The sequence below is a fragment of the Elgaria multicarinata genome, chromosome 8 (assembly GCF_023053635.1).
Source record: "Elgaria multicarinata webbii isolate HBS135686 ecotype San Diego chromosome 8, rElgMul1.1.pri, whole genome shotgun sequence".
Classification (NCBI taxonomy): Eukaryota; Metazoa; Chordata; class Lepidosauria; order Squamata; family Anguidae; genus Elgaria; species Elgaria multicarinata.
The window spans coordinates 30,226,315-30,298,403 of NC_086178.1; the positions used below are offsets into that span (position 1 = coordinate 30,226,315).

The window sequence follows — 72,089 nt, forward strand, 5'->3', positions numbered from 1 at the left end:
CAAACCCTTGTGATTGGTGCAATCCACAGCAGGGGTGTTGAACTTCTTTCAGCCTGAGGGCTAAATTCCATTTCAAAGAAGCTCTTGGGGCTACATTCCAATGGTGGGTGAGCCCAAAGGGTCAGGGGCAGAAAGGCCAGCATACTTTAGTCTAAAGCTCCTACTGCCAGTAATTAAGCTTTAGGAGAGGCATTTAGAATGGGGGAAAACTGCACAAAACTTGGGGAAACACTAAACTATTGGTGTTTGTGGGAAAGAGGGTGGAGCCAGGGAAGGGGGCATGGCCATTTGAGGAAGCCTAGAGGGCCAAATTTGACATTTGAGGCTGAGATTCTGCTCCTCTGCTTTACGGAGACAGTCTGCTGTGTTCCACTTACCATAAAAGCCCATTTCAACAATGGAACTTCCCCTGGCTTTCAGGCTAATAATAAACAACTCGTAAAATGCCTCCCAAGGGTTTTGTTGCTAACTTCACCCACTCCCTTTGGGACACAGCTTAAGTGGGTGCTTTAAGGCCCATTGTACAATCAACAGGTTGATGACATTCACTGCTCCTTTTTGAAATAATTTCTTCATCTGAGATTTATGATCCAGCACTAGGTATAAATATGGCCCACCCAGCAATGCAAATATTCCATTTGTTGATTATGTATAGACATCCAAATGCAGATAATTTTGGTCCTTTGAAATACGCCTCTGTGTGTCTGTTCTGGACTGTCTGAGAGTTATTAATAGTTTCTTCAGGTTTATCGGGCCCTCTGCTGGCAAGAAGACTTAAAACAGGGTGACCAACTGTCAGGATTTCCCCGGATTTGTCCTGGTTTTTGTTCTGTCCTAGGTGTCAGGGGGGATTTTCTGTAATTTTCTACAATGTCCTGGAATGACACGCTTTCCCCCTTAAGGCCACCATGAGCATGGTGGGGGGAATGACATGCTTTCTGGAGGTGTGTCATTCTCTCCCACTGCTCCAATCAGGGCCTTGAAGGGGAAAGCATGTCATTCTCCGACATTATAGAAAAGGGACCGATTAGAGCAGTGGGGTGGGGAATAACACACTTTCCCCTCCTCTGCTCCATTGGGGCCTTTAAGATGACAGGGGAATGACATGCTTCTCTGAGGCCCTCAAAAGCCACTTTCCCGCCTCCCCACTAAGTGTTGTCTTTTTTGGTTTCCCAAATATGGTCACCCTCATTTCAGACAGGCAGTTGAAATACACCTAGTCCTAAAACTAGATGACTGTTTTGGCATGGCTCAATCAATCTTAGCTACCAACAAATGGAATCCTAAATTATATTGTGAGTTGCCAGTAGAGGCTGATGGCTCCAATCTCAGTGGGGTGGTAAATCAGTCAAAACTAGTCCAAACTCTAAATGAGCTAACCTAGGTTTTGACTGAAACCTGGAGCAGATTTATTGCCCCATTGACATTGGAGCCACCAGTCCCCACTGCTGAGAGCCCAACATGCCCTGAACTCTGCGATTTCTGGAGCACTGTTTGGTTTTCTAGATGGCCACACCCTTTCCTCTGGTCCCACCCCTTTCCCACAATTGGTGGTTTCTCTGTCTTTGTGCCATCCCCCCCCCATTCTAAAAGACTGAAATGCCTCTCCTTAAGAGCCTTAAAGTGAAATATGCTACTATTTTGGCTCTACCCCTTTGCCTTTGGCCATGCCCCATAGTGCCTTCAATTCCGTCACCACTCCGAAACTCGGCCCTCAGGCTGACAGAGGTTCCCCAGTTCTAATTGGAGGAAGAAAGGGTTGATACAAACTGGGGATCAGGAAATATTATCCTGAGCCAGCTTGATCACACAAACTGCCCAAGGCAATTGTTCAGGGAGGCCGTGTTTTTAGGAATGAAGCAATAATGTTCTCTACCACACTCAAGAGATGTCGTGCCATGCAGCTGGGTGGAGCAGCAACATGACTTGGGCCAGCTCTGGAATTACACCAGGCAAACAAAACAACAGCAAACTAGTAACCATGACAGCAAGGTCATAAGCAATTACTCTGAGAAAACAAAGTAAGAGGGGAAGCCGCCTCAGTTACATGGACGGAGCTAAATCCATTGGCTTCAGCCAAGAACGTAGCCCAAGCTTTCAAAGCCCACTCAGTATGCTTCTTATTTTGTTTTGGGTTTTTTTCCACATGTGATTTTTACTATTACAAGAAAAAAGTAAGGAGATGGGCAGATAAGATGTAACTTAAGACAGTGGAAAGAAAACGGTGCAGCCCAGTATTAAGGTGAAACAAACAGTGCATTCGTGTTGTGGCCACAGTCCCAAAAGAGCACCAGCTATTAACTGTAACAGCTTGAACAAGTATTTCACTTTTCCCTTGGGAAAACTACTGTATTTTTTTTTCTTGCTACAAGAGGCACTGAACAAATTAACCAGACAGCATCTGGCGGTAATCGACTCCCAGCGATCGGAGCAAGGGGATCGGTTGCTTCCACCATCCCTCCTTGCTCGAATTCCATTGGCATCCTCATAATTGGTTGGCAAATCGTTTGTTTGGGTTTCTGACCTGATATTATAAAAAAAGGTGGTGCTCACCCTACTTCCCCAAGCGGTAGCAGATTCCAGGCTTCTTTACAGAGTCTGATTCCTTGCTTTGAGAGAAACACTGGAGACTGCTTGTTCATCCCTGGCCAATGGCTGGTTGGCCACTGTGTGAACAGAGTGCTGGACTAGATGGACCCTTGGCCTGATCCAGCATGGCACTTCTAATGTTCTTATATTCTTATGACTTACGGTGTCTTTTGTAATATCTGTGCATCCATGAAGATCCCATCAGAGCATATTGGAAGCAAACAGGATCTTCATGTAGGCAAGGCAACCATTCCTCCTGCATCAGATTCTACAAAGAGCAAGAGATGCCCCCAGCTTCTAGCCAACTCTGGCTAGAACGCCAAGCTCTGTTGACACAAGTTGCTTCCAAACTAGACTCCTGTATGTATATATTTATTTAAAATATTTGTTGGCCGCCTTTCAGGGCAGCTTACAACAATAAGATACATAAAATGTTAAAAGCAATAAAATATTAAAAAATATTAAAAGCAATAAAACATCAATTAAAACACTACCAATCATAAAATGAGCAACAGCAATAGCAGCAATAACAACAATAACAATACTCATCATGTGAAGGCCATAGTAAAATAAAATGTTTTTAAGGCCTTCTTGAAGGCCTGCAAGGAAGGTGCATGGCAGACCTCCAATGGAAGTTTGTTCCAGAGGTTTTGGGCCACTGCAGAGAAGGCCCTCTCCCATGTGGACACAAACTTAATTGCCCTCACAGGTGGGCAAATGAGAAGGGCCTTTCTTTCTGATGTTAAAGAGTGGGCAGGCTGATATGGGTGAAAGAGGTTCTTTGAGTAACTTGATCCCAAACTGTTTAAGGCTTTAAAGGTCAAAAACAGCATTTTGAATTGGGCTTCGAAACACACAGGTATCGCAGTGCCTACAGTCCTCAGCACATGATCGTCCACTCCTCAGCACAATCACCAGTTTCCCCGCCACCATTGCTGGCATCCTCTCATGAGATCACCAGCTTAGGAACCGCCAAAAGCTCGTTGAGTTCCTCCCACAACGAAATTCCTCCAACATCCCTAGCCTGTTTTAGTGCTTCCTGGTGAGTGTGAGTGGCGACTTAGGGATGAACAACCCTTTGAATTGCCCTGTTTAATTACCCCAGTGTCAGTTTTTGTTCCGGGAAGAAGTTTTAATTATCACTTTCCTCTCATAGTTTTTTTTTAAAAAAAAAAATATAGTGAAGAAATGCTATTTTGTTACTGAAAACATAAAAAGATGGGGTGAAAAGATGAAAGCCTCACCTTCTCTTCATAGAATCCTCTCAGGATGATCAGGAACCCTGCTTTCCCAGAGTTTCCAATTGTGGGAAAGGAGCTTTATGTATATGCATGCAGAGGCGATATTCAGATCTTCAAATTGAGTGAAAGTGCATAGGCTGCGGGTGAGACCACTGTCATTTGTGAAAGGATCTACAAAGACATTAATCGGAAAGCCATTCCACAGAATAGATTGCCCATTCAGGAGAAATACCTCCTAACTGTTACATTAGCATTTCTATGCTGCTCTTCATCCCCAAGACCCTCAAAGCAGCTTGAAGAAATCTTTTAAAAGCACACACAGTTAATATCATTAGCTCCCAGTGGAGATATATGCTTGACCATTAGCAAGCCATGCACTTAAACAATAAACATGGCCAACGATTCCTTGACACACCAGGGCAGCATTTCTGTTACACTAGGGTAGGTTTGCCCAGTCTAAGAGGAGAGGCTGTCAAATGAGGTCCTTCAGAATGTTTTCTCAGAAACAAAAACCTTAACATTGGGGTTCATAGAATCATAGAATAGCAGAGTTGGAAGGGGCCTACAAGGCCATCGAGTCCAACCCCCTGCTCAATGCAGGAATCCACCCTAAAGCATCCCTGACAGATGGTTGCACATATGCCTTTGGATTCAGGCTGCCACTTTTTAACGGGGCAGGTTATAAACAATCTGCTCCTTCATCACAAGAGCTTATGTAATCATGGGCAACTTCTCACATGTTTTTGCTATTAGAGCTGGAAAAGTAGTCATTAATGGCTAATGGTCATGACACAGCTGTTTTATCTTCCTACACATCAAACCCAACCCACTATGGAGTGGCTACCACTGGAGTGCAGTGTTCAGTTCTGCTCACCGCATCTCAAAAAGGATACTGTAGAGCTGGAAAAGGAGGAAAAAAGGGCAACCAAAATGATCAACTACCTGATGAGGAAGGCCAGATCTACACCAAGCAGGATATAGCACTATGAAAGTGGTATATGGTATGTATCATGGGCCCCAACAGTTGTCAGTGCACTTCAATTCTGCTATAAAGCAGTCGTGTGGGTCCTGCCTCTTATATACCACTTTCATACCGCTATATCCTGCTTGGTATAAAGCGGGCTGAATTGTTACAATGTTTGTGCATGTGGGGGTGGGGTTAGCTTAGAGATAAGGCATATAAGGAGGGGCATGATAGAGGGTATAAAATTATGCAGTGTGGAGATGGTAAGTAGGGAGATCTCTCATAATTTTAAAACCCAGGGTCATCCAATGAAACTGAACAATGAGAGATTCAGGGCAGACGAAAGGAAGTTCTCCTTCAAACAGTGCATAGGCAAACGATGCAATTCTTTATCACATGATGTAGTGATGGCCACCAACTTGGATGGCTTTAAAAGGAGATTGGACAAATTTATGGAGGATGCGGCTATCAATGGGTTGTGGTCCTGATGGCTATACGCTATCTCCAGTATCGGAGGCTTGAGCCATATCCTGTTGCACAGCTGTAACCTATAAGATCGTGTGCATTGAGCAAGGGTGCTTTAACATGAGGCATTTCTCTTGCGCTCATGATTTTTCACTCATGGAAGTTCGCAGGTTCTTTTCATGACGTCATCAACCTCCAGTGCCTCTCTTGTCACATTTTAGTTTTTTCCTGCAATTTTAAAAATAGCTGAAAATACAACAAATAAAACCCTCCAAAAACTGCTATCAAAGAAGTGGTATAATTCAAGAATCGTGGCTATTTTAGAAATCTTGCAACGTCCTCTACTGGCTGTATAAATGAAACATATGGAATGTGCCCACAAAGTAACCAGAAAAACCAAGGGGGGAGCGAGTGTATTGTCCCCATTGTAAACCCACAACGACTCCAGAAGAGGATGCCCCAGTAAGGCTGCGGGACTTTTGCTTAATGTAGAGAAGCCCCTAGTGTTAATCTATTGCTGGGTTGATATATTAAGACAAGGCCAATTAAGTGATAGTAAGAACTGCAATGCCATTTGCATGCCAGACCACCTCAGGGCTTCTGCAATCTCTCAAGTGAACAATTTATCACTTTGGTTATGCTCACCGGGCCATAAATAAACTCCTCTTGTTTAATTTTGAGAGCCCAGTGAAGAGAAAGGCATTTATAAATTGGTGGGGGGGGGAGTTTGACATATCAAGCTGATCTCAAACCTGACTCATTTCCTGGAATGGGAAGGTGGTGATGTATTTCCCTCAGAATGATTTACTTCTCCAGTCATCCATCTGAAAGTTCATTCTCAGCATCTTTGGTTTGTGACATTACAAATGGGGTCAAGGGACAGAAGGTAGAAGGCATGTTGCCGTTTAGTTAAGTCTTTTAGACTTGGAATGTTTAAAACATTTGTTCAATTGGGAGAGTAAGCATAATGCCCCCAGCCAACCAGCCAGTCTATTATAGTCATAGAATCATAGAATAGTAGAGTTGGAAGGGGCCTACAAGGCCATCGAGTTGTAGCAGGATGGCCTGCTACAACTCCTGCACGGTGGATCCCTGCTCAATGCAGGAATCCACTCTAAAGTATACCTGACAGAAGGTTGTCCAGCTGCCTCTTGAATGCCTCTAGTGTGGGAGAGTTCAAAGTTTCTTACGGTTCCAATCTTTGTGATGTGGTTCACATTTTGGGGGTGAATTTCCTAGTGAAATTCCCTCTTCATCACAACAGTTAAAGCTGTTGTGAGCAGATACAAAAGAGGGCAGAACTCCTGCATCTTTAACTGCCATGACGAAGAGGGAATTTCACCAGGTGCTGCATGCATACAAATGACACCTGCTGAAATTCCTTTTTCAATACAATTGTTAAAGATACAGGAGCTCTGTCCTCCTTTCCACATGGTCACCCTAGCCTGAGATAAAGGACGAGATGGCATTGCTTTCATTTTATTCACAAAAGCCAACTGCTGAATCTGCCTTCAACAGTGATGATGAGGGGACGACATCCCTCACTGCACCTGAAGGCAGCAAGCAAGCTTCAGGGGCACAGGGCACAGAGCTCTGTCCAACATGTCACTGCCATCTCCAAGGATCTGATGCCTGAGTCGACCGCCTCTCCCTGCTTAATGGTAGGGCCAGCCCTGGTATTTCTCATCAGCAGTGGGGGGTGGCACAAAAGGACAGGGGGCTGAATGGGGATGAGTTCACTGGGCACATTGGTAGTAGGGGACTGGGCTAGCACATGTGTCCCTGCAGCCCCCTCCCACATTATTTCACTGAATGGTTGGGGTCATCTGAACCCTCTTAATGTTCAAGGGCTTTTGAAAATCATTCCCCACCATACGCACACACACGAAGGGAAGAGCAAGGGGAGAATTGCAAACCCATTTCCTTCCTTCATGAGGGCATGTAATAAAAATATTTGACACTGCCTTCAGGAGGGTTCCCTAAGAGCAGAATAGTTACGCCTTCGGGGGCTGCATGAGTGCCCCCCCCATCACAGCTTGAATTGTAATGAAAATGCAGTCTGTTTCAGGAGGGGTGATCTTATTACAAACTTAAGGAGCTGAAGAATATTTCTTGGCTTGCTGTTCTGGTCCTTTCAACTCTTTTGTGTGACACTTCATGCCTCGTATTTTATTTTCAGCAAGTATCGTATTTTCCCCCCCTTGACATTTCTTGGTCAGAGATAGAAAAAAATAATCGATGTTGCATGAATCATGCATCAAGTTGAAGAGGGTTACCATACCCTCTTCTTTGGAATTACTTTTTCTTTTTCTTTTCTTTCTTTCTTTTTTGTTTGTTCATTGGAGTGATTAATCCTATATTGGCTGTGTGTTATTGTGTAGAGGCAATGGAGGGGGGGATTTTTTGTTGAGAGAGTTGTCTAAGCACGGCTATGATTCTCCGTATGTTTTGCCTGCTATGTTTTTTCAACCCCTAAAGATTAAAGAGTAGCCCCAAATCCTGAAGATCACAGGACCTCATTAAAATTGCAGCTAGTCCTCCCACGCACTGACACCCCTGTTGCAATGGAAGTGTTTTCTAGGACACTGCCTGCATTTTATAACAACAGCCAGTCGCTCTGTGAGAAGAAAAGCTGTCAGATCATCCTCACGGAGCCTTGGATTGGATATTGCACTGCTTAACAAACAGCAACCCTCCTAGATAAATCTCCCGGTGGCCCATGGAATTAGAGAATTAGAGCAAGCTCATTAAAGCCGTTCAGTTGATTATTGCAGCCGTTTCTGCCTGTTGTGCTAGTGCTCCCCGCGGAACTCCTGTGCTTTGCGGAAAGAGCAACGCAATCAGCTGCAATACAGGCAGTTTGAAGATGAAAAGAAATGAGTGAATGTCGCAATGAAACAGAATTGGGGGAGGAGAGTCAGAATGCATTAACAAGACGCCCCCATCCATAAATCCAGCAAATGGTTTCCTGTCAAATGGGCCACGCCTTTATTGCATGGCACAGTGAGGATGGTCAGCTGAGCTCTACCATGCTCAAGTGAAACAAATTAATAGGTTTCCCTTAAAAGATTGCACTGGGGATTAAATTCCCCGCTGGAGGACTGGAGGCTTTTCCTGTTTGCAGCCTCGGTAGAGTTTAATGCTGGCAGCGCCGGCTCCAGGTTTTATTATTATTATTTATTTATTTATATAGCACCATCAGTGTACATGGTGCTGTACAGAGTAAAACAGTAAATAGCAAGACCCTGCCGCATAGGCTTACAATCTTTTTGTGGGCCTTTGGGCAAGACACCCTTACTTAGGGTGACCATATGAAAAGGTGGACAGGACTCCTGTATCTTTAACAGTTGTATTGAAAAGGGAATTTCAGCAGGTGTCATTTGTATGCATGCAGCACCTGGTGAAATTCCCTCTTCATCACAACCGTTAAAGCTGCAGGTGTCCTGCCCTCTTTTGAATCTGGTCACTCTAGTATAGCTCCTGCACCGTTAAATGTTGTGTTGAAGAGGGAATTTCACCAGGTTCTCCATATATACAAATGTCACCTGCTGAAATTCCCTTTTCAATACAACTGTTAAAGATACAGGAGCCCTGTCCTCCTTTTCATATGGTCACCCTACCCTTACTGGTCCTCCCTCAGTGAGTCTACCTTCTCTCCGCCATTGTGACCAGCTGCTATTGCGCCTCCTCCTCTTTCTCAACATTGCTACTGCTTGCTTGCTTGACAGGCAGAAAGCCAATGGGCAAGGAGGCCGTGGCATCTCCTGCTCCTCCTTCTCACCGCCACCATTGTTTGGGCCACAGTGAGCAGCAGGTGAACAAGCAGGTTGCTATGGTGAAAAGAGGGGCTCTTGTCAGGGGCTCCTGCTGGGCTGTGGGCCCTTGACACTGGCTTTGAGTCTTGCCCCCCCACCCCCGCAAACTTGGTCTAGTTCCCAACGGGACCATTCATGGACCATTCAGCAGTTCCACCTACAACTCAGGTGTAGGCTATGAGCAGAATGCAGTTCCTGAATATCCTTCCTTGGAGAGCCAGTGTGGCTTAGTGTAGCCTTATATTTCAGCTCTAACCTGGTAGCCATCTGTGATAAGGACTTGCATGTCTCTTGACTAGAAAAATGCACGTTTGTGGCAGTGACCCATGCAAATTTGCATCGCCTCTGTGTTAGCCCTCAAACCTGAGGGCTGGACAGGCCGCTCCCTCAGTGTATACTTTGCCAATAAACACACCGGGTTGGAGAATGCAAGTTAAAGTTTATTCGTAAATGTTGCAACATTGGAGCTCCAGCGGGAAATGCAAATTCAGAGCTCCCCGAACAAAGGGATCCTCTGGAATATATAGGCTCTGGTTACATCACTTGTTAGTAACATAATTGGTCAGTGCTCTTATCTTTAATGGACTTTACTGGTCCGTGCTCTGTTAACAAACTAGGTTACATTGCCAATACAAGGTAAGGTGCATACAATTCATACATCACAGCTTACATTCGACACTGATTGGCTGAAAGTTTTTCCTTTGTCTAAGATGCACCTAGAATCCGCCATGAAGGAATGCTGGGGGCAGTTCTTAACCTTTCACCTGGAGCATAGACTAATCTCACAGAATGAAATTCCCTTTTACACACATCATCTGTGAGCAGAAAATTTTGTATGTCTGTCTACAAAGTGTGATTGAATGATCCAATCGCTGGTAGGCAACTTCTGGTCCTCCAGGTGTTTTGGCCTACAATTCCCTTGATCCCTCACCATTGGCCATGCTGGCTAGGGCTAGTGGGTGTTGTAAACCAAAACATTTGGAGGGGCCACACAGAAAGAGATGGTGACTTTTATTTGTCTGCTATAGCTGAAGGGCAATACTTACAACTGCAATGTTTGTCAGAATCTAGATTCAGTCCCCCTGCTTTCACAGCCTCGGAGTCCTCTTTGCTATTGGAAATACTTATTGAAGCTGATCAGATACATCGGTTGGGATAGGAGAGGACTAACAAAACGTGAAGCTTGACACATAGTATGTCACCATCCCAGAAACAGCACACTAGAGCATAGTTACAGCTGAATTTGCCAGGGATCCACTGAGATCAAGAAGAAACTGCTGGGTGCATCTGAGGTCAAGAAACAGAATGCTACCTCTGGAGGCTATATGGTACTGTCAGCAAATTTCCCCTGTGTAGGCTTACGGCACAGGGCCAAAACAGATGCTCATCCATAAGCACTGAAGCTGTTTTAACCTAGCCTAACAGCTTGCTTTAATGATGCATTGCAAACAAAAACCCTTCATTTATCCCACCTGCTCTAAAAGCAAACTTATTTATTCCTTACTTAACTATTTGGTGATTTATTAATAGAATTAAATGGGGGGTTGGGGGGGAAAGGGAAGATTTTCAAAACCTTCCTGTGGTAGATTTTTAAAAGTAATAGCAAAGCAAAGATTTGCCTACCAACTCTGCAAGTTTTGCATCCGCAGGATATCGTTGTATTCTGTGTTTGAGTTGCTTGCCTTTGATCCTTCAGCCCTATCGCTGCACTCAAAGCAAAGTGGAATTTTGTGGTAGGCAGTTTGAAGTACCCCCTTCCTGTAAAGTCACCACGAATAAGTGTAATCCAAGAAATGATCTTCAAGCACCTGGAAAAATTCTCATTTGCACACTGCCTGGATTGAAAGTGGTAAAGGAACAAGTTTTGCGATCCCTTAGATTTGCATCATTTTTTGTTTAGCTATTTTAAAAAGTCACGAGGACAATATTGGGACATGGGGATGTACATTCCCCATGTCTGGGGATGAGAAGTCCTAGGGACTGTACTACCAACTTTGGCTTCCTGTGAATGAGACAGTGCTGGATACTTACGGGGTTTTTCTATCTGCTTTATTTTCAAATGAACAAGCAGAGCATCCATGGAGAACAACAGCAGGTCCTTTTACAAGGCAAAAGAGCCGCTAACCAGGAGTCCTCTTTTACAGAAGACAGTCCTCTGTTTGAAGGGCTACCAGAGGAGTGTCCTTTATTTTGAAGGTGTCTTCTGTGTCCAAGGCTGTCCAATCCAAGTCGAGTCGAAAGATAAAGAACCATCAGAAGGAAGAACTGGGCCTTGAAGCTACCCATTAGCAGCTCTTGGATGGCAGACTGACTGAACAAGGTACACAAGACCCTGGTGGATCACTCTTCAACTAAGTATACAGCGCAAATGTTTTTGCAAAGGGAAAAATCTTAGAACTGGGAAGTCTAGCAGCCATATCGAAAAGGAAAGGGGATAAACAGGTAATTTGACTGATTTGGGGAAGAAAAAATAAACAGACAGAATGCAGGATCTGGTAAATGAAAACATTATAATTTGGAGTAAAATAACTTCAGACTATTAGCAATGAGATGACACCATCTTAAATTATGGCAACAAAAAGTTATATCAACTAAGGGCCAAGGGTAATCATGCCTATTTAATTAATAATGAAGTAATGAAGGCAGTCAAATATTGAAGTTAGTTAGTTACGGTGACCATATGAAAAGGAGGACAGGGCTCCTGTATCTTTAACAGTTGCATAGGAAAGGGAATTTCAGCAGGTGTCATTTGTATAGAGAGAGAGAACCTGGTGAAATTCCCTCTTCGTCACAACAGTTAAAGCTGCAGGAGCTATACTAGAGTGACCAGATTTAAAAGAGGGCAGGGCACCTACCGCTTTAACTGTTGGGATGAAGAGGGAATTTCACCAGGTTCTCTCTATATATACAAATGACACCTGCTGAAATTCCCTTTCCTATGCAACTGTTAATGATACAGGAGCCCTGTCCTCCTTTTCATATGATCACCCTAATTTAGTGGAATGTAGTGTGAAGAGTCAGAGGGGAGTGTAAATCGCTTTGGAATTTCCAAGAGAGGGAATATACACGGTAGAGAAGAGCCAGACAAATTATGGGATTTTTTGAAGAGTGGGGTTTTAAATATTCTAGGAAGATAGAACAGTTAGGAGGAGGAGAAGGAATTTTTTACCTACAGTGCTTTAATGTGGCATTCTGGCTTAAATGGGGATTTCAGAAAAGAAAAGAAGACACACTTTTCTGGCTTCAGAAGGGAGTCTTCCTTTTTTAAAAAATACAAATTTGTATGTGGCAGAGAAGGAAGGAAGGTTTTTTTTAAAAAAGAAAAAGATATGTAAACCGCCCAGGGAGCTTCGGCTGTTGGGCGGTATAAAAATGCAATAAATAAATAAATAAATAAATGGTGCCTTTGAACATTTGCAGAGGAGAAATGTTCTTCAATGTTTTAAAACTGTTCCAGGATGAATTCTGTGATTGAGGAAAAGAGATTTGGGGACCAGTATTGAGAAGCTCAACCTTTTTAATAAGGAAATTGGGAGTGGGGGGTGTCATTCCATCCTTTGGAGTTTTTGTTTTGTTTTAATGGCTCCATGAGATTGAGTTTCACTTTCCTTTTCGAGTGTAGGAGGAACTTTTAACCAGGCAGTTCTTCTTTTCAGTTTCTTAAAAAAAAGAAAATGAGGAAGGCGGAGTAAAGGCTGGGGGCGGGGAGGTGGGATTGGGATTATTACACCCTCCTGGGTGGTTAAAGATGTTGAACTTTTGTTATATTATAATTATCAATTGGAATCCAAATAGATATTTGATAGATCAATTGTCAGTGCAGCCTGGTAGATTCTCATGTGGTGAGCGGGATGTGCTTCCTGGTGGCTGAGTTTGGGATTGCAGCATATTATTATTATTATTATTATTATTATTATTATTAATAATAATAATAATAATAATAATAATAATAATGCATAGCTAAGGAAAAGGACAATGGAGTCACAGCATGTCGGAGATGGGTGTTGGAGGAGGAAGATGGAATCCAACACAATAGCTGGAAATTCTCACCCTATTATTGGCTAGTATAATTCAGTGGTGTAGCAGTAAATCTTGAAGTACAGGCATGCATCATATCTATCACCATAGCCATGCCCCAAGGGGAGTCCCAAATTGCAGGCATATCAATTGCGGCCATATCAACAAGTCAATTCTAGCAATTTTCATCTCCACCAGGAGCAGCACTTTTGTATAGCTAATGGGTCTTCATTCCCCATTCAGCATCAAGACACTCCAAAATACTTTGCATTACAACAAGGAACAATATATGGTTGCTGGAAAAATCCATTTTCCCCCAGCTACTGTGAGGATTTCACCTAAACTCAGAGAGAACAGCAGAAGTTTTTTTTAGTGTGCAGTTGGACGCAAAATGTGTGGTTGGGGCGGGGGGGAAATGTGCAGTTGGAAAACTGATAATGTGCAGTTGAAAAAAAATGGTGAAAAAAATAAGACACGTGTTATATGTGTTTATTAAGAACTTAACAATAGATAAAGTCAGGGACGGCATGTAGCACAAATTATATAAAGATGCAAGTGAAAGAGCCCTGGATGGTGTGACTGATGTTGTTGGGTCCTGTGACAGTGTTGCTTGAATAGATGTGGGGGCAGAATTGGCACTTGGGTCTATTGCATGATCTGGTCCCTCTGTCTGTGTCTCTGTCCTGTGTACTATTGCTGGTTCACATCTGCTTCAGGTTGGGAGGTTGTCTGTAGGCCAGGACTGGTCTGCTTCCCAAGGCTTGTGTGAGAGAAGTGTCTGTGCTGATGATGGGTTGGAGTTCACTGGTGATGTCAGTGTACAGGCTCAACCCTCCCAAAACACATTACATTTTTTAAAAAAAAATCTGTTTTCTATTTTTCCTTTGTCTACATTACACTACTTTTACTTTTGCTAGGTATACTTTTGGGGTTTGTTTAGCAGTTTTGAAGACAGGGTTTAAAAATAGATTGGTAACAGTAAGGGGGGGGGGAGTGCATGTACATGCAGCTCCTGCAAATGTAGATGGCAGCAGTGTACAAATGCATTTTCTGGTTGCAGAACAGAAGTTGAGATTGTGATTCAAATTTCCAAAGAGGCTAAGGGAACGATCCTATGGCCCCCTAGGCAGCATCTGTTTTTAATGCATGTACCGTCAAAACGTGGAGAGAGGATTGGCAGAGCCGCCCCTCCCATGAAGCAGGGTGAAGCAGGAGGAATGGCAAATTGCACCACTCCCTCCTGCCAGGAGGGTCTGCCGCTTGCTCCAGTGGGTGCTCTGGGGAGTCCCACTGGTCATTCACCCACCATAGCATTTGCCAAGTAGAGGGGGACCAGCAGGCTTCTGTGGAGCTGCCGCCCACTCAGCAATGCTAGTGGAGCTCCAGAGAGCCCTGCAGGCCCCATTCTCCCTCTGTGGTATTTATTTATTACATTTTTATACCGCCCAATAGCCAGAGCTCTCTGGGTGGTTCACAAAATGCCACAGTGAATGAGCAGCCGGCTGGGCTCTCCAGATCTCCTGTCCAGCCTCAGTTTCTCTCTGAGCAAAACAGGGGACAGATCGTTGCTTTCAATCACCCACCCTCTGGCTCACGCCGAGTATCCCTTTCTTCGCAGCCAGTTGGCCTAAATTCAGGATGGACTGCTCTTGAGTAAAGATGCATAGGGTCAGGTTGCAGTAGGGCAGTAATCCTGTGCCTACCACCTTGTGAGTAAGTATTTTTTATTTTTATTTTATTTTATTTATTTAAGTATTTTTATGCCGCCATTCAGCCAAAAAAGGCTCTCATGGCGGCTTACAAAAGTATTTCTTGACAGTCCCTGCCCACAGGCTTACAATCTTAAAGACATGACACAAAAGGAAAGGGGATTGGGAGGGAGGAGGAGGAGGGGGGAAAGGAAAGCAAACTCAGGCACTACAATCTTAGTTGGAAAGTTCAGCAGTTGTAGTTGACAGCAGGAGGGAGGGGGGCTCTCAGCTGGAGCTGGACCCAGGCACGGTGGAGAGATGCCTGGCTGCTGCTTCCTCCCTCACTGGTGGCCTCTGCAGAGACAGTTGGTAGCAGGAGGGAGGGGGCTCTCAGCTGGAGCTGGACCCAGGCACGGTGGAGAGATGCCTGGCTGCTGCTTCCTCCCTCACTGGTGGCCTCTCCAGAGACAGTTGGTAGCAGGAGGGAGGGGGCTCTCTGGAGCTGGACCCAGGCACGGTGGAGAGATGCCTGGCTGCTGCTTCCTCCCTCACTGGTGGCCTCTGCAGAGACAGTTGGTAGCAGGAGGGAGGGGGCTCTCAGCTGGAGCTGGACCCAGGTACCATCAAACAAGGTGGGAATGGCTAGGAAGTACTGTACATGTATACAGAGAGGATTGAGGTAGAAAGCAGCCATTCTCATTTGTGATGCCGCTGCAAATTTAAATTTCTCTGCTTGAATGGATGGCTTGGGGAAAGGAAAGGAAAGCTGGGTTGTCTGATGCTCCAAGCCAAGCTACAGTTGCAAGGGATCTCACTCCTCACCCACAGGGGCCTCATTCCTTCTGCACCTGTCTCCTAGCTGAGTCCCCATCCCCAAGTCATTGTGCACCTGCATACTGGGAGAAGGAAAAGGAGCCGGCCAGGTGTAAGTGCATTAACCGTTTAACACACTCAAAACTGAATGGCAAGAAAATGTGCACGTTGGAGGGGCGGGGAAGCAGTATAAATTTTTTTTGGTATGAGTTTGGCTTGGGGAGATGGGAAGGGAAGCGGGCGCTGCAGAGGAGATTATTGGGAAAGTAATTGCCTCCCTAAGCATATTCAAAGTGTCTTTCCTTCAGTCACACATAATGGCCCGTTAGCCCCACACAAGTATTGCCATGATCCGCACCACTAAATCAGTTTTCCAGTGTATCTACATGGGGTAAAATCCAACATAAGTCCTAGTTAGAGTAGACCCATTGAAAGAAGCATGTCTACACCATAGAGTGTAGAGGGAGGGGGAGAATTGCAGACTTGCCGGCTTCCGTGATCCTCCTCCAGCGTCTTGATGGCTGTGTGACGTCCCAAGGAGGGAGGAGCGCAGTTGTGCTCCTCCACAAAAAAGGTTTTAAAAAATTAAAAAAATAAAATCCCGAACCCGCTCCCCACTCCCAATGGGCATGGACTGCCCCTGTGCAGCTCCATGCCCATTTTATGGTCCCCGCTACAAGCAGGGAGGATGGGAGAACCTGGGACCAGCAGCCAGCACAGCCTGTGCTCCCTGGGATAGTCCCTGGACCACAGAAAAGTCAGGTTTTCCATAGTTCCCTATATCCCGGGGAAAGTTCTTGGTCGTCCTGGGTTGACCCCGGGATCCCTCATGTGTCATATGGACGCACAGGGACGATCCAGGGACTACCCCAGGATATAGGGCTGGTGCAGACATGCCTTTAGTCATGACTGACTCAAGTCCTGCTCATTATAATGGATCTACTTTAAGTAGGACTTAATTTGGATTTTATCTGAGGGTTACAGATGCTCATTTAATTTATTTACTTCTTTTTTGAACTGTTTTCTTGTTCTTAGTTTTAACATATCAGGAATATAAATGCAATATCCATTACCATCTAAAGAGGAAGTCCCTGTAAGACCATTAAGTCCAGGGTCTAAAGTTATGTAGCAGGACTACTGCTCATAAGAGATTGTTACAAAGCATGAGCCCCAGAAGAATTCAAAGTTTGTCCAAAGAATTGGCAATACAACATCAGCTGAAAAGTCAGGCTTCCACTGAAGCACCTCGTAAACACGAAACACAACATGAAGTAGCTGTAAATAATTTGATTTATTGGAAAATATTACAGGCACTGTCATGCATAGGTTGACATTTTATAAGGAAATGTCACTGGTTGTATTGTTTTAAACTCTTGGCCTATTACAAATGGAATCATAGGCCAGATCCTATGAACCATGTGCAGAGTTCTACTCGTGGAACAGGGAGTCCCTGTCTTCTGATCCCTCTCCACACCCACCCACCCACCCAGAAAAGACTCCTGAGAGTCAGGAAATGCCCTGCAATAGTATTGACATGGAATAGGAAGCTTCTGGCTCAGAGTGGGTGGAAAGAAGAGACTCCCTATCTCGTGCAAGGAAAAGTTCCTTTCCACTCCTGTAGCCTTGGGTCTGGACCATAGAAATCTATCATTACGAAAATACAAATTCCTCAAAAAGTGCCTCACATGACGTCGTCAGCAAGCAATTAGGTATGTGTTATTTGTGCTATTCCCCAAGAAGCAGAAGCTGCAACTTTGACAGGAACCAGGTATCTGCTTTCTCTCGGAACAGAGGAGGAAAAGGTGCAAATAAACTAGTGGAGTTGTGGCAGGCGAGAGCTACAAAGTTCTACTCATCAAGAACTGTGGTGGAGACCGTGTTGATTTCACTGGTGCAGGAGGCAGAGGTTGGTGGTGCACTCTTGTCGTTCAAGGTCACTCTGCCACCTACGATTTCTTCTGTGTTTCTTAGAGGTTTCAGCAAAATAATGTAGCACTTCGGTACAAAGAAGCACCCTAGCAAGCCAAAGCTGGAGGCCAAAATGGCAAATATCTCCACGGCCACTTTGAACTTCCCTCTCGTGCTTAAGTAAGCAGGCACGAACGATATCCAGACAATGAAGAAGACCAGCATCCCAAAGGTGACAAACTTGCCTTCGTTAAAGTTATCGGGCAGCTTACGAGCCACGAAGGCAGTGAGGAAGCAGAGGATGGCGAGGAACACGTCAAACCCGAACATAACGCACAAGAACAAGATGGAGCCCTCGTTGCATTCGAAAATGATTTTCAGCACTGTGAACTGGGTGTTTTTGAACATACTGGGAGGATCAAGTATGAGGTAAGTGGAAGCAATGCCCGCTTCGGCCAGGATGGCGAAGAGGACGATGATTTTTTGGAAAATGGGCCTCATGCACATGCGGACTTTCTCTGCCACCTTTGAATTTTTCGCCAACTGCGTCAGGAAGAGCATCACCGTCTTCGCCAAGAGACAAGAGAGGCAAACAGAAAAAGCCAAGGCGAGGGCCACTTGGCGGGCTTGGCACGACCAGTCTTCTGGCTTACCAATAAAGAGGATGGAGGTCATTAAGGTTGAGACGAGAGAAAACTGAATGAGGAAGCTCAGCTCGCGATCGTTGGCTTTCACAAGAGGCGTGCTTCTGAACTTAATATAGACACCAGTCACAGCCAGGACGACGCAAGCCCCGAATACAGACAGTGCTATCAACGTCATTCCTAAAGCTTCATCATAAGCCAAAAATTCCACAGCCTTAAGATCGCAGGCGCTTCTCTGCTCGTTGGACCAGTAATCTTCGGCGCATGGTTTACATTCCCTTGCATCTGAAGAGGAAAGAACCCAAAATTATTCCTTTAAAAAAAAAAAAAAAGCCCTAGGGCTTAATTTGTGCCAGAGCTCATGGGGTTGAAGGCCTGGCATCTGTTTTCAAGGAGAGGAGGAATCAAGTAGCATTCTCCAATTCTGGTGCCCTCTAAGTGTTTTGGGCTTCAATTCCCATCAACCACAGCCAGCCTGGCCAATGGTCAGGAATGCTGGGAGTTGTAATCCAAAACATCTAGGGGATACCAGATTGGGGAAGGCTAGTATTAAACAACCTAGATTAATGGTACCCTTGAATAGGTGCATAATGGTTTTCCCTCACTGCTGAGAAAGTTGAGAGTTATCTGCAATTCAGAGACTAGGGGGAAGTCTTCCACAGCAGAGGCAGCTATTTCCAGACAGATTTGAGGGCCACTATTCTAACAGGTCACAGTGGAAGTAGGACCATGGATAGCTCCACTTGGGTCCTGCTAGCTGGCACTCTCTACTACTAGGACAATAGGAAGATGTTGTCTCAGCAGGGAGTTAAGGCCAACTGAAGCCTTATGTGAAGAGTAAATTATTGGATTGTTAAAGGGCCCTCACCTGATTTTTGCAGTCTGGGACTTCTGCAACCCTGGGGGAGGTGAGGATTCTGTCAGGGATTCATCCTCTGAGCAAGAAGACAATAATAGAACTGTGTCCCCTGGTCAGGGGGGCATTGAACAAGGCACTGACTATCCTACCCCCCAAGGAAGCAACATGTCCCTTGTCCTCATCAGAATTCTCTTCTGCCTGAGGGCTGGGGGGTCATGACATCTGGCTTCCAAACACCATTCCAGCCTGGGTGACTTTGGAGCCGGTTCACTGTCTCTCAGCCAAGCCAAGCCAAGCCAAGCCAAGCCAAGCCAAGCCAAGCCTACCTCACAGAATTATTGCAAACAACAAATAGAGGGGAAGAATCTTGTATACCACTGCAAGCTATTTGGAGGGAGAGGTGGATTATTATTATTTTTAAAGTGTAATAAGTAAATCATATAATAAATGAGATTTATTTTATTTATTATGCTTTTTCTATTTTAATCCCTTGTTGGTGCTTGGATCAGAGACTGCTTGGGAGTTTCACACAAGTTACCCTGAGGATCCCAAAGTAGGATGGGATATAAGTGGAAGAAATAACTCAATATTAAGTAATAAGGGCAACAATTCACACCACCCCAAGTTAGTTGTTGGTTCATGGGAAAACCTGTTTCAGATGTTTCTTCTTAGACAGAAACTTAGCAAAACATGTTTGAACAGACATGACAGTAGGACCAAAGAAACGAGGCTTTATGCCACAGGCAACAATACTTTTGTCATTCTGGTGTGGACTAATATTTATTTATTTATTTATTTATTTATTACATTTCTATAGTGCCTAATAGCTGAAGCTCTTGGGCGGTGTAGACATGCCTAAACTTTCAGCTAACTACACTAGCCATGGCCTTTCCTGGACGGCGATAGCTTGGCCACAGTGGTACAGGTACTAGTTACTTCAAGACTAGATTACTGCAATACATTCTATGTGGGGCTACCCTTAAAGTTGGTCCAGAAGCTACAGCTAATGCAAAATGCAGCAGCTCAGCTGTCGTCAAGAAGTGCCCCTTTTCAGCTACAGATGTTGGAGGAATCCAGCCCCAGGGACTTTGGTTCATCTTCTGCTAGCTGGCCCAACTCAGCCTGCAGTGAGTCAGGCCAGCTAGTGGGGTTCCAGTGTTTTTTAATGTGTGTAAATGACAGCTGGAATTATAGTCGCAATTTACACAAATTTTGCAACTTTCAGCTGTAATTGCGCAAATTACACAAAGTTGCACAAATTGTGGCTGTAATTTACGCAAACGTGTATTTGTGCAAACTATGCCCATTGCACAACTATATACACAAAAGGTTCCTGAACTTCAGGAAAACCTGCAGCTTGGCTCGCAAGGGCCAGATTTCCCAGCACAAACATCCCTATTTTTAACATATAACACCTTTGCTGAGAGGACTGCCCAGGCTGCCTACCTGCTGCTACCAGGCCAGGTTTAAGGTTTTGTCTTAGTGTATAAAGCCCTAAACAATGGAACCAGATATCTGAGACAGTGCCTTCTCCCTTACCAGCCTGTCTGGTCCCTGAGGGCATCAGACGAGGCACTCCTGGTGGTTCCGCATGGACCTGCACTCTATTTGGATCACACTCGGAGTTGAGCCTTCAGTGCACTGGCTACCTCCCTGCGGAACTCTCTGCCTCTTGATGTCATTCAGGCATCAATACTGTTTTGTTTCCAGCGCCCGCTGAAGGCATTTTTAATTAAACCAACATTCCCTGACTGACCACCCATGGCCTTAGATAACCTTACCCAATTTAAAATATTTTAATTATGTATTTTGATTCCCCCCTCCTTTCATTTTTGTTCTTTCTTTTCATTGTTCACGACTTGGAAAACTTGTCAGAGAGAGGGCCAGTCCAGATAAGCTGTTTTTGTGGCATAATACCTGGCCACCATGGTGGAGGCTGTGAATCCATTCCAGGTCTAAGAGGGCCTGTTCAGACAACACACTGAGCCATGGTTAGGCCAACCCTGTTGCAGCAAATGGATAATGAGCATGTTTAAACTGAGGTTATGTAGCCACCATGGTTAGGAATGGCTCACACAACACGCTAAGCCATAACGTTTAGCTCAAAATGCTTAACCACTGTGTCTTAGCATGTCATCTGAACAGGGTCATAGAGTGGCATATAAATCCTGTAAATAAGTAAATAGATAAACAGGCACAGTCAATGAACAGTCCATCTCTTCCTTCCCCCACGTCCTTGTCTCACATGCCAATAAGCATCCATACCTGTAGTTGCACTGAACTGTCCTTCCGCACACCGTATACAGTCATAACAACAAGAGGGCTTCCCCTGCAGGATTCCCTTCCGATAACCAGGTTGGCAGTTGTTATTACATGCGGAGCGCTGCCGCTGAAACATATAGAATAGACACAGGATTACTTCTGCATAGAAAACACATCTGTTTCTGCCGTATGTTAAGAATCTGTTCCAAGGTGTTTCTATTGAGTTCCCTGTAATTATGGTTGGGTCCATGACCTAAGGCAATCTTTCTCAACCTGTTGCCCTCCAGGTGTTTTGGACTTCAACTACCTTCAGCCTTAAGCTATCATGGCTAGTGTTCAGGAATGCTGGGAGTTGTAGTCAAAAACATCTAGAAAGCATAAGGTTGACCAAAGGAGACCCTCAGCAAGACCAGCATAGAGCAGCAGCAGCAGCTAAGACCTTTTTTACATGAGGTTGTGAATTGTTGAATCTACTTTCAGTTTTTTGCAGAATTGAGTTCTGAACTCTATGCAAACAGCTTTTCCTTTCCTGTTGTTCTGCTGCATAACCTCTAAGCGGCGCTGTGTTGTAGTGGGATATCATAATTATGCAAGCAGGAAAATACCTTTTCTTTCACTTTCAGAAAAATGACTCTATTTTCCCCACTCTGAAAAAAAAAAACCCTGGGAAAATGCTCTTAAAAAACAGAAGCAAAACTGGAGTATCATAACGAAGTCTAGAGAACCCATGAAGAATCATGAGAGTAAGGAATTGCGAGTGCACAATAAATGCCTCGGGTAGAAAAGCTCTTCGCTGCCCCACAATAACAGCCTACTTTTGGAACCCCACCCCCCAAGCCTTTTCTCTCCTCCCCACCCCTGAAGCAACCCACATCCAACCCCACATTATCTGGGAGGGCCTCTCACCCTTGGGTGGCCATGTGCCCTTGTTTACAGAGGACCATCCTGTCTTTTGAAAGGGCTGCCCAATCAAAGTCTGCTTTAAAAAATAATTTAAGAAAGAAGAGCCGGGCCTTGAATGAGTTAGCTTCTGGCCAGCAGATTATGCAAGACACACAGGCCAGCTTGCCACAGTCTTCCACACTATGGCAAGATGTATTATATTTCTATTTAAATGATGATACTACTATATATGTAAATTAACGTATGAAAAATTTATGCAAATTGGTGCCCTCTTTTCTCTTTTATTGCGGTGCATTTCCTCTTTGGGGAGTGATTCATAAGTGGCCTTCCCAGACCCTCCACGGAGGCTTTTCAGGGACCTGCGCAGCTGCAAGGAGAAGGAGAAGACAGAAACTTTCCTTTCTGCTCTTTCCATTCACACCTCCTTGGAGCCAAGCCCATATGTTTAATTGAACCCAGTCTAAGCCCGAACAATGATTTCTTTCTGCCATTTTCCCTCTCTCTCCCCCTTTGTGAAGTTGTGTGAGCCCTAAAGATTTGGGAGTTGTCTATACTCCCTGTTTACCCCATGGTGTCTGTGCAGTGGTGCTACGTTAGTTGTACAACACAGCTGCCAACTCAAAGCTACCACGGGGCTTTCCCCCAAAGCCATGCATTTTAAAAGTCGGGGACTTACCCCTACTTTTTGCTTTGCTGCGAGATCACCACCATGTTTCCTTGTCCATCAGTTGTGATGTCGCTTCGGCTTCAGGCTGGGGGCATTCTGGGGGCAGATCGCAATCACTGATAGGTTGCCGGAAGGCCGGGCAGAGGGCCAGGGGAGCCAAAAAGCTGCCAGAAAGCTGGTGCTCCCTCCTTCCATGGGGATTAACTGCCACCCCACAGCTGCAATGCCACAGGGTTTTAAGGGAACGCGGGGCTGAAGTGGCGTCGTGAAGACACCACCTTGATATGGTCTGAACGCTCATTAGAAGCCACCCCCTACTACGCTGCACACCAGATTCAGATGACATGGGTAATTAAGGAAATGCCGGGCACACAAACAGCACACACAGGGACCAAGGAAACAATTCATACTGTGTAGTTTCCCCTGCTGGTCATGTGAGCCCAGCCATTTTCTCTTTTGTACGAATTTGTTCTCAAACTTCCTGGTACAAAAGAAACTGTCTCTGCCTAGCATTAAATTAACACCCAGTTAATGTCAACAGATAGAACACTATGATGGTAAAAGATGCACCCTTAAAATTCAGGCTGTCCACATGGCAAATGTCAACTGTGGGGAATGCATGTCCATTGCACTTGTGCCTCTTATAAACAACAACGGGCAAATTCTGTCCATCTTAACTTTACTACTTATTTAAAATATTATGAACAGGTGGAAACTGTACATATAATAACAGATATAAGCATCCATATCAAGTTGGTGGCTGTGGTAGGATAGGATATTAAACTAGGGATAGGTATTGAGAAACAATTCACTTACTGTTCCTGACGGATTGTTCCAAAATATTGATTCATTATTTACAACAAGCTCCTTGTTTGTTTCACTAGTCATGTTAAATATTCCAACTTTCACAAAGGAAATATGACCAGTTTCATTCATTTGCCAGTTTAGAATGTCATATGGAGTATACACGTCTCCCTTGTCATTTATGTTTACATCCTCATCAAGAACTGTGAACTGCATCTCATTCTTCATATAGTACATTAGCTATGAATCAGGAGGCAAAAATAAGCTTACATCAAACAAATCACATTCATTCATTTCATTTTATTACATCTCTATACTGTCCAATAGCCACAGCATGATCAATTGTACTATAAAACCTTCAACATTCAATAATTTAAAACAGTTTAAAAGCCTGTTAAAAACAACAATAAAACTATCAGGACCTGATAAAAACATACACACACAACCAAAACACACCATCATATGCTGTCAAATGCTTAATAGGAGTAAGAAAAGTGTTAACCTGGTGCTGAAAAAATGACAAACTGACCTCACTAGGAAGAGCATTCCAGAATTGAGAGCCACCACTGAGAAGGCTCTCTCCCTTGCAGCCATCCTCTGAACCTCAGGTGTTGATGGTAGTGTACAGGTCAGTTCATATTGGGAGAGGTGCTCCATGAGGTATTGCAGTCCTGAGCCTTTATAGGTCAAAACCAACACCTTGAATTGGGCTCAGAAACATACAGGCAGCCAGTGCAACCCGGACAGAACTGATGTTAAATTCTCTGGTCACTCTGTCAATCTGGCATACACTGGTTACCTCCAGATTAGACTACTATAATGCTCTTTACATAGAGCTTCCTTTAAATACTGTCCAGAAATTTCAGCTGGTGTAAAATTCAGCTTGTGGCGGCTAGACAGTTTGATCATATTACATCAGTTTCTCATCAGTTCCATTGGTTATATTTTTACAGTGTAAATTTTACAGTATTTATAAGCTGCCCTAGAACAAAATTCTCAGGGCAGCTCACAACAAGAAATAAAGAAATTTGAAATTTAAAGCTGGTTTTTTTTTTTTTAAAAAAAAAAAGGTCTGTACTTTATTGCATTTTGATAAATTTGGATTTTATGTCAACCACCTTTATGTTTGTCAAAAGGCAGGATAATGTTAATATTAATATTACCATACCTATACATACGAATGGGAATCCCAATTCTCTGAGTGGTGGTCCAAAACAGTATAGTCCACACACAAGAGGGAGGTATCAGCCAGCTCGGGGGGGGGGGAACCCCAAGGTTTGCAGAAGTTTGGCAAAAATACGAATTGCTGATATATAAACAAACCCACTGGTGGGCAGTTAGTGCAGCCAGGAACTGAGGACATCCTGTATCCCTACGTCAGAGTCCCTGCTCCCTGCCTGATCCCAAAATGATATGGTTTTCCCATCATTATTTTTCCTGCTTACTGCTGCACTCTTGAATCCACTGACCACTCTAATGCAGAACTCTGTTGGAGCAGAGTTGCACATGTGTGCAAAACGAGCAGGGCTCTGTGCATGCTTGCCTCCACTCTATTTTATTTATTTATTTATTTATTGCATTTATATCCAAGGAACCCAAGGCGGCGTACATAATCCTCCTCCTCTCCATTTTATCCTCACAACAACAACCCTGTGAGGTGGGTTGGGCTGAGAGTCTGTGGCTGGCCCAAAGTCACCCACTGGGTTTCCATGGCCATGAAGGGACTAGAAACTGGATCTCCCAACTCCCAGTCCAACACTTTAGCCACTACACCACACTCTAAAGGCATTGGCATCCAGACAAGCAGAGAGGCAGTACGTCAAAGAGGACTTCCCTGCCTGGACTCCATATTTGGACATTCCAAGTCCCTCCCAGCCAATCAGGGGATCAAAGACTGAGTGGGGAAATGGGAATCAAGGCTGATGTCCCTAGCCAATCAGAGTGTGTGATTCATAACTGAAACAGTTTGCCATATCTGCACAGAGGAAGCAACTGTGCTAAATTAGTGGGCTGGCTAAACTGAATTATTTTCCCTCCCTCCTCTCTTGGTGTCTGCCATGCTCCCTGTCCCTCCTGATTTTTATTTTATTTCTTAAGATTTTTTTAAATTGGTATTTTTTTTTAACACAGAAGCTGGCATGGTGCAAAATAAAGTGTTGCCCTCTAGAGCCATCAAATAAAAGCAGTCTTGTGTTTTGGAGTTCAGGCCCTTGCCTTGTACTTCGGTTCACAGACAAGTTACTTTTGTTTTAATCTCACCAGTTTGCGTTCTGAGAAATGAGTGTTTTGTGACTGGAGTGCAAGGCAGGTGAGCATCCAAAATGGACACAAAAAGAGAGAATAGCCTCGGGATGCTATAAAAGAATTTACTGGAGAAAAGCTTGACACGTTTTGGCCTCTTGCTTTTTATTAGGCTTTCTTCAAAGGGTTGTAACAATGTCGGCAGAAATTATTTCCAACAGAATGTCTTGCTATAAACACTGGCCAGTCAGCAGTGTTTTGTGACTGACCATGCCCATCATAGTAGCCATTTTATGAATGGACAACCCCCCGAACCCCCCATGGCAGCCATTTTGTGAGGGCACACATAACTCAAAATTTCAAATATGCCCACTGACCTGGGCTGGATCTACACTACTGTTTTAAAACAGTTTATAACTAGGAATGTGCTCCGCTTCTCTTTGGTTCAGAGAAGCAGGAGCGAGGCAGCCTAATTCGCCTCCGGAAAAGGCAGAGGAGAAGAGAGTCAGGGGGGCTGCGGATCGAGGCGAAGAGGATCGCCTCAATCCGGAGCTTCGCCTGCAGGTAAGTGGGGGAGAGGGGGACTAATCTGGCACTGCCGGCGCCGCCATCCATGCGGTGGCGGCAGCGCCAGGTAAGGGAGCAGGGACACTTACCTTCGTCCGTCGCAGGCTTCAATTGAGGCCCCGGTTGAAGCCAGAAGTGAAGGCCGGGGCCTCTTTCGGCTTCAACCGGGGCCTCAATTGAAGCCCACGACGGAGGAAGGTAAGGGGGCGGGGTGGATGGGTGGCTTATCTTGCGCCGCCGTCCATACAGTGATGGTGGCGAAGCCGGATCTCACTCCGCAGAGCGGAGCGGGAGACGGGCGGAGTGGCGTGAAGAGGATCGGGCCCGATCCGGATTTTCCGGATCGGGCCACGAAGCGGATTGGGGGGTCCGTGCACACCCCTATTTATAACAGTAGTGACAACTGCTGGGTCCCAGGACACACTCCATATTCAGTTTTCAAAATGTCATATCCTCTTTGGTATAGATCTGGCCCTAAAATGGTTGGAGACCTCTGGTTGAGTGGATCAGATACAGGAGTTTCTCACAGAGCTGGGTTTTGGCTCTGAGTGTGAACAGGGCCAGTGCAAGGTGAGCTATTTGCACATATACACCCGCACACACCCCAAAAATGCCAACTTTGATTTTTATGAACAGACGTTTTGTAGAAAAAATAAAAAGCACAAAACTTGAAACTGCTAAATATATTTTAAATTGCAAGAATAAGTAATAATCAATTTTTGATTGCATTTCGCAAATATAAAAGAAAATATTTTGGCACTCAAGTAATTTTGAACTAAAGGGCACTTGGTATAATGTATACCTCCACCATTGGCAACACAACATTAAAATCTTTTACTTCACATACCTTTAAGTATACATACTATTTAAGATTACTTAACGTAACCAACCCATCATGTTACCACAATATTTTCCTTACAGTCAGACAGAGAAACAGACAAAAAACAGACAAACAGAGTTAAAAACGTCTCATAAAAATTTCAGTTTCAGGCACATTAAAATCTCACTGAAGAAACTAGTTGCTTCCAGACAACACCTAGCAGCAGCGTTGACTACCAAGCTTAAAGAGTGTGCATTGCAGGGTACAAAAAAGGCACATGGGTCTATGTCCAGGACTCTCTTTTGTACGCCATTTTCTTTGCCTTTTGTGTTATTCCCATTATCATAACCTTGACCAGGTACAGATTGTTAATCTTTGTTCCCCATTAAGGCTTGGCCTATTCCTGATTGGTTCTGGCTCAGTTTATAAGAGGTATTGTACCACACTGGTATTTGTGACTGAAGGTGGCGTTTTATGCTGAAACATTTCATATTTTAATATCTGCTTATAATTTTAAAAATCGATACATTTATAAACTAATGTGCTATCGTTGGTCATTTGTTTTGGAGCGCTGTGTCATGGATATGTCACTGCCAATGTATTGGTTTATTTAACATTGTTATTTTTTTAAAAAAAAAAGTATAGATGCTGTAACCCACATGCACTCCTGTCGCATCAGGTGACAGGGGAGGGATAACTGAGTATGTTCTCAGATGTGGGTTTTAAATAAGAATGAGATTAATTGACTGCTAAAGCATCAAACCAGAGACAGCCCAGAAACATAGGACCCTATACAACAAAACCCAGACTTTCAAGAATGCACATTTTCTTCCATATTATGGTATGGTGACTTTACTTACATGTTGGAAAACTGAGCATGACTTGGGAGCATCTCTAAAGGTCTATCAGTAAAAGAAGCATTAGGATCAAGGGACGGAAGAAATAACTATGCTTGGAATCTTTCAGAGAGGATTAAAAAAATATCCCTTCATAGCGCCAGTGTTTCCAGAAATCTTTATCTATATATATAAAACGCTTAGGTATGTTTACGTACAGGCTTCAGCTGATACAGGTTGCTAAGCAACAGTAACAATGTGTAACGTCAGCTGATAAAGGTTGCTAAGCCCCTCGCCCGACTCCTCCATGCTTTCCAAGGTAATCCTAGCCCCCCTTTCTGCCTCTTCGCTCCCCCCACCACGAAGGGGGCAGCGCCACGGGGCATGAGCGAGGCATGGCCGGGGCCCTTGGTGGGCAGGTGGGAGGCCACTCGCCTGCTGCGAGCCCATGCCCTGGCCTAATCTCATGCGAGCTGGGCGGTTTGCCCAAGGCTGACAGGAACCCCCGGGGAGAGGGGGACACTTGTTCCCCCCTCCCCCCAACCTCCCTGCCCCCCAGGTCTGCCAGAAGGCACTGTATTGGCAGCCTCCAAGCAGCCCGTGCCCCCGCGATGATATTTAATTAATAAACTTTAAGATATGCTACAACGGTGAATGTTACACCAGGTACAGCTAGTATTTCTATAAAAGTCTTATCACATACTTTTTATAAATCATTGCAGACTGCGAGTAAAGGATAGACAACAATATATAAAACTCTTGTCTTAAATTCTAAAAGAAAATATTTCAAAAGCCAAAGCTGTCCAATTCTTCAGGGGCGGGGGGCAGACACAGTCCTTGGGAAAAATCGGGGGGATGCGTCCTCCACAGGTCTAGTCCAGAGATGTCTCCCGCCCCCGGAGTGCTGCCTTCTCACCTGACCTCTTGCATTCAGGATGGGCACACGGGTGGGGCGGCGGCAAGAGCAGTGCGGGCTCAGCTAGGTAGATGGCCCTGAGTGTGATGCATTTTAGAGGTGCTGGCTATTCCCAGGGAAGACCTGATGTGGGACCAGTACACTTTGGCTGTCCATTGGAGCATTAAACTGCAAGCATCCACCAATGTTCAGCATATATATTTGTAAATATTCACAAACACCACAATGTGAGGAAACCAAACCTGGACAAGCACTGTGCCCCTGAAACTTCTCACCACTCAGAGAATTGGGTTGTGTGTCTAACAATATAATCCCCATAATTCTTTCAATAGTCCCATAGATAGGTGGTGGTTGTTGTTATTATTATTCCCATATTGCGGGTGAAGAAGTAAGCCTAAGGGATCATGACTTTGCCAAAGACCACTTGATCAGTTCATGGTGCAGGGAAAAATTGATCTGGGAACTTTATTTATTTATTAAATGTATATACCGCCCCATAGCCAAAGCTCTCTGGGCGGTTTACAAAAGTTAAAAACGGTGAACATTAAAAAGTATACAAAATTTAAAAACATCAAAAATATAAAAACAACAGTATAAAACAGTATCCATTTAAACAACAAAAGTTCTGGGGTCCATTGAGAACAAACTTAGCATGTGTTGTTAAACGCTGTTATGCCTGGGAGAAGAGAAAAGTCTTGACCTGGTGCCGAAAAGATAACAATGTGTTCGCGCCAGGCGAGCCTCATTGGAGAGATCATTCCATAATTGGGGGGCCACCACTGAAAACTTTCTGATTCAAAGCTCAGTCCCTTAGGAACTATGCTACACATAGTCTCAGGTACAAGTTCTCCTGATGAATACTCACCTGAGGGACCACAGCAGGGTGGATATGGGGGGGGGGGGAATGAGGAAAATATTCCTGTGGTCTTTAATGGCACTTGCCTGCCAGCCTCTTCAATGGCACCTAACCCTCCCTCTGGTTTTGAAGTTCACACCCCATTGTCCTTATACAAGAACAGATATAGCAGCCTTTTACACAGTAGACAATTAGCAATTATTTCTAAATGGGTGCATACCTGCCAGGGCTCAAACTCATCAATGCTGGTGCACGTGCTGCCTGGTTGGAATGGTCCTCTTCTTGGATCACAGAGGCGTAACTTGTCAAGACCATAAGCAACTGCATATACAGCCTTATAGACATTATACGTTATCCTAAGTTCTGAAACATCTAGGTATGTGTTATTAAGGTCTTCAAGTTTCTCATCTCCAGTGCAGAGCTGATCTGAAGAAAAATCAATTATGTTCTCATGGCCAGTGACATTTTTCCTGTTGTCGGTATTATACGAGATGTTGCTGTTGGGCCAAGTACAATTGAACGCAGACTGCCAAAATTCAATGGCCAAGTCATCTTCAGGGTTTTTACCCGGGTGTATGTCTAGAAGAAATTCTCTGAGGCCTGGTATTTCACCCCTTTTTATCCCAAACCCAATCGTCCCACCGAGGAGTGGGAAATATTCAGGCTTGGCAATTAAGGCTGACGTGACCCATGCCTCACTCGCTATCCAGGTTTTTCCAGTGACATTGCTAATGATAAGCTCTTCCACTAAAGGATGAAAGTCTATATCAGATGAGTAGATCACAATGACGGTGGCGTTGGTTTCTTTCACAACGCCAACAACCTCCATGATCTTTTTCCTGGAATAGATTTTGGGGATTGTTTCCGAGAAGGCGATGCAGGTGTTGGGGGTTTCCACCTTTTCTTTAAAAGCTTTGACGCCGTACTTCCCGTAATCGTCGTCTGCTGCTATCGTTCCAACCCATCTCCAGCCAAAATGGTGAACCAAATTCGCCATTCCCAAAGACTGTACCACATCACTCGGGATAGTTCGAAGGTAGGTAGGGAACTGATACTTATCAGAGAGAAGTAAGGAAGAGGAGGCATAGCCAACCTAAAACAAAAACAAACCAACAGAAGAATTCAAGGTTAAAGCAAATGTTGGGGGGGATCTACACTACTGCTTTTAAAACGCTTTAAAGCACTTTGAAAACGTTTTGAAACCTGTATATGCAGTGTGTCCTGGGGCCCAACAGTTGTCAAAACTGTTATAAAGCGCTTTAAAGCAGTAGTGTAGATTCCCCCCTTGCTGTCCCATAAGACAGCCTTTCTCAACCTGCAGATGTGTTGGACTACAACTGCCACCATCCATAGCCAGGAGAATATGGCCACCTGGATACTGTTTGGGGCCAGGTGGTCAGCTCATGTGATGTTGATACTGTGCTGGCTGCACTGGTTGACTGGGCATTTCTGAGCCCAATTTAAAATGCAAGTTTTGAGCATTAAAGCCTCAAATGAATTGGGCCCAAGCTACTTGAAGGACCACCTTTTTCCATACCAGCCTGCCCACATTCTGAGATCGTCAACAGCAACCCCTTTCGCTTGCCCACTGCCAGTGGTGATTAGGATGGTCAATATAATAGAGAGAGCCTTCTCAGTGGTGGCCCCATTCTTCTGGAATCAACTTCCATTGGAAATTCATCAGGCCCCCTTCTTTGCAGTTCTTCAGGAAAGCACTTGTTTTCACTGGTCTACACAGTGTCTGGTATGTTGGTTTGTATTGGTGAGCCTTATTTGTATTTATTGTAATTGATGAGCTCTGTTTTTATGGATTTCTATTGAATATTTTAATACATTTTATTAAATGTGCTTTATGCATGTTTATTGTGTCCACAATAACATTTTAATGGATTTTTATTGTGTGGTTTTTGTATGACATCTTGAGATAGTTTCACCATTAAAGATGGCCAAGAAATAACTTTGAGAAAGAGAGCGAGATAAGGGCCTGAGGAGACAAATGTTTGAGTCTAATAGCAAGGTAACCATGTGGTCCAAAGGACCAAAGAAACAGAAGAGAGATGGGAAACATCCACATAAGGACAGAAGTGGCTGTGTGCGGTGCTGATAGGAAATGGGGTGGACAGCAGAGACTTAAAGCTGTTTTCGTCAGGGTCTCTTAAGATGCTATCCTGCTTCCTTCAGACAGACACCTTGGCTAAGATCTTCGCTTGTAGCCAAAGCCTTCCAGAACTTCAGGATATCTGCCCTGCAAGTGTATAATGTCTTTACACATTTTTACTCTTGTGGCTTCTCCCCAAGTATCCTGGGCACTCCTATCAGGTGAGGATATTACATCAGTAGATAGGGTGACCATGTTGAAAGGAGGACAGGGCTCCTGTATCTTTAAGAGCTGCATAGAAAAGGGAATTTCAGCAGGTGTCATTTGTATGCATGCAGCACCTGGTGAAATTCCCTCTTCATCACAACAGTTAACGCTGCAGGAGCCCTGCCCTCTTTCGTATCTGGTCACGCTAGTGAATTTCACCAGGTGCTGCATGCATACAAATGACACCTGCTGAAATTCCCTTTTCTATACAACTGTTAAAGATACAGCAGCCCTGTCCTCCTTTCCATATGGTCACCCTGAGTAACCATGTTGGGCTATGATAGTCTCTCAACTTTGCAGTGGAGGCTGGTGGCTCTGATGTCAGTGGGGCAGTGAATCTGCTTTGGGTTTCAGTTAGAGCCAGTAAGAACTCTAAAGGAACAGCCCTTGAGTAGCTCCTTTAGAATTCTAACTAGTTCTGACTGAAACACAGCCTTGGAGAGCTTCCTTGGAGCTCTGACTGCTTCTGGCTGAAACTCGGAGCAGTTTCACCATCCCACTGACCTCTGCTGCAGTACAGATACATAACTGTGTGCAACCCAGCCTCTCTTTGCATTGCTCCATTCCTTGGGGAAGGCAGGCCCCACTGTGTTGAGTTGCCTGATGCCACTCACATGCGGTTCTAATCACATGCAGTTCAGGAGAGTGAGCCATGGAACTAGAATGGAAGGCAAGGTAAGGAAGATGGGGTGGGGAGACCCTGTGGAAGTCACACAGAGATTTTCTAGTGCTCTGCCAAACCCTGGCCCCCTGCTTTTATGCAATTTTTCCCTCCCTGCAAGGGAGCCATTGTTTTTTTCTGCCTCCTCCTCAGGGAGGTGGAGAATTTTGAAGAAATTATTAATTATTATTATTACTAATGATGATAATAATAATTACATTTATATACCGCCCCACAGCCGAAGCTCTCTGGGCAGTTTACAAAGATTAAAACATTGAGCATTGATATGTCAAATGGGGAGGCAAGGCTTCCATAACTGTGGGTCCTATCCAGTGTACAAGGTGGCTGAGGCATCTCTGAGCTATTATTTTACTTTTCAAATGCTCCCCAACCCCTAGTGGAGCCAGGGCTCATTTGGATGCAGTGCTGGCACTTCCTTATTTGCTGTCTGTCCCCACCCTCTGAATCCCCTATTCCTTCTCAGCTTAGCTGCATAGCTCACAGTAGATCAGCCTTCCTCAACCTGGGGCGCTCCAGATGTGTTGGACTGCATCTCCCAGAATGCCCCAGCGAGCCTGGGGCATTCTGGGAGTTGTAGTCCAACACATCTGGAGCGCCCCAGGTTGAGGAAGGCTGCAGTAGATGGTGAGGTGAAGGAGGATGAATTTTCAGTTCCTTCTGAGCTTAGCTGCAATTGTCACAGTAAGGGGAGCAGGGGGATGAATTCTCACAAGGGGTCTGGGATTTTTCCCAGCCACAATATATTGTTCCCTATTGCAATGCAAAGCATTTTGGGGTGGCTTAGCTCTGAATAGGCAATTAAGACCCATGAGCTTTACAAAAGGCCTGCGCCTGAGGGAGAAAAAAATACTAGAACTGCTTTGCAGATACAGACCAACACTGCTGCCTGGAGTTTGGGACTGTCCTTGTGTTTTACCCTTATGCTACTGCTGCTCCCTTCCTCACCCTGCACTCTTGCAGCATCCCTGGGCTATTCACAACAGACTTTCTGCAGCAGTTCCTGAATACCCAATGTCAGTGGAGGCTGGTGACTCCTATGTCAGTGGGGCAATAAATCCACTCTGAGTTTCAGTCAGAAAAGAAGAAGAAGAAGAAGAAGAAGAAGAAGAAGAAGAAGAAGAAGAAGAAGAAGAAGAAGAAGAAGAAGAAGAAGAAGAAGCAGCTATCCAAGGTGCTGTAGTCATTTGGGGCACCTTGGATAGTTCCTTTAGGGTTCTGGGTGGTTCTGACTGAAACCCTAAGCAGATTCACTGCCTCAATGATATAGGAGCCACCAGCCTCAACTGGCTGGTATTATGGGGTCACGTGGCACTGGCAGGCAAAAAGCTGTGTTGTGAAGAGACTCTGTTGCTGCAAGCAGGAATGAGCCTTTTCTAAGGTTCTTAGCACTTTAGAAGAGTCCCATTCCTGCTGGTTGCATTGGGAAAGTTCTGCATCAAATATTTGCTACCTGTTCAGGCAGGCAGGTGGCCCTGAGCAGGAAGAGAAAGGCCTTTGCAAGAACAGGGGCACCAGCTGCAGCAAGCCGGCTCTGTGCTTGCAAAATACTCTCCCTGCTCAGGAGGGAAGCAGCAGCAACCATCTCCATGTGCAGGAGGGGAGGGGAAAGAAGAGCCTTGCCATGTGCAGGCAGTGGTGCAGCTAGTTAAGCATAAGAAAAGAAGAGCCATACGGGATCAGGCCAAGGTAGGGGGTAGAGAACTTGCGGGGTGCTCACCCCACGAGTTCACCGAGTCCAGCCCTATTCCTGGAGCCAACCTGGCTGAGTGCTTGGCAAAGCTAATGGCATGCTGAGGGAATGTTAATGGTGTGCCCACTCTAATGGTGGCTTTTAAGGCCCCCATTGGTGTGTGAGGGGGAAGAGAGAAATACAGGTCCCTCAGGGCTGGAAATTTGTGTGTTTTCTCCCTCCACTGCGTTAATGGCAGCTATCATTAATGCAGCAAGGGAAAAGGACAAAGTCTGCAGTTCTGCCCAGATCTGCCCCCCACCCTTGACTTTTGGTAGCATTGGGGAAAATATCCGCCTAGGCCCATGAGGGCTGAAGGTGGGGGTGTCTGCTCCCCTCATGGGCCCAGGCAGATTTTCACCCCATCGCTAGAACAAGCCTCCACCTAGTCCAGCATTCTGTTCACACAGTGGCCAACCAGCTACCCACAGGAAGCCCACAAGTAGGACATATTCCCCAGCAACTGGTACATATAGGCTTACTGTCTGATACTGGTAGTAGCGTACGGTCATCAAGACTAGTAGCCATTGATAGCCTTTTCCTCCCAGTATTTATCCAAACCCCTTTTAACGCCATCCAAATTGGTGGCCATCACCACATCTGGTGGCAACTAATTTCCAGAGTTCAACTATGTGCTGTGTGAAGAAGCACTTCCTTTCATCTGTTCTGAATCACCCACCAATCAGCTTCTTGAGATGACCCCGGGTTCTAGTATTATGAGAAAGGGAGGAAAATGTTTCAAATTTAGTTCATGTGGACTCTGGATGTAATTGGTGGAGGGGGTGGGTGGGCTTTTTCCATCTGTATTTCTTCACTTGTGAACCACACAACTACCATTTCTCTTATTCCTGAAGTGTTAGAACATCAGCAAAACAGCCACCTCAAATTTTTAATTTGAGGTGCAGTTTTGCATTTTAAAATCACTCAAATCGTAGCACCACCATGACTACTAGAATAAAATGGAGTTTGCTTTGGCTGCCCCAAAGCCCTCATCACTGGCCTCCGGGCTTGACCATTTGCCTCCTAAATTGACTACTCTTTCCCATAGGTCCCTGTATTTGCTTAGCAAAGAGCCAGGACTCAATTTAGAGCAGGACACCTCCTGGCAAATAACATGACCCAGTCATGAACTTTGGACCTATTGTATTTGCTTCCTTACAGTACAAGCTTTATGGGATTTTGGATACCTGAGGGAAATAGTAAAGCCCAAGGATTCTTGAGGAAGCAATGGAAAGAGTTGATCCACCAGCTCCAACGACAGCTGCTAGAGGAGCTCCAGTACTGCATCGGAAGACAGGGGTCGTTTCATTCTGCCCAGTAAGGAACGCCAACGAATTCTCAACTGTCTTGGACATTGTAAAGCACGTGTCATAGATCTGGTAGCCAAGTGTTATGTTTGGTAGAATGTCATCTCTTTTGTTAATATCGTTGATGGCATGTATCATGGCTTTGACCCAGCGGTAACCTCGGAAGTTAAACCTGGAGAGGAAAAAAAAGTTGAAAGTGCTAATGCTGCACCCACCGTCATCAGTGTTGGTTTATATTGGGGGGTGTATATGTGGAAGAACCTGTGTCTCCATAAGAGGTGCCACAGGTTGGCAAGATGCAATGAACTCCCCCCAAGACAAGTAACTCTCCACCCTCGTTGCTGGACTCCTGTGGTTACTTAAAGGATACTTTTCAAATACAAATTATAACAGAGTTGGACCAAAGAGCCCTTCAAATAGAAGACTGCCTCTACACATGAGCAGTCTGATTCCATCTAATGGCCAGCTGTTTATTTCAAGGAGAATCTGTAGTGTTCTACCAAGTTTCAGGATCCAACTTAATGTGCCCTTTTGAATGGCAGGACTGGAAGAGATGGAGTCACAGGGCTTCCCTAGTCCCTCCCCCTTTACATGCAAGGTTCCAAGGTTCCTTCCTAGCTCCCAGAATGTAGCTATCTCCTATCCTGCTCCATTTGGTCATGTATTCCTCTCCCCCCCCCTTTGCCATCTCCATGTAACTGCTGCTGGTTCTAGGAGAAGGTCCATGGTTCAGTGATAGAGCCTCTGCTTTGCATGCAGAAGGTCCTAGGTTCAATCCCCAGCTTCTCCAAGTAGGGCTAGGATAGGATCCTGCCTGAAACCCTGGAGAGCTGCTGCCAGCCAGTGCTGACAATACTAGGCAACATGGATCAATGGTCTGATTCAGTATAAGGCAGCTTCCTATGTTTCCTGTGTTCCAAGTATCCTTTCCTAACATTCTGGAGTTAATTCCAGTGTTGCCATAGTATTAGGCCTTCATATACAGGCTCCATATTGCCGCCTTGTATAACGTCAGTAATGTGTATAAATAATGGGACAAGCACGATGAGATCATGTGGAGCCTCCATCATGCTGGCCACCATCTTTCATAGAGTGGGAAGGGACCTCAAAGGTCATCTAGTCCACCATTCCAATATAGAAAAATGCTTACACTGAGTGCATGGAACAACGTGGACTGAAGGCATGAAACCCTGCTCATATTCTTTGAGAATCTGGTAATTCAAACTTGCATTTGGGTTTTGGAGCCCAGTCAAACAGGGCCACAGAAAGAGGGTGATGAAATTATTGTGGGTGTAGGGGGAGAGAAGAGTTCAGAGGGACTGTCATAGGTACCCAGAGATTACACCCAGTGGAGACTGGTGTTTCCAATGTCAATGGGCAGGTAATCGGCTCCAGGTTTCAGTCAGAACTCTAAAGGAGCTAATCAATGTGCGGAAGCCACTAGCCTCCATTGATGACACCTCCCAGACAGGCAGGTGAATACAAATAATGTGCCAGGGCCTAAACAATCTTCTTAGCAGCTCTGCCAGCTGCCACAAAGTAGGAGCAAAAAAATAATAATCGTGTTGAGCCTTGCAATCAGCAAGCAGAGCTTTGCATTTGGAAATGGCAACACATAGGCCGCCTTGAGGCCCAATAATAACAATAACAATAACAACAACAACAACACATATGAGAGAAATTCCTATGTACAATTTCCAGGCCTCAACATTCATGGCGAAACGTTTTGAATAATAAACATAGTTGAGACCATCCACCTGCCAGGGAAGGTGAGAGAAAATCAAACATATGAACAGCCCTCTATGAATTATTCACCATATTGAAGCAGAACAACATAGACCCCCCCCCCTCTCTCTTTTTCTCTGGGAGTAATTGCAATATCCTGTTTAAATATCCTCATTCTTCTAATGCAGTCGTCAAAGAAATCTCCAAAGAAAACGAGAGCAAATCTACTGCTCTCCAGCAGTTTCGACACACACAACAGTCTGTAGAAAGGCCAAAAGCAAATACATATATTTTGCCCTGTTTTGCATTCAGAGCAAAGACACCACTACCCAGCATCAAATTCCAACATGTGATATTATCGCCAGCAAAATTGCTGTGTTTTATTGTTGCTTTTTAAAAAAAATCGTTTCAGTGATTGTTGTTGCTAGACACTTGGTTATTTAAACCACAGTGAATTCTTTGTGACTTGCCAGCACTCAGCACTTCTCAGGCCTGGACCAACTGAAAACAATGCCATGCATTATAAAGAGTAGTGAATGAGAGCAAGAGTGTGCACATGACACTATGACTGTAAAGTCTCAAGTGAATTGGTGGAAAGTGGCTGTTAAGTAAAGTTTGCCAGACTTAGGGAGGAAAAGGGCTAAGATGCACAATGAGTTAAAATTAGTAACATCAAGGTGCTCAATGTCATAGGTTAGCTTTAGCATCTTCTCCCATAGTTACAATGATTCTGTTGTTGCCAAGCTAGAGAGTGTCACTAGAATCATAGAATAGTAGAGTTGGAAGGGGCCTATAAGGCCATTGAGTCCAACCCACTGTTCATTGCAGGAATCCACCTTAAAGCATCCCTGACAGATGGCTGTCCAGCTGCCTCTTGAATGCCTCTAGTGTGGGAGAGCCCACGACCTCCCTAGGCAATTGGTTCTATTGCCATACTGCTCTAACAGTCAGGAAGTTTTTCCTGATGTCCAGCTGGAATCTGGCTTCCTGCAACTTAAACCCACTACCTTAAGGGAAATCACGTTTTTTCCCCCGGGGGCTGTTTTGCTTCCTGGTTCTTGGCATGACTGATATGAGCTGATTACATGGCAGGAGAGGGGCGACAAGGTGGATGATCCTGCTGTTTCCTGGGGCTCCTTTAAAGGTTTGAATCAAGGGAGCGCCTCCCTCCCTCCCTGGCATGTGTGCCAAGGAGGGGAGGGGAAGTCTTATTCTCGTAGGTTAACTTGTGCTATACTGTTTCCTTGCAGCCTCCAGGAAAGCCAGGACTTACTTCTAAGTAGATGTAAGATTGTGCTGTAAGTCAGATGGGAGGCATTTTACCCTCTTCTCCCTCGATCGTAGACATGGAAAGTCCTTCCTCGGCAAGTTCATAGCACAATGCCAGCATTACACACTGCTGATTTCACACCATTAGGGTTTATTCCAGCTTATCTTTGATCTATTTTAAAATGGAATGGTGGGGTGGGGGGACTGCGGGAGACATCCTGGCAGTTGCCAACATCATCAAAAGAACCCGCAAACATCCGTGAGTGGCCAGCCACAAGTTTGCTTTAGTTTGATAGGGAGAAGAAGCCCTGAGACAAGGGAATTTAAGGAACAGAAGCAAGAAAGTCCCAAATGTTGAGGTGCTTGGTCCAAGGTTTGCTGAAAACACCCTTGACTCTTCACTTATGGTAAGCAACTTGTAGCAGCCAACCTGTGTTTTTTTCATTGTAACCCTTTTCTTTCTTTGGGCAGCCACACTTACAAACAAAGTCAGCAGTGGGTGCTTGGGAGGGGGTGAAGTTCTCTCTAAGTTTACAGGGCAGCAAGGTAGCCCAAGCCCAAGAGAAAGCGTGGGTGGTGAAAACATGGGTTTGGCACCAGAGGAGGAGGAGGAGAGGTAGAATGCTAGGGGGCCACTTATGCATTGCCAAAAAAGAGGAAATGCACCACCCAAAAGAGAATACCAATTTGCATAACATTTGCACATGTACGTTTGTATGCATACATGATCATTTAGAAATAAATAAATATTATTTAAATAAAAGCACATTTCACCTTAGTGAAGTGGACTGACTAGGTGACAGTGTATCCCTGCTCAGTATTCTGTCCTGCTCAGCATTCTGTCCAGGGGCTAACTGTGGATGGGCTTGAAGGGGCCTTCTGCTCTCCCCTCCTTATGGTTCTTTGACTTTAAAATAGGCTTGGATCGGACAGACCTTCAAATAGAGGACTCTAGCTTTCCAAAATTGAGGACTGTCCTCTGTAAAGTGAGAAACCTGGCCACCCTAGTAGAGTTCTAGGAATGGCCACTCCCAAGAACATTTATAGACTTCCTGTTGGAAGCAAAAAAAGGGGCAAAGTCTCTGGGCAGACTCAGGATCAAGTCAACATAATGGGGACAATCGTTTGGCTTAGGGAATGAATAGGAGTCTTCCTTGGGACTTCAGCTTCTATGATTGAGTTAAGGCTGGCTGACCGAGTGTTACAAAAGCCATGCCTCCGAAAGACAATTAGATGAAGGTTCCTGGTACAAAGGGGATTGCAATAGGTGCCCACGTGGTACTTTAATCTGCTGATCTATCTTCAGGTGAGGATACTTTGAGACTGGGCCATGTGTTCTGCCAAGGCTTTAGATTGGCTAATTTAAAGGTGCCTGCCCTTGTAGGTTGCTTGATGAAGGTGCTAACTTGGTAGTCCGGAAGGTACTTGCATGTATTTGGAGTTTGCAAGCTTTGCATATTACAGGAGGGCAACTCCTCATAATCCAATTAGGGTAGAAGAAATACAAGTCATAAACTTCATTTACTATAAAGATGGTGGCCTAGTGGCATACTATCATGCAATATTAACTAGGTGAAACACTTTTGACTCTTTTTCTCCTAGCTGCCTTGAGCAGCCTATGAGAACGAAGGGCATATTACACAAAGTGCTAGGCTGATGCCAATAAAAATACAAAATGCATGTGTACAAAAACCATCATGGCTGAGCTTCTAGTAACATCAGGTAAATACGGTTAAACGCTTAGGATTCTGCCTTCCTCAGGAACACAGCTAGGATTTACACACAAACATAGGAAGAGCCATGCTGAATTAGACCAAAGGACAAACTAGCTAAATGTGGGCTAGATGGAACAACTATTAGGTGGATCCACAGTTGGCTACAGAATCGGACTCAAAGAGTACTTCTCAATGGAACCTTCTCAAACTAGGGAGAGGCAACGAGTGGGGTACCGCAGGGCTCAGTCCTGGGCCCAGTGCTCTTCAACATTTTTATTAATGATTTGGACGAGGAGTTGCAGGGAACGCTGATCAAATTTGCAGATGACACAAAATTGGGTGGGACAGCTAATACCCTGGAAGACAGAAACAAATTTCAAAGTGATCTTGATAGGCTGGAGTGCTGGGCTGAAAACAACAGGATGAAATTTAATAGGGATAAATGCCAAGTTCCACATTTAGGAAATAGAAACCAAATGCACAATTACAAGATGGGGGATACTTGGCTCAGCAATACTACAAACAAGAAGGATCTTGGAATTGTTGTAGATTGCAAGCTGAATATGAGCCAACAGTACGATATGGCTGCAAGAAAGGCAAATGCTATTTTGGGCTGCATTAATAGAAGTATAGCTTCCAAATCATGTGAGGTATTGGTTCCTCTCTATTCAGCCCTGGTTAGGCCTCATCTAGAGTATTGCGTCCAGTTCTGGGCTCCACAATTCAAGAAGGATGCAGACAAGCTGGAGCGTGTTCAGAGGAGGGCAACCAGGATGATCAGGGGTCTGGAAACAAAGCCCTATGAAGAGAGACTGAAAGAACTGGGCGTGTTTAGCCTGGAGAAAAGAAGATTGAGGGGAGACATGATAGCACTCTTCAAATACTTAAAAGGTTGTCACACAGAGGAGGGCCAGGATCTCTTCTCGATCCTCCCAGAGTGCAGGACACGGAATAACGGGCTCAAGTTAAAGGAAGCCAGATTCCAGCTGGACATCAGGAAAAACTTCCTGACTGTTAGAGCAGTACGACAATGGAATCAGTTACCTAGGGAGGTTGTGGGCTCTCCCACACTAGAGGCCTTCAAGAGGCAGCTGGACAAGCATCTGTCAGGGATGCTTTAGGGTGGATTCCTGCATTGAGCAGGGGGTTGGACTCGATGGCCTTGTAGGCCTCTTCCAACTCTGCTATTCTATGATTCTATGACTATCTAGTCCAGCATTCTGTTCACACATTAGCCAACCAACTGCCTCTGGGGAGCCCACACACAAAACCAGTGTCAAGGGTAGGCATGGTGGGGCACCTCCCAAGGCCTCACACCGCAGCAGGGGCCCACTGACTGGTGGGCTCCCATCCTTGCTAAACTGTTCTCCTATATAAATGCCAAAGGCTGGATGTCCCCAGGAAGCACAGATGGTATTTCCTGTCTTCAAGAAAGGAAACAGAACAGACCCCAAGAATTATAGACCAATTAGTTTGCTTTAAACTGTATTCCAGATACCTATTGAATAAATTCCAAGACTGGGTTGAACACAATCAAATTATATCCCCTGAGCAAGCCGTTTTAGGAAAGGTTTCTGCACCATAGACCATGCTTTATTCTGTGACATTTAATCCAGAAATCTCAGAGTGAGCTGAGTAAACACCACTACACAGCCTATGTGGACCTTTCATCCACCTTTGACTTAGTGAACAGATCTAGATTATGGAGTAAACTAGAAGCCAGGCAACAATAAAGACAAAAGACTTCTGCTTCTAATTAAACAATTCCTTACAAATACAACTATGCAGGACCTCTTAGAACCAGTTCTTATGTTCTTATTTCTAAATTTGCACCTATACATATAGATATGCAATGTTATGCAAATTTCTGTCCCCTTTGTCCTCTTTTTGGGTGATGCATAAGTTGGCCACCCTAATGTTAATTGGGAACCAGCCCAGGGTGAAGGGTTATATTTCTATTTAAATTATAGTAATGATTTCTAAATTTTCATCTATAGATATAAATGAGCATATGTACATTTATAACTTCTACCTTTTCCCCTTTGGTAGTGCTTTTCTTTTCTTTTCTTTTTTTTGGGGGGGGGTCATGTGTAAGTGGCCACCCCCAAAACCATGGTCCCAATCCATATCAGCTCACCTCACCGATATGGATTTTGGCCAACCCTGTCGGCCGAAAGGGAAAGAGACAACCAATCCAATCATAAATCTCCATCATCTTGTCTCGCTTGACCCTTAGTTGTGAGCAATAGTAAAACTTGGGGTGGGGGAGCCAGAAACCTGACACAATTACAAGAAATGCAAAGAAGAAAAATCTATGTGTAAAAGCGGTCTTGTTTTAGGAAAGCCAGATGAAATGATTCAAAGGATGTGACTTCTCTTGTTCACAGTTTGCCAGTGTTCCCACATGCAGGAACATGCTGTAGGTACAAAGTGGGGGAAACCCGCAAGGTCTATTTCTGGCCATTCAATGGAGGCTGGTGGCTCTGATGTCAGTGGAGCTGTGGATCTGCTCTGGGATTCAGCACCAAAATGGATTCAGAACATTGGATTGCTCCTTTAGAGCTCTGACTGAAACCCAGAATGGATTCACAGCCCCATCGAAATTAGAGCCACTGGCCTCCACTGAGTGGAAGAGTCATCGGTTATTACCTGCCATGTTGTATTCAAAGAGTAAATAAAGTCGCAGGGCCCCATGATTCAGTACTGATGAAAGTCTTGTTTAACCCTTCCCCACACACCATATTTTCAAATAAGTTTCCCTGTCTCCACAGAGATAAAAATTTGCCTCATGTTGCCAAATATACAGGTACGTTTGAGGCTGATTCTGACAAGGCTCAGAGGATGGCAGCAAGGGAGAGGGCCTTCTCAGTGGTGCCCCCCCCCCATTATGGAATGATCTCCCCGACAAGGCTTGCCTGGCACCAACATTGTTATCTTTTTGGCACCATGTTAAGACTTTTCTCTTCTCTCAGGCAGTTAACAACATATGCTGAATTTTTAATTGTCCCCAGAATAGTTGTTTTAAATCGATATTGTTTTTAAATCGATATTGTTTTTATGCTTTTGATGGTTTTAAATTTTTGTATATCTGTTTTTAATGTTCATTGTTTTTAACTTTTGTAAACTGCTCAGAGAGCTTTGGCTATGGGGCGGTATATAAATGTAATAAAATAAATAAATAAATAAATAAATTGTGATTTGCCACTCGCTACTACTACTATTGTTGTTTCCTTGGAACAGCCAATGAATGGTGGTTTATAGTGTTGCATAAGCCACCGCCCACCACACATACACATACACACACATACACACTCCAAGCAATAGTCAACATGCATGTCACAGATGATGGCCTTAGCTAGACCTAAGGTTTATCCTGGGATCGTCCCGGCCTGCTCCCGAAATCCCCTGTGTGTCATTTACATGGACAGGGATGACCCTGGGACGATCTCGGGATAAACCTTAGGTCTAGCTAAGGCCAATAACTTACATATTGGCAAGGAGTTTGCCATATCACAATCCAAGGCTATCTCCAGAGTCTTAAATAGCCCTAGGCTAGGCAAGGAGACTTTACACACACGCACAGGCATTCCACACACACTCCAAGAAATTTGCAATCTACATTTCAGCAATAGATTCAACAGGTATGTCACAGATAATGACTTCCATATTGGCAAGGAAATTGCCATATCACACAGTCCACAGTCTCCAGGGTGTTAAACAGCCCTAGGCAAGGAGGCATTCCACATGTACTAGAACATAAGAAGCTGCTTCTGGCCAGGTGAAACTATTTGTTTATTTACCCGAGTATTGTCTATTTCAAGTTGCTGCCACACAATGTAACAACAGCCACAAACACAGACAACTTTAAAAGAGTATAAGACAAATTTATGGGATATGGCTTTCAATGGCTACACATCATAATGGCTATGTGTTATCATCCCAAATTTGACTTCTACTGAATGTCTTCAAGCTATAGTTCTTGTATGTATAGGGTGACCATGTGAAAAGGAGGACAGGGCTCCTGTATCTTTAACAGTTGCATAGAAAAGGGAATTTCAGCAGGTGTCATTTGTATATATGGAGAACCTGGTGAAATTCCCTTTACGTCACAACAGTTAAAGCTGCAGGAGCTATACTAGAGTGACCAGATTTAAAAGAGGGCAGGGCACCTGCAGCTTTAACTGTTGTGATGAAGAGGGAATTTCACCAGGTTCCCCATATATACAAATGACACCTGCTGAAATTCCCTTTTCAATGCAACTGTTAAAGATACAGGAGCCCTGTCCTGCTTTTCATATGGTCACTCTGTGTATATAGGAAGCCTATTTCTATAGCTGATTAATACACTTCAAAGAAAGGATCCTCCAGAAATTGCCTCAGGTTGAGTTTAATTTTGGTTTCGTACTAACAAAAATTAGCAAGGGAAAAATCTTTGGATCCACTTTTTACACACACACACACAGAGAGAGAGAGAGAGAGAGAGAGAGAGTAAAACATGACATCAAAATACAAACATGTAGGCTATTAGCAATATGCATAAGATTCCAAGATCTGAACAGTTTAACATGAGGACATACATCTAAGTTCCACCTTTCTTATCAAGCCAAGATACACAGGCTTGTTGAGTTTCTGATGGTAGAAAAACTGATATGCCCACAATATCAGAGCGTATTTATAAACTTTCTACAACATTACTTAATTGCCTACTATCTTATAAATTTAGGTTCAGTCTTAACTCCTTAAAAATTTCAAACAGATTAAAACACACAAAAGGAGGCTTAAGGCACAATCCTATGCATGTTGTCAGGATCAGGCATGTTTTCCCTAGTTTGGGGGAAGAAGTTTTAGGGTGTCAGTCATACTCAGAATCTGAAGGTGGAGGAGGACCAGAAATTTCCCAGCCAATACTGGAAGCGGGGGAGGAGATTCTCCAAGACTCTTCAGGAGTTAAGGATGAATCTTCCCAGGATCTTATCTGCAAGAATGAAGACTCACATGTCTAGCCCTGCTCCCCCTGTTTTGGAAGAAGGTGTTTCAGGTAATCAATCAGAATCAGCTTCTGAAGTAGAGGAGTTGGTGCCAGACACAGGCCAGCCTGTACCAGTGGGGGAGGAAACACCAGCTGATGGTGATCTCTCTCCATAGCTTATCTCGTCAAGGGCAAATCATACACACTCAATGGGAAGCCAACATTCTTCTGAAGGAGAGCACCGACAGGCTAACTGACCCTAGGGTGCGCTGCAGGCTAAAACGGGCAGAGCAAAAGGAAGGCGAGAGAAAGTCAGCCCGTCAGAAGCCGCCTCAGAACTAGCCTCTCTGAAGTTAACACAATTTAGGAAAAGGCTTCCCATTCTCCTGGAAAGAACAATTGTCTCGCTTAGTTTGCATAATTCTTCCTTCGGGGAAGGTTCCAAGAGATTAGACCCTCTTCAGGTGGGAAGAGATGTTTATTGCTTAAATTACTTAGCAGGCCTCATCATTGTCTCCCCAGAAGGCAGAAAGTTTTTTACAAACATGACACAGACCTCTGAGAGACCATCTCCCTCCCCTTATTTCTATTTAAGTAAGTTATTACTTATAAATTTTCACCTAAATTTGCATATGCAAATTGCTACCCTCTATTTTGGTGATGCCTCAGTGGCCACCCTAGCACTAGGACTAGGAGCTGGGATTACAATATTTGGATCAAGTTATAATGCTCATGCTTGTCCATTTCACATTGAAGAGTACTGCAGGTTTTCTCCATCAGAATCCAGCACGTTTTCTTGCAGACACTGTCCAGAGCTGAAAGTATTGTCTTGTGTCTATACATCAAAGGTGCAGCAAATGTTTGGCCCTAACTTCATGTGGCCCTTGGCCTAAAGTCAAAAGCTTACCGCAAGCTATCAATTCAGGCCTGTAGCAAGAGTGATAGGCCTCTCCCATGGCAGCCCACTAGGAACGGGGGACAGGATGTGAAAAAGAGGTAGAAGAGGGTGTCAGTGAGAGGGGGAGCAGAAGAAAGAGAGCAGTGGAGGCTGGTGGCTCTGATGTCACTGGGGCTGTGAATCTGCTCTGGGTTCAGACAGAACCAGTCAGAATTCCAAAGGAGCCATCCAAGGTGTGTAGCTATCCAATGTTGCTCCTTTAGAGTTCTGACTGGTTCTGACTGAAACCCAGAGCGGATTCATTGCCTCACTGACATCAGAGCCTCCAACATGGGGGGGGGGGAGAAAGAGAGAAGTCCCACCTACTTCTGGCTAGCTGGAGAATGCTGGGAGTTGTAGTCCAACACATCTGCAGGGCACCAGGTTGGGGAAGGCTGTTCCTAGCTGTATGGGAGGCACTTTTTCATGAATGGCTCCCATGTGGCTGGGGTAATATTTCAAAGAACCCAAGCACACAAGCATGGGCCAATCATATTAGACTGGAATCTGCTCTTTCCCCCTCCCAGGTGAGCTGCTATGGGAGGGGCCCATATGATTGATCCTGCCCACCTGGTTGTTTAAACGTTACCCCAGCCATGCAAACGCCACTCGCATAAAATCACTTCTAAGGCAGCTGTGGGAACATTTTGAAAAGCTCGGGAGGAAGGACAATACATCAACCGGTAATAAACTGTGCCAGCATCAAAAGCAGGCATGGTTGGGGGTCTGCTGAAGGTCCACACCCCAGTAGGAACCCACAAGAGCCTCCCTGGAGTTGCTCTTCCTCTTTACCATTGCAATCCGCTTATTTACCTGCCTCTCACTCTGGCCCAGATAACAGTAGCAGTGAGAAGGAGGAGCCGTAGATGCCACAGCCTACGTGCTCATTGGCTGTCAAACAAGCAAGTGAGAGCAATGATAAAAAAAAGAAAAAGACGAGCAATAGCAGCTGGTAATATATGGTGACCATATGAAAAGGAGGACAGGGCTCCATTTTTTTATATCTGGTCAAGCGGGCAGGGCTTTTGTGATGAAAAAGGAATTTCACCATTTGCATGCATACAAATGACACTTGCTGAAAATCCCTTTTCTATGCAGCTGTTAAAGATACAGGAGTGTTGTCCTCCTTTTCATATGGTCACCCTAAATTCTCTGGTGAAGAGGCCTGCTGCTTGCCCCAAAATACATCAGGTATTTCTATTAAAAACTCCTTGTCCATAGAGCGGTTATTCAATTGAATTCATGAAACATATCTAGCAAGTCCCTCTGTTGTTGTTGTTTTATTGTATCATGATCTGGCTTTCATTTTGCATGCTAAATTAAAAAATTCTGCAAGTGAGGAGTAAGTCGTTTAGATGACTCGAATTGCCACAATCCCGTTGCCGCACTATGAACCTGGCCACTATGTATGATGGCCGCTTACACAAAAAGAGGACACTAATTTGCATAATATTTGCATAATATTTGCATAGGCAAATGTAAATAAACAGGTGGAAATTTATTAACAATAGCTACTACGAAAATAGAGATATACGGCATCTCAACAGAGTGGAGAAGACTGACTAGGTGACCAGTGTGCCTGCTGGGTCTGCTGTCCAGGAGCTAACTGTGGATGGCCTATGTCAGGGCCCCTCCTGCTTTCCCCTCCTTTTGGTTCCTTGGACTAGACATCTTGGACTAGACATCCAATCAATAGTCGTCTTGGACAAGACATCCAATCAAATAGAGGACACCTTCCAACAGAGGACTGTCTTCTGCCAACTCTCCAAAATAGAGAAGTGTCCTTTGTAAACTAGGGCACCTGGCCACCTACCATTGTGAGATTTTGCCCTAACTGGTTTATTCTGCCATGTTCCTGCACAGAGAAGCTGGGATTAACTCTAAAACGTTGTGTATGTCACATACATCCAGTTCAATATATGACTTATTGTTGCAACAGACAGGAGCTGGGGGACTGTAGAGACTCCACAACACACGTGTAATAATAAATGCAGCACATGGAGTAAGGTCAGAATGAGATGGTGGCAGAATGCATGGCAGGCTTCCTGCTACCTAGAAAACTAGCACCTCAGGGAAAAGGTCCAGCTTTTTTGCCTGTTGCTTTGATTTTCTATTTGCAGGGAGTTTTTTTAAAGCAGAGTGGGGATACCTGGGGCCCTACAGATGTAGTTGGGCTCCAACTCCAATTAGCTCCAGTGAGCATGGCCAATGGTCAGGGAAGATGGGAGTGGTAATCTACCAACATCTGGAAAGCCACAGCTCCCTCACCCCCTATTTTACAGGTAGGGCAACATTGAGGATGTCAGTTCCTCACCTCCAAACTGATGTGGTACAGTCCCCCACCACTACTTCATTTCACTGCACAACCACTCCTGACATTTCAAAAGAATGTTCCCCGGTTCCCCTGCAATAACAATAGTCACTATATCCTGAGAAGGCAGCTCATGGAGGCAGCGTTCATGGAGGCAGCGTTTCCACCAGCAGGATACTAAAAATGCTTCTACGGTTTGGCCACCTTGCTATGATGGAAGCAGTAGGGGCTGGTGGCTCCGATGTCAATGGGGCAGCAACTCCACTGCAGATTTCAGTCAGAACGCTAAAGAAGCTATCCAAGGTGCTGAACCTACTTTGGGGGTTGGGTTCAGCACTTTGGATAGACCCTTTAGAGTTGACTGGTTTTGACTGAAACCTGGAGTGAATTCACCACCCCACTGACATCAGAGCCACCAGCCTCCTCTGGATGGAAGCGCTTATATGATTCCTAGTTCTTGGGAGATAAGATTCCTTTTAGCTGAGTCCTTGGAGTCTGCAAAGTGCTGTCTCATCATCTACTCCATTCCACTCACTTTTTAAAAATAATACCGTCTCTCTTTTTAATGGATATTATCTTTCAGAAAATAGTTCCTCTCCCAGAGAGTTGGAGGAGGCATGAGATGATTCTTGCCCATAGTGCGGACACTCATCATGCTATCGGCTCTGTTCCGGGGTCTCTTACAGCAAGACGCCACTTCCTCTTTGCCGCTGTCCCACGTGTACAATCACTTTCTGTCTCCCTTTTGGGCTCAGTGGTGCATCCGGCTAATTTTAGACCCTGGACATGATGGTCTGAAGGAGGCCCCCTTTAGGCAGCCAGGTGTATCACTTCAGCCCAAAGCAGGCAAGCAACATTTCTCTCCTCCCGCTTAACCTCCATTTCTCCTCTCCCTTCCAACCACCATGTCCTGCTTCTACGTTTCTGATATGTTAGAGCAAAGCAAAGAAATACAGAGCTGTTTGCCAACCCTGATTGGGGAAAAACAAAAGGAAAGAAAAATGCTGACCACGTGCAGTTTTGTATTTTAAATTCACTCCAAATCATCATGACTAGAAGAATAAAATGGAGTTTGTGTCTGCTTCCCCAATGCCGAATACATTCACTTGGGAATAAACATCAAGGATAATATTATAAGGTAAAGATAATAAAATGAGCATCTGTAATCCTGCACATCCCTGGCCGGCCACCTGAGATAGATAGATGATAGATAGATAGATAGATAGATAGATAGATAGATAGATAGATAGATGAGAAAAAAGACCTATGGTGCATAGGAACATAGGAAGCTCCTTATACTGACTCATACCATTGGACCATCTAGCCCAATATTGTCCACACTGACTGGCAGCAGCACCTCTCCGGGGTTTTTCCCCAGCCCTACCTGGAGCTGCCAGGGATTGAACCTGGGACCTTCTGCATGCTCTACTGCTGAGCCAAGGCACCTACATATGCTAGGTCTGTTTGCTGCGGCCCCTATGACTTGCTTCTCTCTGCGGGGTCATTTGCTCTTCCCCTGCCCCAGGCTGTGAGGCCCTTGACGTCATCCTCAAATTCCAGCCCTAGCTGCACCTTTGGTTGGGCCCAATCTGCACCATCAGCTGGAGGGAGGGAGGGGTGAGCCAATGAAATTGTAAATAAATAACTGAATGAATAAAAGAAGCCATTTCTCTTTGCTCTTATCATTGCTCACACACTCAGAGAAGGCAGGCTGATGCAGGAAGGAATAGCAGCCTGAACCAGAACAGGGCTCCAGCATTGACCGTGGGGACCTGCTCTGAAGTAGGCCTTAGCAGGTGCCCAGTGATGCTGACCCCTGATGCTGGCCCTGGTTCACAAGTTTTCACTTTAAACCCCCGCCAAATCTGCTTGAACAGAGATGGCAGGGGGCAAAAGAAAGGAGCTTGTACACCACTGGCCATAGGTGCCTGTTTTTTACCACCTTCATCCCTCTGAAACATTATTGTCTGTCTCCAGCCTGCGCTACCAAGCAAATCTTTATACACCTTGCCCAGTTAGCAGCATATCCCATTAATAACTATGCCCCCATGCTTGCTGCAATCATTTCCAAAGCACTAAAGAAAAGGGAAAGTAGCTTACCCCTCACATTGTGGAGACATTGGTGGTGTACTAGTCGGATCTTCTTCCAATATGGTCCTGAAGTGAATCGGGAACATCCCTCCAATCACGTGCATGGCCTGCTCTGCTTCTACATAGCCACGTAAATCAAATTTCCCAAGCAACCTACATTCTTCCTCTTCCGCCTCAGCGGCTTCTTCTCCCAGGGTGGGCGCGCACTGCAGCACATGTATAAATAATCCTATAAGCACCCACAACTTTGGGCAGGCCATTTCAACTCCGAGCTGCTGGAAGGAAATAATTGCTGCTTCGAAAAAAAGCTCAGAGGCTTTTATGAGACTCTCACATGTTTATTATTCACCAGCCTATGAAGGAGCAGGTGAGGCCCCGAGGGATAGAGAAGTTGATTTTCCTTGCTGCACAGCTGTCAAGGCACAATCTCATTTGTGAGGTGCTGAAAAGGACAGGAGAGGTTCTCTTGATTTTTGAAAAGAAAAGAAATGTCCCTCTCTGCTTGCTAATTTTTTTTCATCTGCCAAATAATTCATTCAAAATGGAGCTACCCACACCATTTTATGTGATTTCAGTCTGTCATAAATGCTTGCGCTGATGCTGTTCTCCATCTGTTGTTTGGATATTTAGGCCCCTTGCCAAGAAACAGTACTAATTAATAAATAGTCAATAATAATAATAATAACAACAACAACAACAACAACAACAACAACAACCACAAGGAGAACCTGCTGCATCACACCAAGAGTACATTTAGGTTGCAATGCTATGCAGAGGCTAGATCTACAATACTGCTTTATAGCGATATTGAAGTGCACCGATAACTGTTGGGGCACAATCCACATTCCATATACTGCTTTCGTAGTGTTATTTCCTGCTTTTTATTCCACATTCGTAATGATCTGACACAAGGTGTAGATCTGGCACCACTTACCTGGGAATAAGACCCATTGAAATAATAATAATAATAATAATAATAATAATAATAATAATAATAATAATAATATATTTCTTACCCGCCTCTCCACTTGGATTGAGGCAGGGAACAACAATGAATATAACACATATTAAAAACTGATTAAAAACATACCATACATGATTAAAACATCCTAAAAACATTCTAAAATTTCACTGTATAGGCCTGCCAGAATAGATCAGTCTTTACTGCTTTTTAAAATCCTAATAGACTGTGTAGTTGACAAATCTCCTCTGGCAGGCCATTCCACAGTCTGGGAGCATCAGAAGAGAAGGTCATCTGGGTAATACCCATCAGCCTGGTTTTGGTTGACTGAAGTAGATTCTTCCCAGAGGACCTGAGTGTGTGGGGCAGATAGTACGGGAGAAGGCGATCCTGCAGGTAGCCTGGACCCAAACCATGTAGGGCTTTAAAGGTAATAACTAACAGCTTGTACTTCATCCGGAAAGTAATCGGCAGCCAGTGAAGAGATTTTAAAACTGCTGTAATGTGGTCACCCCTAGGTATACCAGTGACCAGCCTGGCTGCCATATTTTGGACTAATTGAAGTTTCTGGACTAGGCACAAAGGTAGCCCCACGTAGAGTGCATTGCAGAAGTTGAGCCTCGAAGTTACCAGTGCGTGCACTACCGTCTTTAGGTCTTCCAGCTCTAGGAAGGGGCTACTTCCAAGTAGACATGCAGAGGATCGATTGTGCTGCTAGTCCTGTTTCCAACATGGCGAGCCAGGTGTTTCCAAGAAACCTATAAGTACAGCATGAAAGCAACAGTTCTTCCCCATTTGTGCCTAACATGGTATTCAGAGGTATACTGTTCCTAAACATGGAGGCTCCAATGAACTATCATGGCTAATTGGCACTGAAAAGTGACACCTACAATAAATATTGTAATGTGGAATACTTCAGTTTTAGTATTCCAGTCAGCCAACCATGCCCTCTTGAAGGGTTTTTCATTCCATTTTCCTACCCACCCCAATTTCCATTTTCCTTTCTCCAACAGCCAGCCAGAATTCTGTGGCTAGTCCTCATTGGTCTATATTTTGGGTTCCTCCTCTTAGGCCCTAAAGGGAAGCAAATTGTGGGCTGGAGGAAGGAATGTGTGCAATGGCAATACTGAGTGTCCACAGAGAAGCGACGGTAGCCAGCGATTATTATTATTATTATTATTATTATTATTATTATTATTATTTATTTATATAGCACCATCGATGTACATGGTGCTGTACAGATAACACAGTAAATAGCAAGACCCTGCCGCATAGGCTTACAATCTAATAGAGTTGTAGTAAACAATAAGGAGGGAAAGAGAATGCAAACAGGCACAGGGAAGTGTAAACAGGCACCGGGAAGGGTGAAGCTAACAGTATAGAGTCAGAACAAACTCAAAGTTTAAAAGCTATAGGGAAAAGAAAAGTTTTTAGCTGTGTTTTAAAAGCTGTGATTGAGTTGGTAGTTCTCAGGTGTTCTGGAAGAGCATTCCAGGCATGAGGGGCAGCAGAGGAAAATGGGCGAAGCCGAGCAAGGGAAGTAGAGACCCTTGGGCAGGCAAGAAGCATGGCATCAGAGGAGCGAAGAGCACGAGCGGGGCAATAGTGTGAGATGAGAGAGGAGAGATAGGAAGGAGCTAGACCGTGAAAAGCTTTGAAGGTCAACAGGAGAAGTTTATATTGGATTCTGGAATGAATTGGGAGCCAATGAAGAGATTTCAGAAGCGGAGTGACATGGTCAGAGCGGCGGGCCAGGAAGATGATCTTAGCGGCAGAGTGGTGGACAGAGACCAGCGGACTGATGTGAGATGAGGGGAGGCCAGAGAGGAGGAGGTTGCAGTAGTCCAACCGAGAGATAACCAGTGCGTGAACGAGAGTCTTGGCAGAAGAGACAGACAAAAATGGTCGAATCCTGGCAATATTATACAGGAAGAAACGACAAGATTTAGCTACTGCCTCGATATGAGGAATAAAGGGCGATAGCAAGTGTTTCTTCCAAGGTGTGATGGAGATACCTGTGGGTGGGGGAGAGGATGGCAAAAGTGCCCCCGGGCCTGTGACAAAACAAAAAAATGCCCCTGGAGACTTGAAAAGTTTACCTATCCCCCCCCCCTTAGGTTTTATTTTTTATTTCTAAAGGATGTTGGTACATTTCAGAGCTTGGGGTTCTTCCAGGCCTGCTGATATCTCCCTCTTTTGCACAGACAGTGCCATAAGTGCATGCATCTCTGGAAATTTAGGCATTGATAGACTTATCATCTATTATTATTTTTAAAAACCATATATGCTAGTGGTGGTCGCTATGTCCTGTAGCAGTGAATTCCATAAGGTAAGTATGGAACGAGCAAAAGATTAATTTCTTCTCTTTGTTCTGTACTTATATAAAGAAGCTTTTTCTAGCAATATGAAGATATCCACTTTTTCCATTGATATAGCTGCATTTCTAAGGCCTAATCTACCCCAAGCAGGATATATAGCACTATGAAAGCAGTATATAAGAGGCAGGAGCCACACCAAGCAGGGTATAGCGGTATGAAAGCGGTATCTGGTCTGTGTCAATGGGCCTCACTGCCTGTGAAGTTTGCTCCAAACACATATTTGCCTTCTTCTTGCCTTGGTTGACCATTGCTGATGCTGTATCATGCCTAGAAACAAAATGAGAAGCGTGTGGGTGGGTGGGGCACATTACTCCCAATTTATTTTATTCATTGATTGGTTACATTTATATCCCACCTTTTCCTCCAAGGAGCCAAGACATTTTGCTGCCTGAGGCAAAGGACAAGATGGCACCTCCTCCCATTCAATGTGCAAAAGCCGACTGAACTGGCAGTTGAATCATTCTTCAATACTGGCAACGGGACATCATTCTCCACCACACCTGAAGGCAGCAGGCTAGCTTAGGGGGCACAGGGCAAGCTGTGTGACCCACAGCAATCTCCTCCACACCTTGCTGTTTCCTCTCAGCATCTGCTGCCTGAGGCAAACCACCTAACTAATGGCAGGGCCCAGTCCTGCAAGCAGACCAAGGCTGTATATATGATCATCATCCTCTTTTCCATTTTATCCTCACAACAGCCCTGTGAGGTAGGCTAGGCTGGGAGTGAGCGGCTGGCAGAAAGTCAGCCAGTGAACTTTATGTGGGCTGGTGCCTTATTTGTTCCCAGCTTTACCAAGAAAGGTTGTTTTGCATCTGCATGCATCTCCTACAATGTCAGTCAGTCATGACGCTGACCAGCAAGCTCAAGGGCACTGAGTACTATCATTGTGTCCACATTGCCATTAGTCTGCTTAAAATTAAGGCTACAGCTACTCATGCAAGACATCAAAGCTTTTATAAATCTTTGGGTTCCTATTCTTGTGAACCGCCCAGAGAGCTCCGGCTATTGGGCAGTATAGAAATGTAATAAATAAATAAAAAAATAAATAAATAAAAATATTCTTATGGCTGAGGAAAGTAGTTTGGTACTGATCCTCACGTGGTCATTGGACAATGCTTCACATGATGTGGACTTCGTTGCTTTTTTGCCATCACTTCATTGTTTTTGTTATTGCTGTACCTTATCCATGGAGTGTCAGAGCTGCGCAGTTACAGATAATAAAAATAAAAAGAAATGGGGGGGAGAAAAAGGCAGCCAGAGGGAGGACGTGAGGAGAGGGGGCAGGAACTCTGGGCAAACCACCACTCCTCTCCTCCCTCTGGCTGTCCGTTCCTTCCCACCACCCATTTCTTTTTCTTTTTATTATCTGTATCTGCGCAGCTGCGGAGATACAAATAATTAAAAAATTAAAAAGTGCCCGACTTTTTTGGAGTGGAGTTTCCAGGGTTTGTCCCCGGATGGCTTCACAGTGGCAGCTGAGTCATGTAGATGATGTGCCGCTACCGCGAAGCCACCCCAGAGCAAACCCTTCATGTAGACATGCCCTAGGAGGCTGATGCTGTGGGGTGGCAGCAGCACCATGAAGGGGAGTTTTGTGTGCTCTGTGCCCCCTAAATTAGCCTGCTGCCTTCAGTTACAGTGGAGGATGCTGTCGCAATTTGATGAAGACAGACTCATCTGCTAATCCAATTGACTTGGAATGTGTGTGTGTGGGGGGAACTACCTTGTTCTTTGACTCAGGCAGCATAACGTCTTGGACTGACCTTGGTGCAAATGTTTCCTTTAGTTGATTTGTTCATTTTGCACATGTTTACATCAGTAAAGGTACTGGTGCAAACTTGTAGCAGAAATACTGCATTAACTCCTCCTCCCTTTTAACTACATATATAACTCACTAGCCCCACCATCACTGTATATTTTTATAACCCAACTCATGATAGCAAGTGGATTAACTTTATCCCTAGATTTCAGTTTGACTATGGCTCCGCCATTTTGACTACTGCTGTTGCCACGTTCAACAGCTTGATCACACTTGGCGGCAGGGCCTCTGTATCAGGTGAAAGACCTGCCAGTTGCCTAGACAACCAGGCAATGCTTTCTTCTCACACCACTGCTTAGTCAATTTACACTGATGGTGTTGTATAAATAACATTTGTGGACCTGTGGGAAAAAAGTGTTGTGATTTGTGGTCTTCCTCTCTGTGGTCAATTTGGAGAGGAGAGGATGGGCCCCAAGATGGGAAAGGATTTGAGCTCAGGGTACTGAAGTATTGAAAGTTGGTATTGGATTTCAAACAGACATACCTACATTTGAATTGCTGCTAGCTAGCCATGGGTTAGTCTGACTTTTTGTCTAATCTACCAACTGGTTTGTTTTGAGGACAAAAACGGGATAACTCTATGTGCAGCCCAAAGATCCTTCAGGGAAATGTTTATTTAAAAAATGATACAAACACCGCATGACTTGTTACTACTTGTCGTTAGCGGCTTCTAGCAACACAAAACACCTGAACCCAGAAGGTTACGAAAGCCGAAGCAGGCATCAAGGGACTGAGCAAATGAAGGCAGAAGTCTGGGCTCTTTTCTCATTTGCAGTTTTGTTTCTAAGTGAAAAGGCTCGTTCTGTTGGATTAATTTCATTTTTACTTGGGACAGGAGACGGCTTTAGAGAAAGAGTAGTCTAGTTCCCTAGTGAGCAAGCTCCTCTTGTTTTCATATTTCCTTCTCCACTCTCTCTCTCCTTTTCCCTCAAACTCTTTAAATCTTCTCATTACATTATTAGAACAGTTGCTGAAGTGGAAAAGCAGAATTATGAAGTGAAAAGCCTGGGAGGAAGGAGGGGGAAGGTTAACATTCTGAAATTATGAAAAATATCAATAAAATGGTTAATTTGAATAAGAAACTACTGTTCACTTCCAATTCATTCACTTTCTTGTTCATCAGGCCACACAAAAACACAGTGAGGGATCCATCTACTCATGTAGCTAGGGTAGACAAAGGTGGTACCAATTTAGGTACAACTTGAACAGGTCACCAAATGAGCATCGTAGGTCAAGCAGTTTTTATGATTCCATGAAGCTGATTGGTGGGAGATTCAGGACAGATAAAAGGAAGGACTTCTTCACACCACACATAGTTAAACTATGAAAATTTGCTACCACAAGATGTCATAATGGCCTCCCATTTGGATGGCTTTAAAAGGGTGTTCAACAAATTTGTAGAGGCGAAATCTATCTGTCACTAGTCTTGATGACTATATGTTGGGTGACCATATGAAAAGATGGACAGGGCTCCTGTATCTTTAACAGCTGCATAGAAAAGGGAATTTCAGCAGGTGTCATTTGTATATATGGAGAGCCTGGTGAATTTCCCTCTTCATCCCAACAGTGAAAGCTGCAGAAGCTATACTAGAATGACCAGATTTAAAAGAGGGCAGGGCAGCTGCAGCTTTAACTGTTGTGATGAAGAGGAAATTTCACCAGGTTTCCCCATATATACAAATGACACCTGCTGAGATTTCCTTTTCAATACAACTGTTAAAGATAAAGGAGCCCTGTCCTCCTTTTCACATGGTCACCCTACTATATGTTACCTCCAGTAGCAGAGGTAATATGCCTATGTACTTCAGTTGCAGTGGGACAAGGTCAGGAGGGTGCTGATGCGTCCATGTCCTTCTTGGGGTTCCCTGGTCAACAGCTGGTTGGCCACTGTGTGAACCGAACGTTAGACTTGATGGACCCTTGGTTTGGTCCAGCACAGCACTTTTGTTTATTTAAGGCATAATCCTATCTAAACATGCATAGGACTGTGCCTTTAATTAGGCTTATAGCCTGTGTTACCTCTGAAGAGCTAAAGGCAGCATGCTTGGTTCCTGGCCCATTTATCCTCACAACCCCCCTGTGAGGTAGGTTAGGCTGAGAGAGAGAATGACTGGCCACATGGCTGTATGGGGATTCAAACTTGAGCCATCCTAGCACTGTGGCACTCTAATCACTACACCTCACTAGCAAACACATTGGCAGTTATTAAAACATCAATAATGTTTGGAATTAAAAAGCTAGACACCCGCTTGCTCAGAAGCTTAACAGGGAAGCAGGCTAGACAGCACAGCACCAAGGCAGTCTCAGGTTGGCTCTGTACCTACAGCCTGACACCAAAACATAACCTTAAGTCTGAGCACCTTTTGCAAGTGTCAGAAGACCTTTTAATTTGAGCTCACTTTCTAAAGGGCTGCCGATGTCAGATGTCAACTGAAGATTCTAATGTTCTTTATGGTTATTTATTTAGTCTGTTCTGTCCACAGAACGTTAATGGAACATTTTACATTTCTTTATTTATTGCCACCTTCCCTGAGCCTTCAGTGTAGGATTATTATTATATATAATATATGATCACTCCCTCTAAGAGTGAATTTAGATGGTGAGTGCTGACAGAACTGTAGCCAAAATGTAGCCACTCAGAATTGGGACGGACTTTATTAGCATGCTTGGAGAATCCCAAGATTTGCAGCAGTGCAATTTTTAAGAGCTATGGGAACAAAGAATAGTCCAATGATGACTGGGCATTTTTTGGAACCAAAGAATGTTTAGTCAGTGTCAGGAGGAATAAGAAAACAGAAAACGGATGGGCGGTGTGGTGGGGGGGATACCCTGAAATACTAGAAAGTAAGCCTTTGTGGGCAGAGAAGTGTCGTTTTATAGTTTTATTCTGTACAGTGCCATGTGCATTGATGGTGCTATATAAGATGATGAAGATGAAGATGACGATGACACCATCAACACTCTGCTTGGAAGGAATGGCTGGCAGGAACCCTGAACAGGAGTGTCTGCCTATTAGGAGGTGAGGTCACATTGCAAGATTTCGTTGCTAGTCTCACCTGTACCTACATAAATGAAGACCATCATCACTCACTTGCTAAACTTTTAGGCTTTTGGGATTGCCTATTTTGTATGAAGCATTGTCTGATAGTAACTTTAATAATTAGGGTTTAATGCTCTGCATGCACACTTATTTTATGTGCAGCTAGCCACAAAGGCAGGGCATATATAACATTTGTCTGACACATGGCTTCTGTCCAAAGCTGAAGGGTGGGAGCTTGAGGGACAGACAAAAATAAGTAGTTCTTCCCACAGCACATAGTTAAACTATGGAATTTGCTACCACAAGATATTTTATTTTTATTTGATTTATTATTGCATTTATATCCCAACTTTTTTCTTCCAAGGAACTCCAGGCGGCGTACATAATCCTCCTCCTCAATTTCATCCTCACAACAACAACCCTGTGAGGTAGGTTAGGCTGAGAGTCTGTGACTGGCCCACAGTCACCCAGTGAGTTTCCATGGCCGAGTGGGGACTAGAACCCGGATCTCCCAACTCCCAGTCCAACACTTTAGCCACTACACCACACTGGCTATAGTGATGGCTATTAATTTGGATGGCTTTAAAAGGGGATTAGACTCATGGAGGAGACGGCTACCCATGGCTACTAGTCTTGATAGCTATATGTTACCTCCAGTATCAGAGACAGTATGGCTACATGCACGAATTGCTGGGGAACATGAGTGGAAGGGTGCTATTGCACCCATGTCCTGCTTGTAGGCTTCTCAAAGGCTTCCTTCCATTGCTGGAATCAAAAGCTGGACTAGATGGACCTTTGGTCACATCCAGCACAGCTCTTCTAATTGTACACTCTGCAGCTATTGCACACAGCTGACTATAGAAAACCCTATATCTGTACATATTAGCGTACCCTTCTCCCTGCACTACTTCTCTTGTCATAAAAGAGCACAAACTATTGAAACGTCAGATGTTTGTTATTTTTCATTTGGAACACTGGGTGGCAGTAAAGCACTGATGGTTCGTAGAGGAAATTCTATGCTTCGGGTCTTTATACATCACAGCTAATTACGTAGAAGAGTTGTCAGCATTACATGGTCCCGGATTGCCCATTCCATCGGCTTCTGTGTGATGTCTCCTTACCACATGTGAAAGGATCTTAAAATAACTCTCTGCAACAGCCCTTGGAGGGATCACCAAAGGCAGTATAATGCAGTTCCTTCTCCCCAATGGTATTTGAGTACAGCAGTTTGGGATGATAACGTTATTATTCTTGACAGCTTAGTCAAGGTCTGTGTTCATATTCCAAACATCCTAAAAGGCAACAGATATCTGCATTCATAGGAGGATCTTAGCACTACCTTTTCCACAGGTAAATTGGCAAAAGAATGGGGATGGCCTGGAGCAACGTTTCCAGAAACTAATATTTTTAGAACATCCATATTCTGAGGGCCGACATCACTAGCTATTAAACATACTATGTACAACGGGTAAGTATGCATAGAGTCGGTTTTTCATTATTTATTTGGATTGAAAAGCTGGGTTTTCTCTAGAAGGTGCTACCTTTCCATGTACAGGGAATTATTTTACATGGGAAAACATATCAAATACTAGGCTGTGCACTGCTTTGGTCTGGATCAGGACCCGATCAGGCCAAAGCAGCCTGAGGCATTTCGGGTCGCTTCAGATGTCCAGATTCAGGATGATGGTGAGCTACACAAGCACCTGGGACTTACCTGACCCATCCCCTCCTGCCTGTCCTCCATGAGAGCTTCCACTTTTAAGGAAGATGGGAGCTCTGTACTGTCGTTGATCTATTGCTGTATGCAATGGTGTTCATAAAGGGCCATTTCCAGAAAGGGAGGGGGAAATTGGTTTGTCTCTGATTGAAATCATCATTGGGGAACCGCAACATCTGTCCACTTCAGATGCCCAGATCTCACTTCAGCTCCAGGTCCGAAGCAGGCCAAGGTAGATCGGGGCTGATTTGGGAGCTCTGAATCGGCCTCTGGAGTGAGGGGGGGGGATGTCCATGCACAGCCCTATCAAATATGCAGCTCACACTCCCCTGTACCTCCAGTCTGGTGTGACACAGTCTAAGAAGGACTGAATAGCATCTTTTTTCTGCAGATCTGAATCGGCTCTTACATTATTACAGAGGTGGGGTCCTCCCACCTTGATTACGTAGAGAAACAGGGAGTAGGAATGACTTAAGGGCCAAACACACACATTACTTTAGGGCACAATCCTAGGTATGTTTAGACGGAACAAAGTCCTACAGCTCCAATGACAGGAGCAGTAAACATTGCACACTTGAAGACATAGATAGCTTTCTCTAGAGTAAATGTGGGGGGGGCAATCTGGGTTAAGGCGGTATCCCTGTGTATTCAGCCATGTTTGTGGTGCAGAATCGTTTTCCTGACAGGCTCCACATCATTCATGGGAACATGGCAGGCTGGGAATAGCTGTGCCGATTGAATTTGGCTGGTGCAGGTGGGTGGGAATTTCTTTTCTTTCTTTCTTTTTAAAGAAGAACCTATCAAAATTTGCAAATTTCTTCATAAAGGTATGTGTATGAGTTCCTTCTGTATTATTTTCTTCATAAATAAAACATTTTCGATTGCTCCCTTTGGAGTTGCAACTGGTCCCTCCACTCTCTTCAGGAGGGGGTCAAGAGACATCTTTTTTAATTTGGCTTTTGACATTGTTGTTACAGTTTTTAAGGTTGTCTGTAATGTTTTGCTATGTTTTAATTTGATTATTTTTATTTTCTGAACCTTTGGTAAACTGCTTGGGTTGGCTTCAGAAGGGTGGCACATAAGCATTTATTTATTTATTTATTTATTTATTTATTTATTTATTTACAAAATTTGTATACTGCTCCAAATCTAAAACAGATTCCAGAGTGGTGAACATAAGAAGTAAAACAGTAAAATAAAAATAAAAGATTAAACACTATTATCAAAATTATACTTTTAAAAAAACAGTATGCTAATAAAACCATGGCTGTCAGTTAAGGAATGCTTCCTGGAATAGAGCTGTTTTCAGGAGGCGCTGGAAGCAACAACGTTGGAACCTGTGTGACCCCCAAGGGCAGAGAGGTCCAAAGAAAGGGGGCTACCACACTGAAGTCTCTAGTCTTGGTGGATTCCAGCCAGGCGACGGGTCCATGTGGAACCACATGTCTGGCCAGATTGGTGGGAAGAAGAAGAAGAAGAAGAAGAAGAAGAAGAAGAAGAAGAAGAAGAAGAAGAAGAGGAGGAGGAGGAGGAGGAGGAGGAGGAGGAGGAGGAGGAGGAGGAGGAGGAGGAGGAGGAGGAGGAGGAGGAGGAGGAGGAGGAGGAGGAGGAGGAGGAGGAGGAGGAGGAGGAGGAGGAGGAGGAGGAGGAGGAGGAGGAGTGGTGTCATGCTGTGTCAGACCAAGGGTCCATCTAGTCCAGCACTCTGTTCACACAGCAGCGAACCAGCTGACAACTAGGGACCCACAAGCAGGATATTATTATTATTATTATTATTATTATTATTATTATTATTATTATTATTATTATTTTATATAGCACCATCAATGTACATGCAACAGCACCCACCCACTCATGTTCCCCAGCAACTGGTGTATATAGGCTTACGGCCTCTGATATTGGAGGTAGCACATAGCCATCAGGGCTAGTAGCCATTGATAGCCTTCTCCTCCAGGAACGTGTCCAACCCCCTTTTAAAGCCATCTAAATTGTTGGCCATCAATATGCTGTGTGAAGGAGTACTTCCTTTTATCTGTCCTAAATCTCCCACCAATCAGCTTCATGGGAAGATCACAGGTTCAATAATAATAATAATAATAATAATAATAATAATAACAACAATTTTTTTTTTAAAGAATTTGGTATAAAGCCAAATTGACAAATTTGCTTTAGCCTCAGGCATTCATGCTACTTCTGTATTTGGACTTGAGGGTCCTCATTTTAACAGCTTCACTCTCCATCATTCAAGTGCAGAGCTAAATATTGATTGCATTGCATTGCATTTTTATACCGTCCAATAGCTGAAGTACAGATATTCCAGATTATTCTCCAGCCTTTCCACCGACTGCCTGAACGGAGTTATAGCGCAAAATTTGGGAAGATCTCTTTTAAAGCATACAGGATTCACACAGCAACCAAGGGCTTGATCTCTCTGTCTCTCTGTACTAAAATGCCTATATAGATTGCATTATAAGCCTAGTGCATGCATTAGGAACATTTCTTTCTCCACAGGATCTTAGAGATATTATACTGTGTTTCATGGTACGTTCCCTCTCACCAGGGGACTGTTTAACAAGGACCCATTAAGCACTGCAGCAGGCATACTTCTTTGGATTCATTAGTCTTTACCACTAAACAGTTTTAATCAACCAGCAACACACTTATTAGGCTTGTCAAGGGGTTGCATAAAATATGAACGTCTACTACTAGTGACTGAATCTGCAGGTTGCTCAGTGTGAATGACACAACACTTTCTTCACCAACCAACAAAGGCTCAAGTGAACAGGATGGTGGAACATATTAATTAAATTCAGCACTTGTAATAACACACAAATACATGCAACTTCATTTCCCTGGATTTAAATGGTGTGTCATCTTCCTAATGTGAAAGGTTTTCTGCAATGCAGCCTGATTTTGGTATGGAATAAATCATACTCATCTGGTGCACATATGTCCAACGTAATCACATAAAGGCAATACATTATCACATTAAAGGGAGGAGGTTGTGACACAGAAGAGAGCCAGGATCTCTTCTTGATCATCTCAGAATGCGGGGCACAGAATAATGGGCTCAAGTTACAGGAAGCCAGATTCCGGCTGGACATCAGGAAAAACTTCCTGACTGTTAGATCAGGATGACAATGGAATCAGTTGCCTGGTGAGGTTGTGGGCTCTCCCACACTAGAGGCATTCAAGAGGCAGCTGGACAGCCATCTGTCAGGGATGCTTAAGGTGGATTTCTGCATTGAGCAGGGGGTTGGACTTGATGGCCTTATAGGCCCCTTCCAACTCTATTATTCTTTGATTCTATGATTCTATGAGTACAACTTGCGCCCATCCCCCAGGACCTTAGATGTGCCCCCCTTGGGTTTCCTGCCCTCCTACCACCACCACCACCACCACCACCACATCCCCCCTCACCAATTCCCTACACACTGATTTCCCCACCACTTCTCTCCCAATCACCAAGAATGCCACTTTCAAGATTGCTTTTTTCCTGAATTGTATTAGAAAATCATAGCCCCTGCTTCCCCACCATACCTCACACACACATCCCCAGGGCATTTACAGTCTGGTACCTGGAGTTCCAGACTGATACAAAATCTCCTATCTCTAATGAAGAGATCCATTGCTATGCATTAACCACAAGCATGCTGCTGCCACATTCCCCCCCCCCCCAAAAAAAATATGGAAACCTGCCATCTAATTTCACAGATTATTTCACCGTAATAACCATTAGCAGGTCCTATGAGTAAATGGTGACAGAATACGGATATTCAAAATTACGCATAACGTGGAGAGAGTGAATAGGGAGACATTTCCCTCCCTTTCATAATGCTAGAACCCAGCGGGGTCATCCTATGACCTTGATTGGTAGGAGATTCGGGACAGATAAAAGGAAGGACTTCTTCACACAGCAATTCTGCTCTTCCACAAGATGTAGTGATGGCCACCTATTTGGATGGATGTAAAAGAGGATTGGACAAATTCACAGAGGATAATGCTATCAATGGCTACTAGTCCTAATGGCTATATGCTACCTCCAGTCTCAGAGCTGCTGAGGAACATGGGTGGGAGGATGCTGTTGTGTTCATGTCCCGCTTGCGTGTTTCATGCAGGTAGCTGGTTGGCTGCTGGGTGAACAGAATGCTGGACTACATGGGCCTTTGGTCTGATCCAGCATGGCTCTTCTTATGTTCTTAGGTGGTAACTGGGGATTCCTCGATACCATTGGCAGATGAGACTGGAATGCCAGGATAATGTCATGTTTCGTGAAACGACAGTGGCAGAAGCGGCAGTATACCACTAAGGATACTGTCAAAAGAGCCCTTGATTAGGAAGGTTGCTTCTGGGCAAAGGGCACATTCGCTCCTGCAGAAAAACAACACAACGAGCTAGCGTTTGGGGCAGCTGAATATAGTCACGGTCTCGGGGAAGCATAATGTTTTGTTTCAAAGACAGCGGACAAATCTGCAATTTCCTTCACCAGAACAAGCTGATCTGGGCTTTGATCATCACATGCTAGAGAAAGACATACACAAATCACGCACCACATGAGCAATTAGCCAAGGGTTGGAATTAACGGAGGGTTGTTTTAAGGCAGATGGGAGAAAAAACAGTCTTTTATGCACACACGTATACTTTAATGAGGCAGCCCAAGCAGCTTTGGAGGAAGGCAGTTCTACCCCACTTCTCCTGTTATCCAGGATTCTGGGTCAACGAGTCTCCCTCTAACACAGCTGCTTTTGTTATAGCCAGAAAAATGGGAGTCTGTCATCATAGCACAGGGGTGTGGAACCGCCGACCCATGGTGCTTCCCCATCCAGACCATGGAGGCTTGGGCACCTCCTCCTCAAGTATCCCTGGCTTTTTTACATCTACATGAAACCGCTGACCACTGGCTATTTCTCCTCTCCAACCAAATCAGGTGTGGTGGTGTCCCTAAAACTGAAACTCATTCCAGACAAGACTGAGATGCTGTTAGTGGGTGGTTCTACTGACTGGATGGAGGGTGTTCAACCTATTCTGGATGGGGTTGCGCTCATCCTGAAGGAGCAGGTTCATAGCTTGGGGGTTCTCCTAGAACCACCTCTGTCACTTGAGGCTCAGGTGGCCTCAGTGGCACAGAGTGCCTTCTATCAGCTTCAGTTAGTGGCCCAGGTACGCCCCTATCTGGACAGGGATAACCTGGCTTCAGTTGTCTACGCTCTGGTACCCTCCAAATTAGATTACTGCGATGCACTCTATGTGGGGCTGTCTTTGAAGATTGTTCAGAAGCTGCAGCTTGTGCAAAATGCAGTGACCACATTCCTAACCAGAACCAGAAGATTCAATCATATAAGATCAACTCTGGCCCGCTTGCATTGGCTGCCTGTACGTTTCTGAGCCTGATTCAAGGTGCTGGGTTTTTTTAAGCTATAAAGCCTACACGGCTTGGGACCACAATACCTGATGGAACGCCTCTCCCGATATGAACCTACCCGCTCATTGCTCTCTACATCTAAGGTCCTCCTCCAGTTGCCTACTCTGAGGGAAGTTTAGAGGACAGCAACAAGAGAAAGAGGGCCTTTTCAGTGGTGGCCCCCCAATTATGGAACAATCTCCCCAACGAGGCTCACGTGGCACCAACATTGTTATCTTTTCAGCAGCAGGTCAAGACTTTTCTCTTCTTCTTTAACAGCATACGTGGAGATTTTTTTCTTAACTGACCCCAGAATAGTTGTTTTTAAATGGATATTGTCTGTTTTTATGCATTTCGTGGTTTTAAATTTTGTATACTTGTTTTTGATGTTCACTGTTTTTAATCTTTGAAACTGCCCAGAGAGCTTCAGCTATGGGGCAGTATAATAATAATCATCATCGTCATCGTCATCATCATCAGGGCTGGGGAACCTCTTTCAGCTTTAGGACTGAATTCAGCTTCAGAGAAACGCTCAGGGGCTGCGTTCCAGGGGCTGGTGGGACCAACGGCAAAAGGCTTGGGGCCAAAAACAGCAGCATATCGTACTTTAAAGCTTTTACTGCCAGTAACAAAGAGCCAAAAGTAAATGTTCTGCTTGCTTATTTTAGTGTAAGCATGCACTTTGATTGGGACCATGGCGATTTGGGAGCGGGGGATTTAAGCTTTTCTCCCTCCCAATTTTGGCTGGCAGGGGAACTCTGGGACTTTTTTCTATCTAGACCTGCCTCAGGTCCAAGATTTTGCTCTATTTGAAGGTGTCCTCTATTTGATGGGCTGTCAGGCAGAATTTGGTTTAAAGTCAAAGAAGCAGGCGGACGAGAGAGCAGGAGGCACCTTGAAGTTGCCCATCAACACCCACTGGACAAGAGCAGACACACAGGTAACCTAGGCAGTGTTCTCCAACATGGTGAGATGTCTTATATTTCTATTTAAATTAGAGTTATTTCTAAATGTGCACCTTTACATATAAATGGACCTATGTGGCTATCATGTAAATTAGTGTCTTTTGTGTATGTGATGCATTTTGGAGATGCCTAAGTGGTCACCCCAATTTTGTCCCACAGCACACAGGAGACCAGCTTGTATCTGCATAGTCCAGTCCAGGGGGTTTCTGTTTCTTGAGCATGCTGCAGCGTGTCAGAATGCTGGGATTATATAAAAAGAGGGATGGTGATGGAGACAAACTAAGAATGTGCAAGTCAGTACGAGTCCACAAATGGCCTTTCTGAAGACACTATTCATTTTATGAAAACTTACATAAAAGAGAACTATTTACACCAAAGAACCAAGTGACTCAAATTGTTAGGGTACTTAATGCTACAGAGCGGTAATTCAATTAACATACTAATTCAATTTTCTGGCTTATACCCCAAGACAATGGCAGAATCACAAGGAATGCTGAAAATCTCTTGCCATGGCTTAATTTACTTTAAAACATCATGCAACTTATAATGATCGCCATGAAAACAAGAGTATTTTGCCAAACATTCTCAACGAGGCAGATGCGACTCAAGAGGAAACTACGTTAACCAAGTTTAAAATCACACAAGGCTCTTGAAACGATGTATAGACAGAGACTGTTTAGTCTCATAATGTTCAATCATCCAGCACCCCTTGAAGTACACAGGAATCCTAAATATTCGATCAGAGGAGCCATGTTGGATCAGACCAAAGACCTCTCTAGTCCAGCATTCTAATTCCCACAGTGGCCAACCAGATACCAATGAGGGTGTCTGTAAGGAGCTCATGAGCACAACAGCACCCTCATATTCCTGTTCTGCAGCCAGGGCCAGTCCACCCATGAAGCAAGGAGAGGTACCTGCATGAGGTGGTAGAGCTGGAAGTGATGAACTGTGCTGCTCCCCTGCCCCTGCCCACATCCCTAGCCTGGAGAGCCAACCACCTCCTCCAGTGGGTGCTCGAGAGTGCCTCACCAGCTGCTTTTCCACTGTGGCATTTGCCACGGTGACGAAGAAGCCGGTGGGCCCGTTCAGAGCAGTTGCCAGCCCTCTCTTGGCACATGGCCGACATTTTGCAAGTTTTCAGCCATATCCTGCAGCATCTCGTGAGATTTGGGGCATGGGCCAAGATCTCATGAAAGTCTGGAGCCACCAAGATATTGCAAGTACCCCCATATGGTAGCAAAGGAAAGGCGGTGGGCTCTCTGGGCCTTGAGCAGCACAGATGCGGGGTGGCAGCACCGGTGCAAGCTCTGCTTCAGGCAGCAAGAGACTTTGCACTGGGCCTGTTTCCAGAAACTAGTATTCAGAGGCCTGCTATGCTGGAGGTAATATATCATCAATTACAGCAACGATCTCCATTAATTTAACCCCTTTTTAAAGCCATCCAAGTTGGTGGCCATCACTACTATAGCAAATTCTATAGTTTGGTTATATGCTGTGTGAAGTAGTTCCCTTTCACCACCTAATCTCTCACCATTCACTTAAGAACATAAGAAGTGCCATGCTGGATCAGACCAGCATCTAGTCCAGCACTCAGTTCACACAGTGGCCAACCAGCCATCGACCAGGGACCAACAAAGCAGGACATGGTGCAACAGCACCCTCTCACCCATGTTCCCCAGCAACTGGTGCACACAGGCTTATTGCCTCGAATACTGGAGATAGCACACAACCATCAGGGCTAGTAGACATTGATAGCCTTTGCCTCCAGGAATTTATTCAACCCCTTTTGAAGCCATCCAGATTAGTGGCCATCACTACATTTTGTGGAAGTGAAGAAGTGCTGTGTGAAGAAGTCCTTCCTTTTATCTGTCCCGAATCTCCCACCAATCAGCGTCATGAGATGACCCTTCTGGGTTCTAGCATTATGAAAGGGAGGAAAATGTCTCCCTATTCACTCTCTCATTGAATAACCCTTTGTATTGTCTTATAATAGCACTCAGAAACGCAACATCACATCCCCCACCCTCCCTGTGCCCTATCTTACATACGGAAGGACATTTGTCACATGCATAAGTGTTCACCTCCCTTTGACTTGTCCACATTTCGTTGTGTTACAAGTTGGAATTAAAATGGAGTTAAACTGGCATGTTTACCATTTGATTTACACAACATACTTATCATTTTGAAGATGCAAACTATTTTTTGTTTTGGCACAAAAGTTAATTAAAGAAAAACAAACTAACTTTTACTGGTATTCACCCCCGAGTCAATACTTGGTAAAAAGCACCTTTGGCAGCAATTAAGAGTTTTTTTGGGTAAGTCTCTACCAGCTTTGCTCATCTGGATCTTGCAACGTTTGCCCATTCTTCTTGGCAAAATGACTCAAGCTCTGTCAGGTTGGATGGGGACCATTAGTGAACAGCAATTTTCAAGTTTTACCACAGCTTATCAATCGGATTGAGGTCTGGGTCATTGAATTGACATTCAAGATCTTGTTTTTAAACCACTCAACTGTAACTTTGGCAGTGTGTTTATTATTTAATTATTGCATTTATATCCTGCCTTTTTTCCTCTTAAGGAACCTACAGTGGTGTACACAATCCTCCTGATCCTCACAACCACCACCCTATGAGGTAGGTTGGGCTGAAAATCTGTGACTGGCCCAAAGTCACCCAGTGGGTTTCCATGGCTGAGTGGGGACTAGAACTTGGATCTCCTGACTCCCAGTCCAATACTTTAACCACTACACCACACTGGCTCTTCGGGGTCATTATCTTGCTGGCAGTCCCAGATCCCTTGCAGAATGAAAAAGGTTCTTCTCTAGAATTGTCCTGTGTTTGGCTCCATCCACCTTGCCCTCAATCCTGACCAGCTTCCCAGTCCCTACCAATGAAAAGCATCCCCACAACATGATGCCGCCACCACCATGCTTCACTGTGGGGATGGTGTTCTCAGGTGATAGCATTTGCACTACAGCCAAAAAGTTAAATTTTGGTCTCATCAGACCAGATGAGAACCTTTTTTTCACATTTGTTGTGTCTCCCACATGCCTTTTAGCAAAATCCAAAAGGGATTTGATATGGGCCTTTTTCAGCAAAGGCTTTCTTCTCGCCACTCTTCCGTAAAGCTCAGCTTTGTGGAGCATCTGGTTGATCATTGTCCCATGGAGTTTCTCCCATCTCAGCTGTGGATCTCTCCAGCGCCTTCAGTTACCATTTGCCTCTTTGTTGCTTCTCTGACTAATGCCCTCCTTACCTGGTCATTGAGTTTTGGTAGAAGGCCTTCTCCAGGCAGTCACGGTTATGCCGTATTTTTTCCATTTAGTAATAATGGATTTAATGATGCTGCAGGGGATGTTCATAGTTTGGGATATTTTTTATATAAACCAACAGATTAGTGATTGTAGGAAGCTGCCTTATACTGAGTCAGATCATTGGTCCGTCTAGCCTAGAATTGTCAACACTGACTGGCAGCAGCTCCCCAGGGCTTCAGGCAGGATTCTTTCCTCACCCTACTTGGAGAAGCTGGGGTTCGAACCTGGGATCTTCTGCATGTGCTCTATCACACTGAGCTATGGCCTCTCCAGAATTTTATCCCAGACTTGACAGCTCCTTGGTCTTCATGATGCCTTTTGTTTAGATATGCTCTCCAATGAACTCTGGGGCCTTCCAGAGACAGGTGAATTTTATCTGAGATCATGTGACACTTGAATTGCACATTCAATTAAGTATGTGACTTCTGAAGGCAATTGGTTGCACGACAGCTTATTTAGGGGCATAACAGCACAGGGGTGAATATTTATGTAATCAAGACCTCTCAGTTTTGTATTTGTAAATCATTTTGTAAAACATGTAGATTCTTTCCCACTTCGATATTATGGACTATTTTGTGTCAATCAGTGAGATGAAATCCTAATTAATCCCACTTTAATTCCAGTTTGTAACACAAGAAAATGTAGAAAAGTCAAATGGGGTGAATAATTATGCAAGGTATTGTAAAAAGCAACACAGAATAACAACTATATTGGATATCTAGCGTTTCTCACAATGACCCAATTCACATGTAAGAGTAGCAAATCACGGGTTAATTAACCCACAATTTGATGTGATTCGTGCTGCTGTCCTTTTAGATAGGCAATCTCTGATTGACCCAATTGAAGGTTGTTCTGACATCTGAACCCAGACGCTATGGGTTAATTGTGGGTTAAACAACCCAAAGCTAACCTACAATTATTGTGTTTTGTTTAAATCCAAAATTAAGCCAGGTTTAGATATCATTGAGCAATGATCAATGATATCTAAATGATCTTGATTGACCTGTTCACAATGATTGTGAACAGGTCAATCAAGAGGCTGCGTATTCAAGATGGTGGCAATGGCATGCACCATGGCATACCATGGTTTAATTAACCAAGATTTGCTCCCATTACATGTCAACAGGCCCATTATGTTCTGCCCTGCATTCTAGATAATCTCATCTGTAAAATAAAAAAGGAAGAGGGCCATGAAAGCAGGCAAGAGGGAAAAGGTTGGGATGCACATGTAATTTAAAAAACAAAAACAAAACCTCATACCCAGACAAATCAGGAGGCAATGAGCAGGTTTCATTGTAACATACAGGGAAAACAGTCTCTCTTAAGAACTTACTGTGGGACTTACCCCGAGATCCTTGTGATACAGGGCGGGATACAAATGTCTTAATAAATAAATAAATTTCAGGCAATGGTGGTGTGCCAGGATAGGACAATGTTTAACTAAGAACTTGCTTCTACACTGTGTCTTTAAGCTTATTTTATTATTCAGTCCAAAGAAACCATCTACATGAGTGTTC

General features: G+C 44.4%; 1 protein-coding gene across 1 annotated transcript; it reads right to left on the minus strand.

The window, feature by feature from the left end:
- Window positions 1-17,443: 17,443 nt before the first annotated feature.
- On the minus strand, window positions 17,444-51,238 carry LOC134402488 (vomeronasal type-2 receptor 1-like). The gene is made up of 6 exons (XM_063131958.1): window positions 50,988-51,238; window positions 35,842-36,133; window positions 30,099-30,971; window positions 23,655-23,882; window positions 21,272-21,395; window positions 17,444-18,432 (listed from the first exon to the last, which is right to left on the minus strand). Exons 1-6 carry the CDS (start codon window positions 51,236-51,238, stop codon window positions 17,444-17,446), a joined length of 2,757 nt encoding a protein of 918 aa, XP_062988028.1.
- Between the last annotated feature and the right edge of the window lie 20,851 nt (window positions 51,239-72,089).

Coding starts and splice junctions, on each gene's coding strand:
- LOC134402488 (XM_063131958.1), bottom strand. CDS start 51,238: ATGGCCTGCCCAAAGTTGTGGGTGCTTATAGGATTATTTATACATGTG. Junction 36,134..50,987: donor ATGTCTCCACAATGTGAGGG/GTAAGCTACTTT, acceptor TTTCCTCTCCAG/GTTTAACTTCCGAGGTTACC. Junction 18,433..21,271: donor ACAGTTCAGTGCAACTACAG/GTATGGATGCTT, acceptor TTTCCTCTTCAG/ATGCAAGGGAATGTAAACCA.